This window comes from Diceros bicornis, chromosome 17 (genome assembly GCF_020826845.1).
Source record: "Diceros bicornis minor isolate mBicDic1 chromosome 17, mDicBic1.mat.cur, whole genome shotgun sequence".
NCBI classification, from domain to species: Eukaryota; Metazoa; Chordata; class Mammalia; order Perissodactyla; family Rhinocerotidae; genus Diceros; species Diceros bicornis.
Genome location: NC_080756.1, coordinates 9,781,479 through 9,853,567, shown reverse-complemented (window position 1 = coordinate 9,853,567; position 72,089 = coordinate 9,781,479). Strand labels below are relative to the sequence as shown.

General features: G+C 36.2%; 1 long non-coding RNA gene across 1 annotated transcript; it reads left to right on the top strand.

Moving 5' to 3' along the window:
• Positions 1–24,797: 24,797 nt before the first annotated feature.
• LOC131415621 (uncharacterized) lies at positions 24,798–71,623 on the top strand. Its single transcript, XR_009222500.1, has 3 exons — positions 24,798–24,862; positions 70,198–70,287; positions 71,508–71,623. It is a non-coding gene; the product is annotated as an uncharacterized LOC131415621 (long non-coding RNA).
• Positions 71,624–72,089: the final 466 nt, after the last annotated feature.

Here is a 72,089-nt window from a genome sequence, read left to right as displayed (position 1 = left end):
ATAAGTCAGAGGGAGAAGGTCAAATACCGTATAATTTCCCTCATTAAGTAGTAAATAATAACAACAACAAACAGACACATAGAGACAGAGATTGGATTGGTGGTTACCAGAGAGGAAGGGGGGAGGGAGGAGGGCAAAAGGGATAATTCAGCACATGTGTGTGGTGATGGGTTGTAATTAGTATTTGGGTGGTGAACATGATGTAATCTATGCAGAAATAGAAGTATAATGATGGACACCTGAAATTTTTACAATGTTATAAACCACTGTTACTGCAATAAACAAAAAATTAAAAATAAATAAATAAAAGAAAAGAAAAGAATGAATAGTAGTGCTTAAAATTTTAGAGGAAACGTGTTAAGTCAGCACATTCCATCTGTTTTACCTCTTGTCCTATGTCCTCATTGTGCCCTAGAAGACTGAGGGAAGGGAAAAAGAAGATAAATTCAGAGGGGGGAATTTTGCTCAAGTTCTACTTTGTTACTTTAAATTAACCCAATCTACCCAGAACACAGTGGCGAGGAATCTTAACACACTAAGTAAATCCCTTCTTGCCCATTCCCCTGGTCTCTCTTACTTTACTACTGTTTCATGTTCCCAGCCTGCCTGATTCCTGACCTTCTCCTCTCCTTTTAGCTTCTGGTCACACACTCTTGCCTCTCACGGTAAAATTGATTTCTCGGGGTTTGATCCCCCTGGCTGTCTCAGCACTCAGGATGTCCTCATCCTCTGGCTCCTGGTGCCAGATTCAAGCTGCTTCTGTTAAACTTTTTTTTCTGATTCAGGCAGCAGAGTATAGTACGTAAGGGCACAGACTCCAGAGCCAGAGTCTCTGGGTTTGAAAGCTGGATTCATGTTTGGTCAGTGGAGGGTCCTGGAAAGGATCTTGACCTCTCCGGTTTCTTGTCTATAAAATGGGGATTATAATCGTACGAACCTCGTAGGCTTGCTTCAAGGTGGAAATAAGTTAATAGCAGTAAAGAGCCTAGAACGGTGGTCAATGCCCGACAATTGTTATAACCACCTTGGAGGTAAATAAAATAGTCCATTAGCCCAGCCTACTCCCACAGGGCAAGAAGCAACCTAGATATTTCTTTGTTTCTGTTTTCCAACAGAAAGTTCTTTTTCTTAAAGCTAAATCATCTTCTGCTTTGGATTTATCATCTTCTGAACTGGAACCTTGGGCAGCTGCTTCTCTTTCTGGCTCTTTATGTCATGCTTCCAGAAAGCCCAAAACTTGGCACTGAACGGCAATAAAATGAATGTTTGCAGAGTTTAAGGCTCTAATTAAAATAAAACTGCTTAAAAACTACAAGGACTTTCCATTTAAGGGAATATAAAATTTGCAGACAACATAGACGCTGGATACTTCATAGAGTGTTTTCCTCAAGCAGACCTGAAAGGCAGGGCAACAAGACTGTAAATCCACTGTAAATGAAAAAGATGCCTGGTTCCAAGTCAACAGAGTAACTCTACTCTTTAACACATCAGATATAACTGCTTTATTCAAGAAAGTCACTTTCAATGTTCGTTTAATTCACATGCATCTTGTACTTTTATCAAATAGGGGAACCTCCAAAATATTTTTCACTTTCCCATCTCATTCTCAATGAGCCTCATTCTTGACTGAATTTCAGTTTCTCCCAATTTAAAATTTCTGATTATTTCTGAATTGCTGAAACCTTATCCATCCAGATGGTCTTATCTGTATTGCCAAGTTTGTGTTAGGGTCAAGTCGACATTTTGTTTTTCTTCCAAGTTCATATATTATCCAAAGATTGAAACTAGCTCCCCATACTTCAAATTAGCTTAAGTAACATTTATTTACACCTAATTCTCATTAATTCCTTTTTAAAATTCTATCAAATATTTTAATTCTGGAAATTTTTATTCATACTTGTTTTTGATGAGTTTTTATTTCCACTTGAGATTATTTAAAAATTTTTCAGGTTATCTCGAGATATATTGATTTGAGGAAAGAGCATCTGTCTTTTATCACTAGTTTGGAAAGGATTGTGCAAACACTGCTTCTGTTTTCATGAAAAGGAAGAGAAAAACATGTGAATCAAAAGATTCAGCATGAGTCCTGTATAAAGTAACTACAGTCAGATGTTATGTCTTCTTGGTCGGCTACAGGAAAGAGAGTAGAAAGAAAGAGAAACCCAAATTTGACCCGTGGAAAGACCTTGTATCAGGGTGAACTCCCAAGGGTAGAGGTATGCCAATGTAAAATGGTAGAACAAATTCTTCCAAACTGTGACAAAGAGACTCATTTGGCCCCGTGGAGCAATAAACCTTGGAACTTATCTGTTTACTTGGTGTTCAAAAGAATCAACAATATTCTGTTTGGTGAGTGGTAAGCAGATTTGTTAAGTAACCATGCTTTCAAATTTTTCATACGTATCGTGGATGTTTTTTCATACAAGAATTCATTTGAATCAAAGCAGCTGTTATGTTCTCCTGCCTTATTAACAGCCCCCTCCCTCTGTCCTCAATCCATTTGGCAACATTTCCCAACATTTGTGGCTTTTACAACTGGGTGTGGTGGTGGCTACTGGCATCTCATGGGTAGAGAACAGAGATGCTACTGAATATCCTACAATGTACAGGACACCCTCCCACAACAAAAAATTATCCCACCCAAAATGTCAATGGCAAAGTTGAGAAACCCTGAATCAGGTATTTAAAAATATAGGTAATCAAGGAAACAAGGTTATTCATAACCAAGAACTCATGCCATTTCAATAAACTTGGAGAAACTTGCCTCACCTTTCAACAACAAAATGAGACTGACATAAATTGCAAAATACCTTTCCAGAAATAGGACATTGATAGCCACAGTTATGTTTACCTTTTACTCTCCTCCTTGGTTTCCCTGATGTAGGATGTTTGGGGAGAGAGAGGAGGTGGTTGTTATAATGTGCTTGAAGCGTTCTGTAATCTGTAGAGAGCTATACAGATATCACGAGCTATTGTGAAGATAAAAGCCCAGGGCATCCTTGACCGAGGTTTTTGTTGTCTGATGCTGTTGCTGACTTTTGTGGCCACTACTCCTGGATATTTTATTTAACCTGTAGGTCATTCCCTTTGAGCATCGTCTTTATCCTTACTCCTTCACCTACTACTGCCTTGCGCTGTTTATAGCACAAAACATACTGAGGCACTTTTAGTATTAAGCTCTATTTTTCTGAAATGTCAGAGGTTGAGTTTCAAATTCTACACGGATGAGTAAAACCCAGCTCTTCTCCAGTGAATGTTTTTCCTGCAGTTGTATTTCCTGGCAGCTGGTACGGCAGCCAGCCGTTGCTGCTTCAATCTGATCAAGTCTTTGAAGAGCTTTGGAACCACCCAGTTGTCTCTGGGCCTCTGAATCATGATTTATTACAGTAATACTTCCCGTTGCTTATTTTAGGAACTTCCAGAAATAGTTTCCTTACTGGTTCCAGATAGATTTGGAAGATCAACTGGAGGAGAAAATGTTAGAGGGAATCTGAACCTTTGCTTTACTGAGGAGAGGAATCAGAGAATACATTATCATCACAGCCGGAAACAAACATCCTTACTGTTTAGAAACTGGAGTATTTTTAGGATAGATGGAATGCCCCTGTAACCTGTCTCAACAGGTAATTATGTAATGTTGATCCTAACCTCCTTCTATATGGAGAGAGATTTCTCTCCTGTCTACATCTGTTCCTTTATGTACAGAAAATGACCCTTGTGCTAGGTGAGGAGCTATAAGTCGGACCATAACTCTGTGTTGCTAAATCTAGGAGCGAAATATTTTGTATCTGGGCTAGAATTGGGCTATTTGAAAGGTCACACTTCCTGGCTCTAGATTTTGACGAGGCATTGTGAAGTCGAGATCAAAAACATCTGAAAGTTACTACTAATTTATTTTTAAATACTTTCTGCAAAGCATTCTCTGGGAAAAGGGGGCTGTTTGTCTTTTCTGAGAAGCTAAGGCAGTGTCTCTGGTGCTCCTCTCATAGAGATGCTCCTGACCTTTCATTGAGCCAATTCATGTGGATTTGCAATATGATGATCCTGGCGGTCTGCTGTCCCATACTCTAAATCTGAGAAAAGTACTTCACCATTTTGGAAATTCTTGGCTCCCTTAATGCCCAATTGAAGAGGACATAAACTGACTTGTTTTTTTTTTTTTTTTTGCAATGGGTGTAGTAAATGGCTATTTAATTCCAAATGAAGATTTCTCTACGTTTTATAAGTTCCGAGCAAATGATTACAGAGATCTTATCATTTCAGTACGTTAATACAAAGAATTTTATTTTGTTAATACTGATGTTCTAACGCATCAGAACAGGTCACAGGATTGACGTCAGCTGCCAAAGGGGCATTGCGAGATGTTGGTCTGAGACAGGGAAGCCATTCTTTGAGATGTTCTATGTGGGTATACTTTTTCTAGGCTAGTCTTAAATCTTAAAGACGTAAAATTGAGGGGGGAAATGAATTGAGGAACAGCTGTCAGAAACCGAAATGAAATGAAATGGAAATTTAAATACTTGATGAAAATGCTGGGGCACAACTTCTGTGCTTTGGCAGAAACTAGTACCAGTCTAAAGCAGAGGGTACTAATTCCATGCCAGTAACCTCCCGGAGCCATAGATTTCCTCTGCTCAGTAGTTTGAATTCCTTACATTTCCCACTCCTTTTTACTTAAAACAAAATCCCTCCCAAATTAGTATTCACATTCACGCTTATCTCCTTCCCTCAAATCTCAGAGACAGTGGTAGCGTTCCTCCTTTTCAACGCAAATCCTCCACTTGTGCTTTTAATCCCATCCCCTTCAGCCACCTCCAAGGCCTTGCTCTAATTATTCCCTATCTCCTCGATTTTATTTTCTCTTCATTTGCCTTTCTATTGAGATATAACGACATATAGTAAAGCATCAACTTGATCATAGGTGTACAACTTGACATTTTAACATATATATATCCATGTAAGCAGCACATTATATATATAAAATACATAGGCATTGTATATACACATTATACACACACACATATATGTTCATGTAATCAACCATGTTTCCAGCACTCCAGCAGGCTTCCTCATGCCCCCAGCCGTATATACTCCCCCAAAGGCAACTACTATTCTGACGTCTATCACCATAGATTGTTTTTGCTTTCTTTGTAATTTCATAATTTAATTCCAGTGAAATCCTAGATTATGTGCTATCATGCCTGCCTTCTTTGCTCAGCGTTGTCTGTGTGAATCAATTATGTTAGGGTGTGTAGGAGTCGTCCATGCTTTTTTACTGCTCTGCATAAGGGCATTGTATGGGTACTTCGTGATTTCTTTATCCTACTGTTCATGGACACTACTGTTGTAGTGCTGTTGTTTTCAGCATGAGGCTTTTGTGAGTAATGTGATCATGAAGATTTTAATGCAGTCTTTTGGTGAGCACATTCACTCATTTCTTTTCTAAATCTACTCAGAGTAGAATCAAAGGTTCAAAGATCTGTGGGATATATGTATCGTGTGTGTGTGTGTGTGTGTGTGTGTGTGTGTGTATAGCTTTGCTACATACTACTAAACAATTTTTTCAAGGGTTTGTGACATTTTTACTCCTGCTAGCACTGTTTGACAGTTCTAATTGCTTCATTGCTCCACGTCCTTGTCATCTCTTGCTATTATCAATTCTTCATTTTATTTTACCCATTCAGATGAAATACAGTGGTATCTCATTGTGGTTTTAATTTGCATTTCCCTGATGACTTTTTAGGCTGAGTATATTTTTGCATACTTTTTGTGTCTAGGTCCTCTTTATGAAGTACCTATCCAAGTTTTTTGCTCATTTAAAAAAAAATCTGGAGTGTCAGTGTTTTTCTTCTAATAGTTCTTAATATATTTTGGAATTAATTTTGTGTCAGATACATGTATTGTGAGTATCTTCTCTCAATATGTAGCTTGCAATATTATGCTCTTAATTTTGTCTTTTTTAGAAACAGAGGTTCTTATTTTGATTGAAGTTCAATTTATAAAACTTTCCTTTTATGGATAGTGCTTCTGTGTTCCATTTAAAGAATCATCTACTGCAGATCATAAAGACATATCTTATCTAGAAGTTGTATTGTTTACCTTTCTCATTTAAGTCTATGATATCTTTTGAACTGTTTTATGTGTGCTATGAAGTAGAGGTCATGATTTAGTTTTGAATATGGATATCCCATTGATCCAATAAATGGGTATCAAAAACCCATTTATTGGAAAGATAGCCTTATGCTACTGAATTACATTGATGTCTTAGTTGTAATATCAGATGAACATATATGCTTGGTCTGGTTCTGGAAACTCTATTCTTGTTCCATTAAAATATTTGCTTAGCTTTGGATCACCACCCTGCTGTTACTACTTTAGCTTTGTAATAATTTTTGATACCTGGGAATGTAAATCCTCTGACGTTGCTGTTCTTCAAGATTTCCTTGGATATTCTAGGTCTTTTGATTTCTATATAAATTTTAGAATCAGCATTTCACATATTACATACAGCATTATGTATAGAATCATGTATTACAATGAATCAAGCTAGAGAGAGCTTACATTTTTAATCCATTGAGTTTACTAATATATGAATATGGTACTTTCTGCATTTATTTAGATCTTCTTTGGTTTCTCTCAGCAATAACATGTAGGTTTCTGGTTGAAGTCATGCATGTCTTTCACTCAAGTATTTCCTACATATTTGATGTCTTGTAAATAACATTGGTTTTTAAATTTAATTTTCAAATTATTTATGTTTAGTATCTAAAATACATTTGATTTTTATATATTGACCTTATATCTAGTCACATTGCAAAACTGCCTTCTTAATTCTACAGTTTTTGGCTCTTTCTAAGAAAAGTACACTTTTTCTAAGTACAACCAAGTCATCTTAAAAAAAATAGAAATTTTACTTCTTTCTTTTTAATCTTCATAAATTTAGTTATTTTCATTGTCTTACTGCACTGGGTAGAGCTTCCACTGCTCTTATCAAAGTTAGGCTCCTATCCTCCCACAGAGACTGGGAGACAGCGGCCCTGTCTCCGGGTGTTGACTGTAACAAACAACAAGTTCTTTGGTCAAGTTCCTTGAGCTTTCCCAGGCAGGGATTTTAAAGGAGCTCGGGTCATCCTAGGGACAAGGTCTTCAGCTGCTAGAAGCTGTGCTTTGGAGAGAGTCTTTTATCACTTCTTAGAAGAAAAATTCATGCTTGCATCTTCACTTTTTGATTTTTTCTCAACAAACTATAATATGGTTTGGATTTCCATTATCCATTCAAATACTTTTTGTTGTTTTGTGGTTTCCAAAACAAAATGGACATATTTTTGTTTTAATCTTTTGACCTTTCTGCAGATTTTGTCTCCTTTGGCTACCACTTCCTTCTTGAAATTCTTTTCTCCCTTGCCTACAGAAACACATTATTCTTATAATTCTCCTAGCTATTCGGATCATTCTTTTTTTCTTCCCTTGGTCAATATTCTGCCTCTTTTTACCCCTTAAAAACTAGTGTTTATTAGGGTTTCATCCTCAGGACTTGCTGAACTCCTTAACACTATACTATGGCCTGGACTTCTCCAAATTTTAATCTTTAATCCCTCCTGAAGTTCCGACGCATTTCCAGTCACCTGGTGGATCTCTGCAAGACTGTGACTAACAACACCAAGTTCCTCGATGTGCTCTGTCTTTGTAATTATTATACCTGCTTCTTAGAAGATTTTTCTTTTTTCCTTCAACCAATTCATGCCTGAACTCATTGTTTCACATTCCAGATTTAACTCAAATGTTATCTCTGTGAGAAGCCGTCCCTAACCCTTTGAGGCTGGTTTCCTCTTTCCTTCTTTTGTCCCACCATAACTCTTTGTTCATACTTCAATTATATGACTCATCAAAGTGATTGAAAGTATTGGCTTTATTTTTGCCCCGACAAAATATTTGTGGTAACTTGCCTTTATTTAACATACCCCTTTTAGAAGAGGATTCAAAGATTGAATGCTGAGTTGGACTATAATTTCCTTCCAATTCCCTGAGTGTTTGGACGTTGTTACTTCATATTTCTCTCTCTAGCACCAAATTAAGTGTCTTGCATTTGGAAGATAACCAATACAATATTTTTTGTGGATGGCCACTAAGTGACCTGTGAATAGAGGAAGGTATGCAAGGTTTTATCTTCTCTTACCATAGTCTTGCCTGAATTGTACAACGCTGGAATACAGAGAAACAGGAGGGAGGCATAGTGGAGGCATCCTTAACATCATTGAGCAACAAGACCTCCTCATGGAGAAGGGTTGGCTAACCACAAACAGGCACTGCTAAGATTCTCCTGAAGACGCTGGTTTTCAGACAGATGACTGCCACCTACTGGAATAGACAGGGACATTCTGTGTGTATTTGAAGAATCTGCACATTTTTAAGTCACTAACTTCAATATGTTTCTAAGTTCAGCTTGTCTTTATTTAACGTGCCTCTTTTAGAATAGGATACAAGCACTGGATGTTGAATTAGACTAGTGTTTCCTTTCAAGTCTAAAATTTGCATTTCATTCATAAAGCCACAGTAAATAAAATAAATGTGTCAAATCATACACGAATGAATCAATTAGAGTTATTCACTGATTTTAGTAATTTGCAAACTTTTACTGCATTATCTTCAAGTTCCTTCTTTACTTCCAATTTTAGTAGCACCTAGACTTTTTTTCAGAGATATTGTCAGTAACATGAAAATTTAACAGTCTTTTGTTGTTGTTGGGTTTTTAGGAAGAGTGTCTCATATTCCTAATGTTTTCGGCTCAAAATTTTATTCTTCAGAGCCAACCATCATTTCAGTCCCTGGACTTCTGACTACTCTCTCGACCTCTGACTACTCTCTCGACCTCATCTCCATTCTGGAATCAATGACTCAACATTTTCTTTGTTCTCCGTCATTCAACTCCTTCCTTCTTACATGGGCTTTGTCACTCTTCTCTTTAAAATATTTTATGGCTGACATATCCTCAACAGAAAATGCACAAATGAATCTCTTCTTTCAATTTCGGTCAAATCATACCCATTTCCAATCTACTTAATCACAGATTTTTTTTTTTTGTCATCACATTTTATTCACCTAGAAAACGTGTTAGCCTGGTTAAGATCAATATTTATATTCTACGACTGCATCTACAGGAAACAACTTATGCAATAATGCAATTTTATCTATAGCAGATAAATTTTAAAAATAAAAAATATATATAGTTTAAAATGTCAAATATCATCCAAATCTCCTACAATTTGGAGAAAAAATTATTTATAAATAAAAGTACAAAATTATTAGGTAATAATGTCTAATATTTATGAAGTGATTAAGAGGTGTCAAGAACTCTGTTAAACGCTCTAAAGGCATTATTTCATTTAGTCTTCAAAATAGCTTTAGGAAGTTAGTAATTTTATCATTTCCATTTTACAGATGAGGTTACTCAGGTTTAGAAAAATTAAGGAATGTGTCCAAGATCACACAGCATGGAGGAGAAAAAGCTATAGGCCTTCAATGTTGCTCATGATGCTATTCTTGCCAATTTTTCCGATTAAATAAACGTGAAATTTAAACCAGCTGCCGAAGGCCAGAGTGAGGCTGATTGAAGATGAAACTATCACAAACAGTTTTCATTTTATCATTTTCCATTCCTCAATTGTCATTTGAAATAAGGATGTCCCAGTATTTTTTAAACTAAGTTTAGCCCTCAGTTTTCTTAGGGCAAAGTGGACAGTCTATCAAATAAAATGTCAGGAAAATGGCCTCCAGATATATACTCATCAGAAGAACAGCCTGCTGCTTCAAAAAGGAAATAATGGACCCTCTTTAAAAGGCCAGCTGGTAATATAGTGCTTGGGCATTTGAGAAACAACTTCAGGTGAAAGGAAAGAGATTTTTTCCGTGTAATATAAAATGACATTTTCCCATCATATAAATTTACCTTGTAGCATATCTCCTTTTATAAATCTGTATGACTTTATTTACTCAGAAGTTATTTCATGCTAAATTTTTTTCATTCATTTCAAAATTAATTTTATTTTTAGTCCTCCTCAAAGTTCCTTGGAAGTTCATTTTTGTATATCTCAACTGTGATGTTCTTCAATCTTTACTAGCATCTTTATAGCAAGGATTTTTGAGTGCATTTTTTTTTTTGAAAATTGGAAAGTATTTTCCAACTATACAACATTTTCCAGTTGAACTGATCAAATACTGTCTTTCAGAGATGAAAGTAGGATCAGGCTGGTTTAACTCCATAGCAATGAAATTAATGACTGGATTTTGAATTGACATCCTACCTATTAACTTGATCAAATCATGTTTCAACTAATTTGATTATGGATATGCAGAAGGGATATATTGGGAACACTCTAAAAAAGGTAGAAAGGTAAGCAGTCTATACTCTGATATTGTTGCAAAACTTGCTTTTGTCCATTATACATGGTCTGGGGAGGCACATCTTGACTGGTTACCATGGAGCAATTCATGAGGATATGGGCACCTAACAGTGGTGGTAGAGAAAGGGGGCTATAAAGGTCTCCCTGCCTGGTTTCCTCATGATAAGATACACTGCCCTCTTTCCATCTGCTAAAATCCTACTTCCCATGACATGCTAAACTGGTAATTGGTTCAGAAATATGTATGTGATCTCCACTCTCAGATCTTTAACTCCTCTGAGTTTTCTGTGATCACTACTGTGGGTTAGGAAGCTTGGCCTAGGTCATCTCAGAACCCCCTGGCAGTGTCTAACTCCATAGTTCTCTTAGTTTTACCCGTTTTTTTTACAACCTAAAGAGTTTCCTTTTATTTTTAAAACTACTCTGGGATTGGGAAAAAAAATAGATTAGGTAGTCTTCCAAAACATTGCATTTTATATCTTAGCTTGAATTTAATGCCTATTTTCCACCCTTCCCCCCACTCCCCCAGTTATGATGTGACAACTACCTCTTGGGTCAGTGGATGCTTTACAGCTAGCCTGTGCATATGGGAGAGGGCCTCGGGATCAAATAAAGTACAGTGCCATTTCCAAAATACTTCTTGTTCTATTTTGGGGTTAGTAAATGTTGATCTGATAAGCATTTATTTATGCTAATTTTGAAGAGCTGAGTTAATTAATAAGGTAATTATCAAAACTTAGGGCTAAATAGGATTTTGGATGGTAATCTTTCACCCTCTCCTAAGACCACATTTAACCTCTAACAAGGCAGACTATTATTATATTTTCTAATTCTAATTTTACAACCTTTATTTATGATCCAGCATAGGTATTTTTTTATGCATTGAAACAACATACATGAGCATCTCAAATTTGGTTGGAGTGGAAAGGGTAGAAAAAAGAACTCTTGATTCATCTCTTTTGGTGATTACACACTAGTCCAACTTGATTCTTTTTTGTTACAAATCTTTTATGATCCCAATGTATCTTTCAAACTACTCACTTTACCTTGTTTTTAGAGAAAAACAATTTAATATCAATGGCAATAGTTAGCCATGAAACTCAAAATTCTCTGAGCACTTATTATGATCTAGCTACTGTGCTAGTTGCTGAGGATTCATTGGTAAGAAAGACAGGCCCAGTCCCTATGCACATAAAACTTAAAGTCTAAAAATCATTTTTAGAAAGTCAATTCTGATGCAAAATATTTAAACAGTATGCCAAATATAAAAGCATTTTGGATTATCTACAGTTTTGGAATATCTTAATCAATCCACTTATCTCTGAGCATGGGTAATGAAAAGTTCTTAGTTACTGAAAAAAAAACAAACACACAAGCCACAATATATTAGTCAGAGTTCTCCAGAGAAACAAAACCAATAGGATATATATAGATATCTATAAAAGGAGATTTGTTATGGGAATTGGCTTCTGCAGTTCATGGAGGCCAAGGAGTCCCACAAACTCCGTCTGCAAGCTGGAGAATCGGGAAAGCCTGCGGTAGAATTCAGGCCGAGTCCAAAGGCCTAGGAACCAGGGGAGCTGAAGGCCTGAGAACTGGGAGGTGGGGGGTGGGGAAGCTGCTGGCGTAAATCTCAGAGCACGAAGGCTTGAGAACCAGGAGCTCCGATAGCTGAGAGCAGAGAAGATGGATGTCCAGGTCAAGAAGAGAGAAAGAATTCCCCATTCCTCTGCTTTTTTGTTCTAATCGGGCCCTCAGTGGATTGGATGATGCCTGGCCACATTGGTGAGGGCGGGTCTTCTTTACTCCATCTACTGATGGAAATGCTAATCTCTTTCAGAAACACCCTCACAGACACACCCAGAAAAAATGTTTTACCAGCTCTCTGGGCATCCCTTGGCCCAGCCAAAATGACACATAAAGTTAACCATCACACGTGCTAAATAAAACATATCAAATGGCCATGTAATTCTACATCAGATGTAACTGATAAAAGTTATAGACAGTCTTGGTAATCAAGAACCATTAATTCTTTGATGCCAAAGCCCTCACAAGCAACACAGGGTTGTGGGACTTTAAGGGCTTTAAGGCATCGACTCTTGAGTCAGGCTGCTTGGGATTCAACTCTGGCTTCACCACTGTACCGATCGTGTGAAAGCTTGTGGGACTTAATCTTCTCAGTTGTTTCAGTTTCTAAAGTGAGGATCATGATAGAATCTACTTTATGAATTGCTGCAAGGGTTAACTAAGCTGATGTGAGTCAAGTGCATAGCAAAGTAAGCATTCATATTTTAGCCATTAACCGTTATAAATATTATTATTATTCATTTGACAGTTATTTACTGTGTAGAAACATTGTGAGATAAGTAAGACAAGGCCCCTGTGTCAGTGAGCTTACCATCCAAAGAGGATGGTGGATGTACAAACAGCTAAACTTCACATTCAGTGGACAGCAGAGGTGTGCCAATATGCTATGGAGAGGAAGGAGTAATATTCGTGGGGCAGAACGGACAAAGATGGGAACATTAAAGTTCAGTCTGTTTATTTGAAATGAGATAGCTTTTTGGTCCTCTTGAAATAGAAGTATTAAATGTTTCGTGGAACTCCAACTTAAGTTTTAAATCAGAGTAAATGAAATAATGCTATAAAACCAAGTTTATTGGTATATAGTAGGTTAATAATGGAAATAGAAAACTCGAAATTTGGCAACAGCATCTCATCTAGGGACCAGGGTCAGGAGTTATGGAGAATATTATGAGACCACGTTTACTGGAAAATATGTTTTCCAAATAGGAAAAGAATTGCTCACCTGAAAATCGTAGGCAAAGAACGGTTTCAGGAACAGCACTAATGAGAGTGGCTTTTCCCCAAATACCAGTTTTATCTCAAGTAGCTGACAGGTCTAAACACATGTATGCAATAGAAATGGAAAATCACTGATTTTTTTAGACTGAGGTCTTCAGCAGACAGTGAACAGTGTTAATGCCATATGGAGGTAATTTAATATAAATTTTGCAATACTTGAACAGGCATCGCCACTAAATCTGCTAAATGCAGTTACTGATTTTGTTTCTTTCCACCGTGATGATTTAGTTGTGCAATGGTACTGTCACCAGATGAGATTAATCACAATAATGATGTGTCTTTTTGCTAAGGACATTATCATAAATCATTTGAATACAGCCCAAGAGAAAAGGTTTCTTGTTAAACTTTCTAAATGTTATAAAATGGTTATAAAGCATGAGCTGTTGGAAATAGACATTATTTTTATTTCATTTCAGAGCATATGGCAAAATGATTATTCATTGATGCTGAAGTGATTTAGCAAAGACACACACATACACACACACACACACACACACAGAAGTATCTCTATTGAAAATAATGGTATCCTATGATATCGATTTCATGTTGTTCCAATTACATTTATGTGACCTTAGGTAACTTATTTAAAACTTATGCCTCAGTTTCCTTATCTGTGAAACAGAAATAATAATATTTCATAGGGCTTTTATGAGGTAACATATCTTAAAAATGCTCTGTAACCTAAAAGTAATTCTTCCTCCTTTTTCTCCTCTTCCTCCTCCCATTCTTCTCTTTTTTTCTTCATCATTCTTTCCTTTTCCTTTTATTAATTAGTCATAATTTTACCAGGTCAAATATATATAATGTATACTCAGAAATATTTTGTGAGCTTGCTGCAGCATCACAGAGCTAAAGTCACACTCAAAGAAATTCTTACTATGTTAAACTTTTAGGTTCCAGTTTATTCTATTTTCATATCATGAGATTGTTTACCCTAAAAATCTACATACCAATCACAACAATATAGTCTCGAGTAGACAATATAATCTTAGTTAAGAGTTTCGTACATGAACTTTAATTTTCTTATCCTTTAATAATCGCCTACTTGAAACCATTGTACATAAAATGTGGTTTAAAATATTCAACTGATACCTAATTGTAATCACACAATGTGTAACACCTACCTTCTTCACAGCAGTATTGTGGAAATTAACTAAAAAAATTGCAAAACTTATTTTCCAAATTCTAAATGCTGTTAAAACACTATATAATGGGAAAGCATGGAAAATATCCTTCTCAAAATTTCAATTCCAAAATAGTTTAGTTTTCAACTTTGGGGCTTTTTTTTTCCTTTTCAGTTGATCATTAGTTACTAATGGTAGGTGTAATGCTTAATTTAGCCACATATCGTGATTATTGGAAGGATGAGCTCGACCTAAAATAAGGAAAGGCTTAAATTTTAAGATATTCCTTAGAAAAACAATATTTTAAAAATCTTTTAATCATAAGCACACTACATTTCATGCCTTTTAATTGAAATAGATAGAATGAAGTTCATTTCAGTACTCTGAAAAACACTTCAAATATCCAGTGGTAGCATTTTTATAAATAAGACGAGACCTGTTAGTTGATTAATTGAGACCGAGTAATTGATCCCACTGTAAAATGCCAGAACTGAGGAATTTGGTTTTCTATGATGCATTGACTGTAAAGTTTAATAATCAAGGAGGGGCTTAAATAGGAGAGATTGGAGTTCCTTCAAGAGGGTGATCAAAGTTGACTCCTTCATTACCCGTAAGGAAAAGGGAAACAGCGGTGTGTGTTTCTTCTAGTTGATTATTATTTCTACACCTAAGTTTTCTCAACTATAAAAATGATAATTCTAATAGTATCTACCCACCTCATACAGTTGCTGTAAAGAATACAGAAGTTAAAGAAAACACTTAAAACTAAGGCTGGCACAAAAGCAGGAATAAGCAGTAGAAGAGAGGGCGTTGCCAGGCACAAATAAATGTGCTGTCTCTGTGCGGCTCACGTGGTTTCAGAATAAGCTTCTCAGCACCCTCACCCCACCCCACCGTCTTCCCTTGCCCTCTCCTCTGCTATTTCTTCTCTTCTTGCCTCTCCCCCATGCCCTGGCTATCCTGTGGCTATGGCCCGTTTATTTTTCTCTCTCACCCTCACCTTCTGACTCTGAATTTCACTTTCTCTCTGAATTCCCATCCACTCATTCTCTTTTCTCTCTCGATCTCTTTCTTTCAGTTCTCATCTCTCCATGTTTGCTATTCAAAGATTTTTTAAAATAAATTCTTAAATTCTCCATGTTTTGTGTGAATTGGAATCTGATGATCAGCGAAGGGGTTGACCTTGGAGTACGAGTGTTGACGGAAGAGGGTCTTCCAGAGAGATGCCCTGGGTGTTGTCAGGGTGGCCTTCTCTGTTGTGGGTGAAGGAGCCGTGCTGGTGCCTGCAGGGCTGCCCCGAGAGGAAAAGCACTGATTTCACAAGTTCCTATGACACGGGGCACTTGTATATTCAGTAAACATCTTTATCCTGACTGCACGGGGCGCTGGTTAGAATCTGACGTCAGCTCTGTTCACTACTGCCCTGCTCGTCATACTACCGTAAGGAGCCCAACTACAAATGAGTTTGCGTCTTTCTCGGTTGAGAGTCACAAAACTGAACTGGAAGCTTTAGGCAGGCTGGGATCCAATTGTTTGATTGTGTCCCACTCTTTTTTCTCCTTAAAATAAATCACTTTTTTTTTAACCAAACAAGCTTGAATCTTACATAATAATAATGGCTAAAATTTGTTAAATATCTGCTCTGCGCAGTTAGGCCCAATAACAAGCTCTTTAAAGGTACCATCATACATGATCTTTCCACAGTGCTAGACGGTATTGTTTTTATTTTACACACAAAGAAACTGAGGCTCTGAGGCTTTGTGTAATTTGCCCCAGTTTATCCAGGAGATAAGTGTCAGAGCAGGGATTTAAAGCCAAGCATCTGCTTCCAGAGCTCAGATCCTTAATCATTGTAGATTGATAGAGGAAGCAAAGTCAGGATGGCTGCAGCTATCTGGTTCCCTGGAGGAAACACAGAGCCGGATCTCCAGTAGGATTTCTGTTTAGCTAGAAAATGTAGAGACATTGATGTAAACTGCCGAGTAGATCTATGCTGTGAACTGTGAAAGGCATGTACACTTGCACGTGTAGCTTCATTCTCATTTGTACAAAAAAGTAATTCAACTAGATTCTCCCTTTTCATCTCCCTTAGTTTTCTTATCTAAATTGATCCCAGCATCCGTACTTAGCTTCTTGGCAGGATGTGTATACAAATGACAACTTAAATAGCAATGCATTGATGAGAACTCCCTTTATGTTCTGAGCTGTATTAATTTTTCATGGAGCAAATGCAGGCAAGTTCCTGGACATTGCTGAATCATCTCAAACCCTGAGATTCACCTTCAAGGATGTCATGATCTTACCAGGCAGTAAACCAGTTCTCTGGAGAATGACCACCTTTGAGAGCCAGTATAAGCCATGACTGATGAAGTCATTAGAGACAAAGCATGAGTTTAAGACAGGACAGGCCTCTTCTTTTGTGTGTTTCTTTTGGGGTTTGATTTCATGTGTTCTGTTTATTTTCAAGCACAGAGTACCACAATTTTATTCACACGTTCTGAATATTGAATACTTTGTAAAATCAAAAAGACCTCTGTTTGCATAAATTATAGACAACAGCCAAGCACCTATATAGTTTTCACAGTCATTTTTGTATGTTTCATTGCGTAGCTAACCCTCCTGAAGCAAAATCGGTGGCATTGACAGTAGAAAGGACTGTTTTATCTGTCTTCCATATATGAAAACAATTATTTGAATAGAAGAAATATTGGAAAAACGGGTCCCATTTCCAAATAGATTTAGATCTATAGAAGTTATATCACTAATGAAATCCTTCAGATGCTGTAAGGACTTTGTTATTTCTTTGGTAAAACTGAAGTATCACCATAGAAATACAAAAAAAAAAGAGAGAAAACTAACAGTAGCTCAGAAAAATTAAGCATTAAATTTCTCTTTAATATATGACTTCAAATGTGTATTTCACCTCACTGTAAGAGCTTATAAAGTTTTTTAATAAGTAGTTAACAATTAATTAATATGGCAGAAACAAGTGAAAAATGTGCAGTATATTGAAGTGTTATATAAAAATATAGCGTTAAAAACTACATACATATTCGCAAACCCAAAGTAGGGTGGATTGGAGATCAAAAAGGGAGAAATTTTAACAACTCACTATACCATGAGAAAATTGTATTATTTTTGGATACACCAAGACTACCAATTCATCCCAATATTTCTCTCTCTCCCTCTCTCCCCACTTTCTCTCTCTCTTTCTCTCTCTCTCTCAGTGAGGACTTTTATGGATTGTAAATGTAGGAAAGTCCTCATTATGAGAAGCGGGAAGAGAGAGCCAAATGTTAAGAGTGGCTTTCTTTTTCCTTGGCTTAACTCTTCATTATTCAATTAGCTGTGCTAGCAAAATTGAATGAGAAAACAATTTTACCTGAAACTAATTAATTGCATGTCCTTTAATTTGAATGTTCAAATTATCTAATCTAGCAATTATAATACACATGTAAAAAGGGAGTTTTAGAAAAGATGTCTTTAAAAATCTACTTCACAATCTTTTCTCGGTTCATTTCTGATCCTTGCACGAAGAGAAAATGCTATTAATTGAGCCATTTTTGTGACACAAAACAGCTTCCTTTATGCTTACAATGACAAAAAGAAGATTAACATTGAGTGTGTAAAAGCAGCAAGGCTTTTAGAAAATTATTCATTATATAAAGAAGAGTCATTAGTTTTGTTTGAAACATAAGTAAAATATTCTATGGTTGGTATTGAATATGATGTACCAGATCCTTGTGAGTCTAGAATTTATGTTTAAAATATTTATATCTCTGTTTACTCCTTCTTCTTATATACCAAATATATTATCTGATTTGGAATACTACATATAAGAATCCTGAGGTACATTGTGATATTTCTAACCCTTCAAACAATCGATTGGATGTGTTTTTGTCTTGAATGTGTGAAATGTCTTCCTACTTACCCAGTGATTGGTATGTTTTGGCTTAGCATTGAAACAACACATTTAACAGCCAATAGATGGCACTGGAAGTATTCAAAACATACTCTTTATCTTTTCTTTTCCATTGACTATGATTATTGCTGAAAGTAAATGACAATTTATATAGTTCAATTAAAAACAAAGGCATAGGGGCCGGCCCCGTGGCTTGGCGGTTGAGTGCACGCGCTCGGCTGCTGGAGGCCCGGGTTTAGATCCCCGGCGTGCACCGACCCACCGCTTCTCCAGCCATGCTGGCGCGGCGTCCCACATACAGCGACTAGAGGATGTGAAACTATGACACACAGCTATCTACTGGGGCTTTGGGGGGAAAAAAATAAATAAATAAAATCTTTAAAAAAAAACAAAGGCATATTCAGAATGTTCATGTTTAAGAAACTCAAATAGTTAATTGTTGCATTCCTATTGAAAATTCTAGCACCCTAACTATATGAAACAATGGCTTCTTTCTCCACCATGTTGTAACTTATTGGTGGGTCATTCAAAGATGTTTTACCAGCCACCTGCTAGGATTTCTGGGGAAGTCTGTAAGCTCACTTGGTATGTGTGATATCTGCAGAGATTTCATTTTGGGTACCATTTTCCTGCTGATGTAATCCTGGTGGGTTGAGGATTACTGAGAAATGTAATTAAGTCTTTACATTACTCGTCCTCACCTGGATTTTTCTCAAGCCAACTTCACAAGTTACCTTTCATTCTCTGTAGCAAACAAGCCCATAAAATATTCAATGAATCACGCAGAGTAAAAGAGAAAATGCATGATAGCATTCAGCACAGACTGCAGTGAACAGAGTAATCCATTTATAGGATGGGGCTAATTTCCATATAAAATTGGCTAACAATGGGTTTGATTACATAGACTTAGTACAAAAAGATCCCATGTGGAATTCAATGGGATGCCACCATACGTAGGCAGCCAAACTAGCACTATATCTATTTTGTTAAGTGAGATCCAGTGTCTGTGCTCTAATCTTTGCCACTTGTTTTTGCAGCTATATCAAGTGTCTCACAAAGCAGGTGATAGTTTCAGAAGAGTGTTATCAACATGATGCAGAGTCAGATGTTTCAACTAGTCCATCTTCAGGTTACACCCCATCACTTTTTCAAAGCTCTGTCTTAAAACTATTGAAGAAGCCATTGCTTTCATCTAAAACAAGCGTAAATCATTGTTTTATGAAAATTCAACTCCAAGTGAAACTTACACATAGCTGAAGAAAGACCACATTTTAATCTATTTGCTTATGCATAAAATAATAAAACATGTAAGTTGTAAATATATTGATATTTTGTTAATACTATTTCTTTTATATGGGACATTGCCATGAAATAAATGCATACATACATATATTTATGTTCACATGCATATTTCATGATGATGTCTCCCATGTAGGTACATATGAAATAAGGCAATGTATTTGGAGGGCCTAATACAGTGCCTGGTTATTTTTTGAGTACCTGCTAAAATAGGTTACAGGACAGACAATCAGCTGAAATCATATGTTGCCTGTTCAGATACTGAATATGTATTTTTAGCAATAATGTTTGTACAACTCCCTGCACCTCACTTTACTAAAACCATTCTTCTTTAATGTCTGGCTTTAAGAAATTCTCTACATATTATTTCTCGTAGGAATGCTCAATGCCCTAGAAATCATTGTGTAAATGTGATCGTATTCCCCTAACTTCCTATACTCCTACTAGCTATACAGATTATACAAGGAACGGGACAATTTTTTAATCTATCCCAACAAGATTAGATCTATTTTCATGAGCTCTGTGACACTGGCAATCGAACTAAATCAATTCCTTAATGTGCCTAAGGGTGTTTGAAGTTCATATATAAAGCGGGGAACATGTAAAAGAAGTGTCCACACGTGATCCTCAGAGACTCTGGAATTCTGTAAGGGGAAGTTCCTGCCGAGTACTGCACTGTGGCCTGCAGGTGCTTTCACCTTAATACAACCGTGTGACCTCATTGCTTGAGGGTCTAGAGGGACGACATTCACCTTGACTTATGCATTTTAGTCTCAATGGTATTTCTTCCCTTCTAAAATCACTAGATTCTCCTTTTCAATAAAGAAGCAAACAGACCACAACTACTCTCTTGTTATGCAAATTAGGTAAAATTTTTTAGAGCAAAGAGTGTGGAATTTTGTTATAGTTTAATAGCGAATATTCAGCTATCATGCTGCGAGGTTGCCAAATAAGTGTTTGTTGCATATGAAGGACTGAATGAATAAGTGCATTATATAATCCAAATAACTTTAAACTGTGCCCTATTTGGTAACAGAAGGTAAGTCAAACTAAGAGGAAATAGGAAATTTGATGGGGAACGTTTAATTCAGTTTACAGCAACAACAAAATAAATGTGAAAATAAAGCTATAATTCTTCATATCCCAGGAAAAAACGTACATCAGATATGTTTTCCTGTCTGTGTTTTTATGGACTCAGGCTTGTGATTGATGAGCTCCAAGTTTAATCAGGAAACCAACAAATTATAGATGGTGACCTTGGGTAAGTGAGTTACCTAACTTCTCAGCCTTCAGCCATCTTATTAGTATAATAATTTTATCTATTATATTTAAAAATACATGTACTGAATGCAAAATGGTGCGACTACAGTTGATTAACGGTTTGGCAATATCTTAGTAAGTTAAACATAGTTAGACACGTGACTCAACAATTCTGCTCTTAAGTGTTTGCCTAAGATAATTGAAAACAGTCTTCAAATGAGAACTTGGATATGAGTCTCCATAGCAACATTATTCACAATGGTCAAAAGAACGGAAACAATCCAAAAGTCCACCAACCAATGAATGGGTAAACAAAATGTGGTACATACATACAATAGAATATTATTCAAGCATAAAAAAAATAGAAGTATTGATACCTGCTATAACATAGATGAACCTTGAAAACTTGATAAGTGAAAGAAGCCAGTCACAAAAGTTCACATATTATATGATCTCATTTTCATAAGAAATATCCATAATGGGTAAACCCATAGAGACAGAAAGTAGATTAGTGGTTGACAGGGGCTGGAAGAGGAGGGAATAGGGAGTGACTGCTAATGGGTTTGGGGTTTCCATTTGAGGGAATGGAAAAGTTCTGGAACTAGATAATGGTGCTGGTTGCACAACATTGTGAATATATTTAATGCCACTGAACTGTACTTTTTAGAATGGTTGAAATGATAAATATTATGTTATGTGTATTTTACTGTAATTATAAAAAATCAAAATAAAAACTAACAAGAAAAAAATGTATGTGCTAAAGTTTTGAGCTCTCAGTATTGACCAATGGACACAGTTTTGAGCTTGCGTGATTCTTTGTGATGTGTTGCATACGTGAATATTAAGAATCACTCAAAAGAAATATTGACTCTAAAAGACTCTAGCCTGGTTAAACTACAGTAATGCTAAAGCTTCGAATCTTATTTATACATCAACTAATTAGTCAAAGCCGCATTGTGAAGACTTCAGGCTCTAGTCTAGTAGAGTTTGGATACTATTGATAATAGTTCTAATAATAACAAATATCTTGTGGCAGAAAAGACATTTTGCCCATTATGATTGGTCACATAAAAAGTGGACTTTAAGGATCATGCACAAGATCTGGTTATGTTTTCTTCACCTTAAACAATTATTGTTCCACAGTCTGTTAGAGTTAAAGATAGCTTAGAGATAATTTGACTCAACTACTTCAGTTTTTATTGAGAAAACCAAGACCCAGAATGGTCAAATAACTTACCTAAGATTAGTAAATGGTGATATGTGACATTGTGATGCTACCTAATACTTTTTATTGTCAAAAATATTGTCAAGTAACAGATATCTTACTGCCTATTGCTGATCCCTGCCTACCCCTGTATTCAGTTGGCTTGCAGATGAAGATGCTGGTTGGAGAGGTCTGTTACACATATATTTCTTGGAAATATATTCCAACGTTTTTACACTTTGATGCCAAAATACCCATGCCAAAATATCACATTTTGCATTAATAATTAGTGGCAGATTGGATAAGAAATATGTCTCCTGGGTCTCAAATGACTTTCCCATATTCCAGAAACTGGTGTAAACATAGCCTTAGAATCAAAGTATGCTATTTACCCTTCTGCTTGATCCCTGTCCCTTGGTAACCCCACCACTACACCCTGTGTTTAAGCAGTGCACGCTCAGTCCTCTTCTCAGAGCTGGCGCATTCCTTAATGAAGAAATTTTTCAGATAGCATCTCAAGGACACTACCCTGGGGCTATTGATGGAAATGTCTAACAACTGATTATTATCTACTCTCTGATTGGCAGGTATTAAGAATGGAATGATTCAAAGAGAACTATGGATTCTACTGTTGTCATAACCAAAGGCAATGAATCATTTCTGAATAGAACAGGTCATGGAGTAGTGGTGTTTCTACACCCCGACCTCTGCCCCTCCTGCTGGCACTCTGCTTAGTGCCTGATAGCTTGCCGTGCACATAGCTGTCCCTCAGTAAAGGTTTGCATAATGAACACCTTAACTCTGGACAGAGACTCTCCTCTGTAAGAATATAGCCTCTGATCATATCTCTCATCTTAAAGTCATATCCCAATTTCCAGGGAGTATATAGTGCTCAAAACCACACACTCTTCTGACTCCATCATGAAAGATATTCCTTAGGTACAGCTTTAATAATAATAGGTGACTAATATCCATTTCAACTACTGCCATACTCCTGATGTCGGTATACCTGAACCTTCAAAAATTCTTGCTGATCTTTACCTTCCGGCTAAAAACTATTGGCTTAATATGACTTGATGTCTTCATTGTTACCTAATAGAGGCTAGGCTAAGCACACTTCAGGTATGCACTGCTGGATAGTTTGGGGAATGAACACCCATTATTTCAGAAGCTATGATCACAAATGTCTTTTTTAAATCATTTGGCTTTAAAAGAAAATCTAAATATTTCCCAAGAACAGGTTAGAAAATTTTTACTATACTATATGATTAGTAGATAATTATTGTCTTGCTTTAATTTAATATCACCATTTACTGGTAAGGTCAGAAAATATATGAAGAGAGATGAGGAAAAATATATATGCACATGTCAATCAAATATTCTTGAACTATTTGGCATATACGCTTCTGGTTTCCATCAAAATAATCAACTGCAGAAACCATCTTTCATATTGCCTTGCATAGAATGGCTCCATAAAGTAATGCTTACTGAATTGAAGCTTAAGGAGGATGTACACCTGACCTAACTGTCTTAGTCTGGCTTCATCAGACTGCTCTAAATACCACAGATTGGGTGGCTTATAAACAACAGAAATTTATGGCTCAAAGTTCTGGAGGCTGAGAAGTCTAGATCAAAGCACCAGCATGGTCACCTTCTGGTGAGGACTCTCTTCCTGATTCATAGCTGGTGCCTTCTTACTGTGTCCTCACTTAGTGGAAGGAGCTAGGGATCCCTCTGGAGCCACTTTGTAAGGCACTAATCGCATTCGTGGGATTTCTACCCTCATGGCTTAAGCACCTCCAAGAGGCCCACCTCCTAATACCATCACTTTGGGCAATAGTGTTTCAACATGTGAATTTTAGGGGGACACAAACATTCAGACCACAGCACACACCAAAATTACCTAGTGGAACTAGGACTAAAACCCAGGACTCAACCAATCAACACTCTTTATATGTATTTTTGTATTAGGTTAATTACAATAGATTAAGGTAAGAAATGCCTATCGTGATTAGGAAAATTTCAAGCACCAATTTATATAAATGTGCTGTGTTAGATGGTATATGTGTGTGTGCACATGTGTTTGGTGTCTGTAATGTGGGTGAGGGAGGAGAGGAGCTGTGGGCATAGGTATGAATAAAACACAATTCCTGCCCTCAAAATTCTTTTTGCCTTAGAAGCAGTTAAATAAAGAAAACTTTTTTCACTTCTGTATAAGTGGTTTTGATTAATATGTGCTTAAACACTGAAATAGGGAAATTGCCGTTATATGAAAAATTCAGTTGCCATTAGTGCAACTCAGCAGTTCTTTTACCCATACCTAATTGACTTCTCGCTAAATCTCCCACCAAAGTCATTTGGTTTCCTCTAATCTTCCCAAATGGCCTGATCTACTCTTGTTTGACTTCCCTGCAAGCAGGCAATCCCTGCATTGACTCTACTGAGATTAAGGCAATCAGAAAAGAGCTCCTTAACTATCTTTCCCTTCCACCAAAATTGTCTCTACATTATCACCCATGCGTTTCTAGAGTTCCTCTTGCCTAAAGAGAAGTGTCCTTTTTGCACTAGGCTTTCTCTGTTTCCAGCAGTCCTGTGTGATTATTCTGCATTTGCTCCTCCCAACCCGACGTGATTGCTCTGCCTTTCTCTGCCCTGTTCAGAGTCGTAGAAGACTAGCCTCTTCAGACTACACCCTCAACCGCTCACACCCTCTGATTTTCAGTCGGGTTTGGACATGGCAAGCAGTGGAAGGAAATTACATGGTGCGGCGGGAGGAAAAAGATATCAGGTGATTTGTTTCCCCACCCCTGTCCTTTGCGCTGTGCCCCTTTCCTGCTTCGTTGCAATTTTAGCAGGGTCTGCTTACGGGTTCTGGCTCCTATGGGCAACAGTTCCTCCTCAGCCTCAGCTCTCACTTGGACTTGGCTAAACCTGTTCGTTCCCCGCCTTGGCTCCTTAGGCCAAGGAGTCTTAAGGACTTCCCACTGTTACAAGTCCCTGGGTGCCTCACCAATCCTTCTAGTTCCCTTAATCCTGTTCACACCTCTGTGGGTACTCCATCCCTTTCAAGTAAAGCCTTTTGAACGTGCCATCTGTATCCAGGTGGCACCCTGATTGATCCAAGCTCCTTTCATCTTCTAGGTCCAAGCTGCAACTCGCATTCTCTTTTTACCTTGCTTACCATTTTACATTTTTTGCTTTCATTGATTTGTAAATATTTCAAATCTTATCAGTATCAGGACACACTCTCTCTCATTCTTCTTACTCTTTCCAGATGTTGCTCTATGGTAATCTTTCAACCTTTTCTTCAAAGAATTGTCTACAAACATTAAAATGTGACATCTGCTTCTACAGCTGTTTTAATATAATTACATCTTATTTTTTACTAATATGTAACAAAGATAAGAAAACATAAGCTTAACAAATTGATGGAGGACAAACACTCTGTGATCCCTACTCAGATCAAGACACGGAACACAGCAGGTCCCCAGAAGCTTCCCCATCATAAACCTCTCTCTCTCTCCTGCTTTAATAACTTTCCTGAATTTTACAGTATTTATTTCCCTTCTTCACTTTAGAGCTACTAGCTAAAAATACATCAGTAAAAAAAAGGTTATTGTTGTTGTTGTTGAATTTTATATAAATGAAATCATACAGTACTTTTCTTACTGTATTGGTTTCTTTCCCTTAACATTATGTTTTTAAGATTCATAGATGTTTTTGTATGCATCCGTAGTTTATTTTCATTTCTGTTTAGTATTCCATCATATGAATATACTATAATTTGTTTATCTATTTTTACGGTTGGCATTTCGGTTATTTGTAGTTTTGAACTATGCACTATGAACCTTCAAGTCCATGTATGCTAGTGAACACAGGAAGCATTTTTATGGGACTTATGCCTAGGCATGAAATAGGCTGTGTCATATTATGTCTGCCTTCCAGATCTACGAGATACGGCCAACTGTTTTCGAAACTGATCTTAACAGTTTACATTCTCACCAGCAAATTGTGAAAATACCTATTGACCTACATACTTGCCCACACTTGGTGTTATGACTCTGTTGGATTGTTGCCATTCTATTCATTGGTGATTTGTATCTTATTGTGATTTTAGGTTGCGTTTATTTCCCTGATTATTAGTAGGATTGAGCATTTTTTGAAGTGCTTTTTAAGATTTTTGCCCATTTTTCCATGTTTTGCCTTTTTCTTATTGCATTTTAAGAATTTTTAATATATTCTGAATATGTGATTTTATTGGTTACGTGTGTTGTCAATATATTTTTATTAATTGTAGGTTGTCTTTTTTACTCTTGAAGTGCTATCCTTTGATGAGCATGAGTTCTTAATTGTAATGTAGTCCATTTATGAGTCTTCCTGTTTTTGCCTAATTCTTTTTGTCTTGCTTAATAACTCACTCCCTACCCCCCAACTCCTGAAGATTATATCGAGATACTACTATATTATATTCTAGAACTTTTATTTGGTGTTTTTCACATTTAGGTCTATAATTTGTCTGGAATTGATTGTGTGTGTGTGTGTGTCTGTATTAGGTGAGACAGAGGTTCATTTAATTTTGTGTTTGACTTGTGGATAATCAGTTTTTACGATAGTTATTGAAAAAACTGTTTCCCTCAATGTTTTATAGAACCATTATTACTAAAAATCAAATGTTCATATTTGTGTGGGTCTGTTTCTGAGCTTAGAACCTGTTTCACCATATCTTTATCCGCCCTTCCACTAACACTACCTGCTCTTAATTACTGTATCTTTATAATCATTCTTGATATTTGTAGAGCAAGCCCCGTAACCTTGATCTTTTTCTTCACACTGTCTTGGACATTTTTAGTCCTTTGCATTTCCACACAAATTTTAGAGTTTGTTTCCAAGTTCTTAAAAAAAAATAAAGTAACTATTTGATATTTTGATTATAATTGCAATAAATCTATATAACAATTTGGAGAAAGTTGATAGAATTCCAGTATTGAATTGTCCAACCTATGAACCTAAAAATATGAAACTGGTGTGCATTTGTGTATTAGCCTTGCCTGGGTGCTTGCTAATCTCTGTATTGTTCTAACACAGTCCTGTTGAAATTGGAGAATCAAAATAGGTGGATTAGAAGCATTAGAGGTGCTAGGCAAAAAAGTGGCTTACTTGAATTTGAGCTTTTAAAGGTGATCTGTGATGATAAAATCAGGCCTGTAACCAGAGGAGTGGGTAGCTAAAGGAAGGTGGAAGAAATAATTATTAGAGATGAGAAGTCTGAGCAATTGACAGTGCAGGATCTGGACTGCAGGTACCACTTTCAAGTTGTGGAATGAGGATAATAGAAATGCCTACTGCTGAGAATCACTGTGAGGTTTAAATGAAATAATATATATAAAACACTGAAAATAGTGCGTGGTATCTTATAAGTGCTCACTAAATATTCACTGCTTTTTTTTTTTTTTTTTTGGTGAGGAAGATTAGCCCTGAGCTAACATCCGATGCCAATCCTCCTCTTTTTTGCCAAGGAAGACTGGCCCTGGGCTAACATCTATGCCCATCTTCCTCTACTTTATATGGGACGCCGCCACAGCATGGCTTGACAAGCAGTGCAGTTGATGTGCACCTGGGATCTGAACCTGCAAACCCTGGGCCGCCGCAGTGGAGCACGTGCACTTAACTGCTATGGTACCGGGCCGGCCCCAATATTCACTACTTTTTTAAAAAATTTACTAAATTCCTCCTCTAAAATTGAGGTCGATTTGTTTCTCAGAGAGTTTCTTGAGTTTATGTGTACTGTTCACGTTTAGTTTTCTCCTTGGACACTGAGCCGGATAGCTTTTCGAAAGGGCGCAAATGAAAGACATGTATGTGAACTATAAGTTTTTAAGTATATGTTTAGGCAATAAACAGGGATAGAACTAGATATAGCTTCTGAAGTTACGTGTGAGACAAGTATACATTCCATGTATGGTCTGCTTCAGGCAACCATAAGTAGCATTAGTTCAAAAAATGTTAAACTAAAATGAAAAACGTACATAGTGAATCCTTTCATTTTCAATGTATTGCACAATGCCTCTTTAGAGGCAGTGTTCTAAGTAAGCATAATCTGTGTAAATAGGGCAGTACTAGTGTTTGCTTTTCAAATGATGTTGTTCTTTCTAAAACATACAAAACAAAAAGCCAAAAATCAAAACTCCCAACCTGTCTGAACACCTCAATAAAAAGACTAACAATAAACAGCAGATGTGAGTTCACATCACAGTGACTCGACTCTAAACACTGTGATCCCAGGTAAGACTAATGTTTATTCATGCAGTGCAGTTCCTAGAATGATGATCTAAGAGACAGACATGCTGGTTAAGTGTGCACCACCATAGCAGCCCACAGCCTTCCTAGAAGCCTCCCATTTATACTGTAAATTTAGTGCGCCTTCAGAAAAGCCCCTAAGAATTATATAGAAAGATGGACATTCTAAGTTGTAGCAATGCAAAGAAAAAATGTGAGGAGGTAAGGGCATAAAAATATTTTCCATAATCCACGCAGAAGAAATACAAGTAGGAAGTTGGATGGAGGCCACCAATTTTGAAACCCCTCCACTGTGAAAATAGCAAAATCTTAGAGCCACATGTCTCAAAGTACATAACTTAAGCCTCCCTGGTCATTTCCAAGATCACCAGGGGGAAAAATAACCACTGTGCAAACTGTTAAATCAGGAACGAACATGTGGAAATTAATGCAAATATTTGGGGATTAAATTCTCCAGGAAGATGCAGGCATGACAAATTTGGTGGTAACAATTCATTGGTGTGCATGCTTATTGGCCTGGATTTTCCTTCGTGACTGCATTCAGGAGACTACCTCTGAAGCAAATAATAGCCCTGCCTATAGTTTATACTAGGACCTTCTCCTTGAACTGGAAGGAAGGAACTATAAATGTCATTCTCACCCACAAGTACATTAACATCAGACTGCCTGCTACCTTGCCCTCAATTCACCACAAGGGCATGTCTGAGCCCTATTTAAATATGTAATGGCTTTCTTTGTTACTTATTTTGCAGAGCTTTCAGATTGGTGATTAACATGTGACTAAATGCTTGACCCTTGTCTGAGTTATCCAGACTTTCTCAGTCCCTTCTGACATTGTTCTTATTCATTCATTCACTCGTCAAATCCTTATCAGGCACCACCGATGTGCTAGGCACTATGTTGGATGTTAGGTGTGCTGGTGAATGAAATAGACATTCTCTATGATTTTATAGAATTAATAGTTCGGGGATAATTATTCAAGATCATGCACTTATCACTATTGTGCAAACAATAAATTTTTCAGGAAATGTGTGTTCAATTAAGGAAATCAAAATGAGAGGTTGAAAGGGCATTTGCAGCTCAGAAACTAAAGCCTCTAGAAGAAAGTTTAAATTACTTTTCTGGAACCAGTGTTTACCTTTTTTTTTTTTTTTATCATTCTCTCAGCTTGGAAACTGCTGTGGCCACAAGAAAACTCCCCAGGGGGTGGTCATTTGTTCCGTGTCAGGGATGTTAATGCTGCTCTCCATTCCAGCAGAGAACTGTGTGCTGACTCTGTACTTGGAGAGGGAAAATCAAACAGAAATAAGCATGATTAGGAGTTATTAATTTATTATTAGAGTAAAATAGTCTCATTACTTTTGCTGCTTGTCTCGTGCTCCTGATAGCAAGAGTCCAAGTATCTACCATTTATTCTTCCAATGCCTCAAATCTGACTTTGAGTTTGTTAGCTTTTAACATTTATTGATTGCATTTTAAAACAAATTAATTTTGGTTAAGCGAGAAACTTTCAGGAAGAGAAAAAACTTGCAAGATAATCATTTTATCTATGGGGGATGTGAATTACTTCGTCTTTAGAATGAGTTTATTGTATGGTCTTCTGACTATACTACTATATATTCTATGAAAATTTTAAAAGTGAAAAATAATTTAAATGGCTGTCTTTGTAATTTTCTATCTGAATATACATAAATTTAAAATGAGCTGATATCAATTTATATCTATTAAGTTATTTGCTTTTGTGAAAAAAAAAAATCCAGTTTATGTTGAACTGAGCCAGATGACACAATTTCCAAAAGAAGATGATTTCTCTTTGCAAACAAAGATGTAGGATGGTGATTGGATGCTAAGAAAAATGGCGATCCCACACCCACGGACCTGTGCCTGTGGTTCGTGGCCTATCCCTGCAGGAGCATCCTACTCCCTGGGTGGTTGCAGAGCAAGACGAGCCGTGAAGTTGAGTCAAGTTCAGTTAAGCTTGGAAAGAAGGGAGCATTCTCTGGAGAGTTTGAGAGTGTAAGGTAGTTTATTTCCTATGTAAAACAAGTTCCAGACTTTCAGGGGAAAGAGTAGGAATGAAGGGAAGCAGAGAAATAGAACAAAATAATTTGTATATGAGAATTTGTGAAAGATTGAGGAATAAAGCAGCTTACATTTTCACAGAACCAAAAATGACTGGGATCGAGGCACAGTGGGAATATCTAGCTTCAACTTTCCAAATAGAAATCTAGCACATATTAGGCCCTCTATAAGTATTCATTTCATGAATGAGTAATGTCAATTCAGTTGTGATGTCAACCTAGACAGTGGCAGACCACAACTTTTGATTGGTGGCCCAAATACAGTGTAAGTAAGATGATGTAAAATGCTGAGTATAGTGCCTGACACAGAAAGTTCTATATAAGTGTTAGCTATTAGTATTATAGCTATTTGTTATTATCATTATTAGTATTACCAGCGTTCTTCCCTTGGTTTGGAAAAAAGTAACATTCTCCAGTGGAAAATACTGTCTCTCTGAAAGGAGTTAGGCTTGATAAACTTGACTACTTTGGCAGTATTGTCTAATTCTCAGGACCCTTACCTACACCGTAAACGCACAGAAAATTTCAACACTTAGAAAAACAGAACTTGATTTTTCCACCTATGCCATCACCCTATACGATATCAGAAGGAGCTATTTTCTACAGTGTGTTTTCTCTTTCAGATGCCACTTTGAGGGCATTTTGAGGAAAATGGTATATTATTAATCCAGGTAATACAATACCATCTTACATGTATATATTCAAGTTAACAGTTCATGGCAAGATCTCAAATATCTACACATAACTAAGGTTTTAATTGTCCCTATTATACAGATGTGCAAACAGAGTCTCAGAGAGGTTACCTGATTTGATTGACAAGAATAATAGTTCTGGGGGAGCTGAGACTAAAACCAAGATCCTTTGCCATCTAGTCTTTTATTCTTAATGAGCAACAGGTATTTAAGAAATCTTCTCTGGGGAATTTAATCTCATGTGAGAAATCGTTTTTTCATTTTCTTCACTTACTCAGTAAGATGAACGGGAAAGGCACAAAAGAGGACAAAACATTTGATATAAGTTAATTCTTTGCAAAATGACCGTCATAGTCATTCAGGTGCTATAACGAAGATACCACCGACTGAGTGGCTTATGAACAACAGAAATTTATTTCTCACAGTTCTTGAGACTAGGAAGTCCAAGATCAAGATGGCAGATTTGGTATCTGGTGACAAGGCTTCCCGGTTCGTACACAGTCGTCTTCTCACTGTGTTCTCATATGGTAGAAGGGGCGAGAGGGCTCCCTGGTGTCTCTTTCATAAGAGCACTCATCCCATTCATGAGAGCTCTGTCCTTATGACCTAATCACTTCCCAAAAGTCCCACCTCCAAATACCATCACATTGGGGTTTGCGTTTCAACATATGAATTTTAAAAGGACATAAACATTCAGTCTAAGCAATGACAAAGTTTCATCTTGTATTAATGAATACTAATATTGATAAAAGCAACAGTTACATTGATGGCACTTGCCGTGTGGGACACACCTTTCGAAGCACCTTACATATACGTATGTTTAATCTTCATAAGAAACTTTAACAAAAGAGCTAGTATTATCTCAACTTTACACATGAGGAAACGGAGGCACAGATAGGCTAACTCACGTTTCCACTTTCACACGGAAAATGGCAGAGCCAGTTTTCTAACCCAACCTCATCAACTCCAGACTCCATGCTCCCAGCCAAGAATACGAAACACCAATTCCTCAGACCTGGACTCTCATATAGCATAGTCAGGAGCTGATCCTAGGTTCCAGAACTCTATTTTACTTACAGAAAGCCAAATTTTGTCTTTTGATAATTTCATTTTAATTATTTTGTTTCCTTTTAATGTAATTGAGTATTGCATTTACACTGTCCTAATTTGGGTACAACCTTAGATTTTACATATATGTCAAGAAATTATTTCAAAACATAATGGTTTTTAGAAAACAAAATTAATGTTGAGAAAAGAGATTTTTATTAAATGATCTTCAAATATAGGTATCTATGGATTGAATAATAAACTACAAACTTTATCATGTAGGAGTCCACACTGTTTTGTAGTATAAAGATCAGACCCTTCTCAAAAACCTTGAAAGGCCACTCGTATGTAGCTAAACACTCAGGTCTCTGATTTACACTTTAAATAACTTAAAATCTTTTATAAATACAAATTGAGGGTCCACACTTTTACTTCAGAGATACGAGAAGCTGCAGTTTGAATAAATTCCTTATTCAACTGTTTTTAACCTATTATACAGCAATCGTATGGTGCAACCTAATGAAATCATGTGTGCTAAAATGGAGGTTCCTGGTGGACAGGTGTTTTGTTGTTGTTTTTGCTTTGTTTTTTATTACATACCCACCAACACTTAAAATGGTGCTTTGACACGGTAAATAATAAATATTTCCTTAATTTGTGGAATAAATGTAAATGATGAGTAGGGAGAGAAAATGCAAATCAAGGTTAATTAACAAACTTAATTAGCAATGAAAACAATGGCTTAGATTTTTTAAAAGTTTTTTTTAGAGCAGCTTTAGATTTACAATAAAATTAAGAGGAAGGTAGAGAGATTTCCCATATATTCCTTGTCCCAACGTATGCATAGCCTACCCCATTATCAATGTCACTCACCAGAATGGTACATTTTTCACCAAAGATGAACCTACATTGACACATCATAATCACACAAAGTCCATAGTTTACCTTAGGGTTCATTTTTGGTGTTGTATGTTCTATGGGTTTAGACAAATGTGTGGTAACATATATCCATCATAATAATATCATACAGAGTATTTTCATTGCCCTAATTCTTCTATGTTCCACCTATTTCTCTCTCCCTCCCTCCAACTCTTGGCAAACATTGATCTTTTTATTGTCTCCATAATTTTGCCATTTCCAGAATGTCCTATAGTTGGTATCATACGGTATGTAGCCTTCTGAAATTGACTTCTTTCACTTAGTAATGTGTACTTAAGTTTCCTCTATGTCTTTTCATAGCTTGGTAGATAATTTCTTTTTAGTGCTGAATTTACCACCGTTTATTTATCCTTTCATCTGCTGAAGGACATTTTGATTGCTACTAAGTTTTGACAATTATGAGTAAATTTACTATAGACATTCATGTACAGGTTTTTATGTGGACATAAATTTTCAACTCCTTTGGGTAAACACAATGGCGTACAATTGCTGGATCATATGGTAAGAGTATGTTTGGTTTTGTAAGAAAGCACTGAACTGTCTTCCAAAATGACTGTACCATTTTTCATTACCACCAGCAATGAATGAGAGTTCCTGTTGCTCCACACCCTCATCAGCGTTTGATGTTGTCAGTGTTCCTGATTTTGGCCATTCCAATAGGTGTGTAGTGTTATCTCATTGTCGTTTTGATTTGCATTTCCCTGATGACTTATGATGTAGAGCATATTTTCATATGCTTATTTTTGATCTGTATATCTTCTTTGTCAAGCTGCCTGTTAAGATCTTTGTCCCACTTTTTAATCAGGTTGTTTGTTTTCTTATTGTTGAGTCTTAAGTATTCTTTGTATAATTTGGATTATACAGATAAACAGTCTTTATAAGATGTATCTTTTGCAAATATTTTCTCCCAGTCTGTGTCTTGTCTTCTAATTCTCTTGCTATTGTCTTTTACAGAGCAAAATTTTTTCATTTTAATGAAGTCCAACTTATAAATTATTTTTTTCTGAATTGTGTCTTTGGTGTTGTATCTAAAAAGATATCACCATATCTGAGGTCATCTAGATTTTCTCCTATGTTATCTTCTAGGAGGTTTATAATTTTGTGTTTTACATTTAGGTCTATAATCCATTTTGAGTTAAATTTTGTGAAGAGTATAATGTCTGTGTCTAAAGTCATTTTGTGCAGGTGGATGTCCAGTTTTTTCAGCACCATTTGTTGAAGAGACAGTCTTTGCTCCATTGTACTGCCTTTGCCCCTTTGTCAAAGATCAGTTGATTATATTTATGGCTGTCTATTTCTGGAAACTCTATTTTGTTCCATTGATCTTTTGCCTGTTCTTTTGCCAATATCACACCATCTTGATTACTGTAGCTTTATAGTAGGTCTTGAATTCAGGTAGCATTAGTCCTTCAACTTTGTTCTAAAATTGTATTAGGTATTCTATGTCTTTTACCTCCCCATATAAACTTTAGAATTAGTTTGTTAATATCCATAAAATAATTTTCTGGGTTTTTAATGGGATTGCATTGAATCTATAGATTAAGTTGGGAAGAAATGACATCCTGACAATATTGAGTCTTCTTATCTGTGAACATGGAGTATTTCTCCATTTATTTAGTTTTTCTTTGATTTAGTTAATCAGAGTTTTGTAGTTTTCCTTATATAGATCTTGTATATATTTTGTTAGATTTATACCAAAGTATTTCATTTTTGGGGTGCTACTGTAAATAGTATTGTGTTTTTTCGTTTCAAATTCCACTTGTTTATTGTTGATATATAGGAAAGCAACTGACTTTTGTATAATACCCTTGCATCCTGCAACCTTGCTATAATCCCTTATTTGTTCCAGGAGTTTGGGTGTCAATTTTTTGAATGTTCTACATAGACAATCATTTTATCTGTGAACAAAACCAATTTTAGTTCTTCCTTCCCAATCTGTATGCCTTTACTTCATTTTCTTGCCTTATTGCACGAGCAAGGACTTCCAGTACAATCTTGAAAAGAATTGGTGAGAGGGGACATCCTTGTCTTCTATCTGATCTTAGTGAGAATGCTTCAAGTTTCTCACCATTAAGTATAATGTTAGCTGTGGGCTTTTGTAGACAATCTTTATCAAGTTGAGAAAGTTCCCCTCTATTGGCTTAGATTTTTTTTTTGAGTACTTCCTATGTACTAGTCACTGAGTTCAGCACTTTACATATATTGTTTCATTTCAGACCTATGAATTTAGTAATATTTTCTACCTTTTACAGTTGCTTAGAGATATTGAACCTCTTTCCAAAAGTAAAATATCTAGTAAATTGAGCTAATAATCTGTCAAAAAATACCTTCTCCATATCACAGCAGTCACTGTGTCTTCTCTTACTTATTGTTCTTTATTTTCTGAATCCTTCTTTTCTGTAGAATAATAAAAAAAATATGAAGCCAGGAACTTATCTATTTTGTTCACTATTTTATCCAAAATAGTGTTTGGCCCATAAGTAGTTGCTGAATGAATAAGTGAATTAGCAAATTGCATCTGAGTTCAGGTCTATTTGATTCCAGTGCCTAAGCTGTTATTTTTTGCATGCTATCTGTGAAACAGAACCATGAAAAAGTCTCACTGAATATGCTCAGTCTGTGGACCAAAGGTGTCCTTCCTTAGGTTCCTATGGCTAAAGATAATGGGGGAAGGTGGATGGATCTCTATTGTGGAATGACAATCCTGGGTTTGACAATATAGAATTACATCTAACTATTTGTATCATTGATTAAACCAGACTGCAAGAATGGAAACACAGAAGGGAAACCTGAAATTTAAAAAAAAAAAGAAATCTTTTTATATATTTACAAACTAGTTTAATTTAAACCGAACAAAGAGACTTTTGCTATTACTCTAAACTTGTTGGCTGCTGTATATCATTAATACTCTTGAGATCTTCCTATTATCTCAAAATTGTGAGTTATATGAAGTTCAAATTAGCAAAGGGATTTGGGTCTCTGTATTTCCTAACTGCATGTCTTTTAACCTGAATAATTTGCATGTACACACTCAGGGTTTTGATTCTGTAACTTTCACGCCAGTTATGAAACAGTCAGGTTACAACATAAAGTTAATAAATAGAGACCGCAGTCATGTTACAACAACAGGCCCTTGGTGGCATTCCAAAGAAATCAAAGGCAAGAGTAATAATGTTTTGTTAGATTCAAACTGTGTGGCTGCGTACAGTGAGTTTGTTCTACAGTCCTTGTGTAAGGTCAGCCCAGGTAGCCCCCATTCATGTGTTCCGGGATGGCACCTCACAGTCCTAATGAGCTATGTTCTACTCCATGAAATTGCTGTTATACAGCTTCTCTTCAGCTCATACTGTGCAGATAAATTTGTTTAGAGTTGATTCCATAGTAAAACGATTCAAGAAATCATCTATATTAGCTTTGCAATGTAACACAGTCCCTGAAAGACAAATGTGGGAGAAAAACAGGCATCAATAAAACTGGAAAATATAACTCATATTAGTTATGTGCTTCCCCAGACAGTTATCCATAGAAACATCTTGACAAACTTAAAGTCTGATAAAATAATACAAATTTATCCTATTTTAAAAAACTCACTTTCTTCACATAGCAAGCCAAAGAGGACATCTCCTTTGTTTCTCACCATAGTAAATACCAATTATTGAGGACTTATTTGCCAATAATTTAGTAATAGTTCTTCTAATTCTCATTACCAACATAGAAGTACAATAATTTTGTCCATTCTCAAGAGGAAGCTAAGGGATTTGCCTAGAGCCACATTGCTAGGTTTGGAAGCCTGGTTTGTCTGACTCCAAGGCATATACTCTATTTAACATTCACTTAAAACACAGAGTGAATAGCTCATGATTAGTAAAGTGTATGAGTTTTTTTTAATAAAGTCTGCTTCTAGGTCACCTGCAAGATCTGCTAATGAACGTCTCTTGATGACGGTGAGCTTCATGTCTATCATTTGGGATTCTTTTCTGAAAACGAACATGTAATCACTGTTTTTTTTGGTTGTTAGGCTATATTTTAGCACATGTCTTTCTTTTAATAGTCACTTTAGGAAAGAATGAAGAAATCAGGGATCATCTTTCATGAAGAAGTAAAATACAACTACGTCCAATAGATTGGGGAAGGGAGTGTGGATGGTTCTGTGGCCAGCACAGTCAGTTCTTCCATTCATTTGGGATGCTCAGTGCCTACCGTGACCCAGACACCATGCCAAGAAAGAATGTTGATAACGTAATACAAGCCATCTCGTGAAGAGACCCCCATATCCTTATGAAAGTTGAATTTCTTGCTTTCAGTTAAAATTGAAGAAATATCATTCATTCCAAGATTTAAATAAATATCTATTATTTTGCAAAGTACTATGGATTGGTGTAGTAAAATTTTCATAGTCTTTGGAGCCAAACAGACCAAAGATCCAATCACCTTGTCTGTTCCTCTTTCTTTTATAAGATTAACTGAGATAAACTGTTTAACTGCCCTAGGCCTTCATAATCTCATCTATAAAATGGAGGTTATAGAAGTTAACTGTTGTGATCCTTAAATGAGATTGTGTGTGTAAAAAACCTGGCACATAATTGATGCTATCATTATTGTAATTGAGACAGAACTTTATATACATTCTAGTTACACTTTCCAATTTTTTGACAAAGAATAGTGAAAACCAAAGAGTTTTTTTGGTAGCATCTCTAAGTTACAAAGCAAGGCATAGATAGGATGGCCTAGTGCCCATGACTCCTAATTTCTATTAGTTCAATGCTGAGTATGTTGTATTTAAAAAAAAAACATCTGATAGAGATAAGATGCCTTTAACTAGGGTCGGGTTCTAGTTTTTCTCCCCCTCCCTCCCTCTCTCTTTTCCTCCTCCCTGCCCCGACCCCCCCCACCCCCCACCATAGCATTATTCCACAAATCAAAAGTTGTGGCAGAAAATATCATGGGAATGTGAGTGCTAGAGTGATTTTTTAATTGGCAAACTAATGAATGACTTACAGAGACTTAGCTGGAATTAGCTTGCCTCTAAAGTTGGTATCTCCTACCTTTTTATCTGCCTTCTCAATCTCATATTAACGAGAACAGGCTGGATCAGAACACCATTAACCTCAGATGTAATTCACAGCCACACATTATCACTTAGATCTTTCTTCTGCTTCACAACCCAGGAATGGCAGTCAGCTGATGTTAAAGGACTCTGGATCATTTGGAAATATCTATATAACCTTGATCTCTCCCATCTCAGGGAGATACTATCACTCTATTGTCCCTGAATGCCACTCAATTTCTGAGACAGTTTGACTCTTGGGGATCTGGAGAGGTCATGGCATTGGGAAAGCCATTCTTTCACAACTAAAACTTCTTATCCTCAGACCTATGGCTTCCATCATTAGGAAGCAGAAACCCCGACACTTCAACAGTGGGGTCTATTAGGTGTTGTCTTTTCTGTAGTTGTCATTATATACATTCTTTCCTTTTTGGATTTACTTTTGATAATCCTGATCCACATTTTTTTTTCTTGTAATTATACATATCAAAGATTGAAGCCAGGCTCATCATGCCATGATACATTTTGTTGCAACATGATATGATGAGAAGTGATGTTCCAAAATTCTGAATCAATATACTGTGCCCAGACTTGATTGTTAAAGTTGAATTGGATACCAAGGCTAATTTTTCATCTAAAATGCTAGTATAAATGGGAGCTCCAATGAATAATAATGTTGCCAAATCAGAAAATCAATGTTGCCAAATCAGAAAATCATTTCTGGCTATAATATTTTTTTTTGGTATTTATTTACTTATTTATTTATTATGGACAAATATCAAGATATAACTAAGACCCATATTTCAGACATGCCATAATCCTTTAATAATATTCATTTTTAAAAAGAATATGATAAGGAGACATTAACATAGGCTACTTTATAATGTTTATGGTTATTGGGGGTGATGAAGTTAATTTTTTATTACACTTAGACATTTTGGAAAACTACATTGCAACATTTAAAAGAAAAAATTAAAGAGCAGGAAATAGTTTCAAGAAGCTTACACTATATTTAGATGATGGCACACCATGCTTACAAAGCAAAGAGAATTCACGTTCACATCTATCCCAATATTCATGTATCAAGTGATGTGGCGCTCCACACAAAAATTGCAGGCCGCTCACCTGCAAAATACATTTCTCCATTATATCTGGAAGCTCTGTCTCATTATATGATACAGAACTATAGAACTATTTATTATGGAAACTTTTCAGTCTGAGTTCCATATCACACATAGTATGTAAAAAAGTCACAAGACAGTAATCACATTGTGTTAAGTCAAAAGAAAAAAAAAGTTTTATCTATTGATATAATAGAATGCTATATAGTGAAAGTAGCATAGTGAATGGAAAAAAGATTAGGTTTTTTTGTTGTTGTTATTGATGTCTTAATAGTTTATAACATAGTGAAATTTTGGTTGTACATTTTTGTTTGACAATCACCATATACATGTCTCCCTTCCTATTCGGGGTCTTTTGTGGCCCCATATGAAATTTAGTATCCTTTTTTCTATTTCTGTGAAGAATGTCACTGGGATTGTGATGGGATTTCATTGAATCTGTAGATTGCTTTAGGAAATATAGATGTTTTAACTATGTTTATTCTTCCCATCCATGTGCATGGGATATCTTTGCATTTCTTTATGTCATCATCGATTTCTTTCAATAATGTCTTGTAGTTTTCATTGCATAGGTCTTTCACTTCCTCAGTAAGATTTATTCCTAGATATTTTATTCTTTTTGATGAAATTGTAAATGGCATTATCTTTCTGAGCTCTCTTTCTGTTAGTTTGTTATTAGCACACAGAAATGCAACTGATTTTTGTAGGTTGATTTTGTACCCTGCAACTTTGCTGTAGTTGTTGATTATTTCTAACAGTTTTCCAGTGGTTTCTTTAGGGTTTTCTATATATAAAATCATGCTGTCTGCAAATAGTGAGAGTTTCACTTCTTCGTTGTCTATTTGGATCCCCTTTATTCCTTTTTCTTGCCTAATTGCTCTGGCCAAAACCTCCAGTACTATGTTGAATAAGAGTGGTGAGAGTGGGCAGACTTGTCTCGTTCCTATTCTCAGAGGAATGGCTTTCAGACTTTCCCTGTTGAGTATGATGTGGGCTGTGGGTTTGTCATAAATAGCCTTTATTATGTTGAGGTACTTCCTTCTATACCCATTTGGTTGAGAGTTTTTATCATAAATGGATGTTGGATCTTGTCAAATGCCTTCTCTGCATCTATTGAGATGACCGTGTGGTTTTTATTCCTCATTTTGTTGATGTGGTGTATCATGTTGATTGATTTGCAGATGTTGAACCATCCCTGCGTCCCTGGTATAAATCCCACTGTATCATGGTGTATGATCTTTTTAATGTATTGTTGTATTCGGTTTGCCAATATTTTGTTGAGGATTTTTGCATCTATGTTCATCAGCGATATTGGCCTCTAATTTTCCTTTTTTATATTGTCTTTGTCTGACTTTGCTATCAGGGTGATGTTGGCCTCATAGAATGAGTTAGGAAATGTTCCATCTTCCTCTATTTTTTGGAATAGTTTGAGAAGGATGGGTATTAAATCTTCTTTGAACGTTCGGTAAAATTCACTCGAGAAGCCATCTGGTCCTGGACTTTTATTTTTGGGGAGATTTTTGATTACTATTTCATTCTCTTTACTTGTGAATCGTCTATTCAGATTCTCTATTTCTTCTTGGTTCAGTTTTGGGAAGTTGTATGAGTCTAAGAATTTATCCATTTCTTCTAGATTGTCCAATTTGTTGGCATATAGTTTCTCGTAGTATTCTCTTATAATCCTTTGTATTTCTATGGTATCCATTGTAATTTCTCCTCTTTAATTTCTAATTTTATTTATTTGAGCCTTTTCTCTTTTTTTCTTAGTAAGTCTGGCTAAGGGTTTGTCAATTTTGTTTATCTTCTCAAAAAACCAACTCTTTGTTTCATTAATCCTTTCTACTGTATTTTTGGTCTCCATTTCATTTATTTCTGCTCTAATTTTTATTATTTCTCTCCTTTTGCTGACTTATGTCTTTGTTCTTTTTCTAGTTCTGTTAGGTGTAATTTAAGGTTTTTTCTTTGGGCTTTTTCTTGTTTGTTAAAGTGGGCATGTATTGCTATGAGTTTTCCTCTCAGGACCGCTTTTGCCACATCTCATATGAGTTGGTACGGCATATTTTCATCTTCATTTGTTTCCAGATATTTTTTTATTTCTCCTTTAATTTCATCAGTGATCCATTGGTCGTTCAGTAGCATGTTGTTTAACCTCCACATCTTTGTCACTTTCCCAGCTTTTTTCTTGTAGTTGATTTCCAGTTTCATAGCATTATGGTCTGAAAAGATGCTTGTTATGATTTCTATCTTCTTAAATTTATTGAGGCTTGCCTTGTTTCCCAACATATGGTCTATCATTGAGAATGTTCCATGCGTGCTTGAGAAGAATGTGTAGTCAGCTGTTTTTGGATGGAGTGCTCTGTGTATGTCTACTAGGTCCATCTTGTCCAGTTTTTCATTTAAGTCCACTGTTTCTTTATTGACTTTTTGTCTGGATGATCTATCCATTGATGTAAATGGGGTATTAAGATCTCCTACTATTATTGTGTTGTTGTTAATGTCTCCCTTTAGGTTTTTTTAATAGTTACTTCATGTACTTTGGTGTTCCTATGTTGGGTGCATATATATTTATAATTGATATGTCTTCTTGGTGGAGTGTCCCTTTTATCATTATATATTGTCCCTCTTTGTCTCTCTTAACCTGTTTTATCTTGAGGTCTACTTTGTCTGCTATGAGTATGGCAATGCCTGCTTTCTTCTGTTTGCCATTATGTTAGAGTATTATCTTCCTTCCTTTCACTCTGAGCCTGTGCTTATCTTTAGAGCTGAGATGTGTTTCCTGGAGGCAGCATATTGTTGGCTCTTGCTTTTTAATCCATCCTGCCACTCTGTGTCTTTTGATTGGAGAGGTCAATCCATTTACATTTAGTGTAATTATTGATATATGAGGGCTTAATTTTGCTGTTTTATCACTTATTTTCCAGTTCTTTTGCATTTCCTTTGTTTCTTGTCCCATGTGTTTTGGACTGCCAATTCAGTTTGGTTGTTCTGTCTTATGACTCTTTTAGTTTTCTCTTTATTTATCATACGTGATTTTGTTCTGATTATTTGTTTAGTGGTTACCTTGAGGTTTGTATAAAAAATCTTGTGTATGAGATAGTCCATTATCTGATGGCCTTTTATTTCCTCATACTAAGTCATTTGATCTCTTTCCTCTTCCCCTTCTAAGTTATTCCTGTCACAACTTATTCTATCTTGTGTTGTGGGTGTGTGTTTAAAGTGAAGAGGTTATATTTATTTTTGGTGAATTCCTTCCTTTGATCTTTGATTTTGGTATTTAAGTGGTTGTTAACGTATTCTGGCAAAGATTTACTATTTTTCTGATTTTTTCTACCTATTTATCTCCTTGTTCCAAGGTTTGTATTCCCTTTCTCTTCTTTTTTTCAGGCCCGAGGGCCTTCTTGAGCATTTCTTGTAGTGGGGGTCTCGTGGCCATGACCTCTCTTAGCTTTTGTTTATCTGGAAAAGTTATTATTTCTCCATCATATTTGAAGGATATTTTCACTGGATAGAGTATTCTTGGCTGAAAGTTTTTGTCTTTCAGTGTTTTGAATATATCATTCCAGTCTCCCCAACCTGTAAACTTTCTGTTGAGAAATCCACTGAAAGCCTGATGGGAGTTCCTTTGTACGTTATTTTTGTTTTTGTCTAGCTGCCCTTAATGTTGTTTCTTTGTCACTGACTTTTGCCAGCTTTACTACTATCTGCCTTGGAGTGGGCCTTTGCCTGTTGACATATTTAGGCGACACATTGGCTTCACTTACTGGTATTTCTTGCTCCTTCCCCAGATTTGGGAAGTTCTCAGCTATTATTTCCTTGAATAGGCTCTCTGTTCCTCTTTCCCTCTCTTCTCCCTCAGGAATACCTATAATTCTTATGTTACATTTCCTAATTGAGTCAGATATTTCTCAGAGACTTTCTTCATTTCTTTTTAGTCTTAGTTCTCTCTCCTCCTCCATCTGGAGCATATCTGTATTCCTATCCTCAATAACGCTAATTCTTTCCTCCATAATGCTAATTCTTTCCTCCATATTGTCAGCTATGTTCTTTAAAGATTCCAGATTCTCCTTTATCTCCTCCATTGTATTCTTCAACTCCATCAATACCGATTGGATTTTCTCTATGATTTCAATCTCTTTTGTGAAGAAACTCCTTATCTCGTTGAATTGTTTATCTGTGTTTTCTTGTATTTCGTTGAGCTTTTTTATGATAGCTATTTTGAATTCTCTGTCTTTTAGGTTATGGAGTCATGTGCCTTCAGGGTTAATTTCTGGATGCTTGTCATTGTCCTTCTGGTCTGACAATTCAATGTACTTTTGCATTGTGGTTGCTGTATTCGCTTTGTTTTTCCTCATCCTGGAAATATCTGATTGCAGTTTCCACTTGCCGCCACTATGTGGGGGTTGAGGGCTGTGTAATCTGAGCCCCCTGCACTCCGCCGCTGCCGCCTGCACTCCACTGCCACTGCCCACACTCCGCCAGGACTGCTCTGACTGGTCAGCTGAGCTGCAGTGTCAGGCATATGGCAGGGGACCGGCTCCCTCTTTTGCCCACTGGGTCCCTGGGGGGGCTTCTCACTCACCCCTCGTTATCGGCTCTCCTGGGGTGCTCAAATATTGATGACACCTCTGTAGCAGTTCTGCATCCTCTGAGTGGGAGTTTCCCACTGGCTGAGAGAGCCCAAAGAGCTACAGTTTCCCTGCAGAGGGCCTCCCCTCCCCCTCTCTGGGAGCCTCGTGGACATAAATCGCTGATCTGATGGGGAGGGAGAGGATTTCTCCTTACCTCTCCCCACTTCCTCCAGGGGCCCCAGCACGTCCACTCCCAGATGTGCAGCAGTGTGGGTCTTTCCAATGTCCCTTTGTGCAGCGTGAGTGTCTCTTGTTGGTCTGTGAATGTCCCTTTTGTTGTATCTTGTTGGGGGAAGAGTTGATGGGAAAGCTCACTCTGCCGTGATGCTGATATCACTCTCGAGATTGGGTTTTAAAACTCAACTCTGCCGCTAAGAATTTGGTGACTTGGGAAAAATCACCTAACTCCTCTCAATATCATTTTCCTTATCTTTAAAAATGAGGATAAGCAACAATCACATTTTATCTCTAACTATATTATACTATATGCTTTTAGACTGTAACATTAAGGAAAAAAAATCAAGTATATTTTTTAGGACTTGGAGCAGGTAAACTGAGGAATTCAGCAGCCATCCTTTGACTCTGGCATGTAGGAGTCCCACATTCTTCTCTAAATTCAGCCCAATGTATAAGTAGTGACTGTAGGGATCTGGGCAATGTGGCACACATCCATGTCCTTACCATGTCACCTGGTTTCATTAACGTCTTTTTTTTTTCATTTTTCTCTCTCTTATTAGTACCCTCTCCATTCAAAGATTTATTTTATAGAAGGGAGAAATATAAAGGTAGTTTTTCTCACTAAGCAGAAACTTCAGTGGCTATACATGACAAAGAATACAAACTTTATAGAATTAGTCCAGGAAAGTCACTAAACAAATAAACAACAGCAACAAAATGCATAGAAAATCCTGAAGTGATATCTGATTACTAGAGTTGCCACATTATTTTATTTAAAATGTCCAATTTTCAACAAAAAAAATATAAGGCACACAAAGTATGGCCCATACATAAGATAAAAAACAGTCAAAGAAACTGTCTGTAAAGAAACCCAGACATTGACCTTACTAGACAAATACTTCAAATGAGCCATTTTAAGTATGTTCAAAGAACTAAAGGACAACATATCTAAAGAATTAAAAGAAAGTATGAGAATGATGTCCCACCAAATGAAGAATATCAATAAAGATATAAAGATCATTTTTAAAAAAAAAAACTAACCAAATAGAAATTCTGAATAGCTGAAATGCAACATTCACTAGAGGCATTCAAAATCAGCTTTGAACTGGAAAAGAAAGGATCAGTGAATATGAAGATAAGTCAATTGCAGTTGTCCAATCTGAGGAACCAAAAGATAGAAGAATAAAGAAAATTAACAGGGTCTCAGAGACCTATGAGACAACATCAGTTGTACCAACATATGCATAATGGAAATCTTAGAAGAAGAGGAAAGGAAGGGCAAAAAATAATATTTGAAGAAGTAATGGCCAAAAACTTTCCAAATTTGATAAAAAGTATTAATTTGCACATTCAAGAAGTTCAGCAAACTCCAGTAGCATAAGTAGAAACATCATAGTCAAACAGTTTGTATTTGAGAGCCAAATCCAAAGAGAATTTTGAAAGCAATGAGTAAAGCTAATCATCATGTACAAGGGAACCTCAAGAAGAATAACCACTGACTTCCCAACAGACACCATGGAGAATAGACGACTGCAGGACGACATATTCTGAGTACTAAAAGAAAAAGACTGTAAACAAAGAATTCTATATTCAGCAAAACTACCCTTCAAAAATGAAGGAGATATTAAGACATTCCCAGCTGGACAAATACTGAGAGCATTCATTGCTAGCAGACCTGCCCTAGAAGAAATACCAAAGGTAGTCCTTCAGATTAAAATGAAAGGACAGTAGGCAGTACCTCAAATCCACACAATAATGGCACAAAGGAAGAGGAGGATATGGAGGTATATAGGAACAAACTTTTGGTACGCTATTGAAATCAAGTTGATATTCATCTGAACTAAATTGTTTTAAGATGTTAATTGTAACATCCAGGTAAACTATTGTGATAGTAATTCATTTAAAAAAATAGTAAAAGAAACAAGACTTCTGCTTCCAGAAAGATGGAATAAGCACACTTCTCCCTATTTCTTTCAGTAAATACAACCAAGAACTCTAGGCATTATATATAAACAAACATAAGAAGATTCTGAAAAGTAAAAAGAACCAAGATTATCTAGGAAACTTGAGGCCCAAGGAACAATATGGTAGTGAGTTCCCTGGGTTTTCTTTTTGCCTCTTGTATCCCAGACTTGGAGCTGAACAAGGCAAAAACCTAGAAATGCCAATGAGCGCAGATTTTAAGCAACAAAAACAACAACAACAAAAGCCTGCTCTCTCTAGCCACAAGAAAGGGTAGACTAGCAAGACAGAAAACTTACAGACAAAAACTGCTTTACTTCAGCCAAACAGAAAAAACTACAGAAAAATCTATGGCCACATTCTCACCCACATCAGGAGAAGCTGTGTGTGGCACCTAGACTTTCACACTTGCGAGGCTATAATGAGGGGCCCTACCATTCCTGCTGGTATTGTATCAGAGAAGAGGATATCTTCTCTTCTCTGTAAGAGAGAAGAAGTTGGGGCTATCATTCCCACTGGATGGCAATGAAGTCCATCACCAGAGGCATCAATGGAGACCACACAGGAAGATTGAACTTTCACACCCATTCAGCATTAACAAAGCACCCTTCCCACACCCCACTCTGATAGAGACGTATCAGAAGAGGCCTAGTGGGGAGTCATGACTTTCAACATCACCCAGCAGTAACAAAGCCACTCCCACCATAGCATAAGTGGTGATCACATGGGGAGATCCAGCAATAATAATGACACTCCTCTTAAGTGTCAATGGAGGCTGAGTAGTGAACCTGGACTCCCATCTCCACGTGGCAATAATGAAGCTTCCCTTCCCCATCCTTGCAGGATTGGTGTCATAGTAAGGCAGCTGAAAAAAGAATTTTTAAAAAAGATCCAGTCTTATAACCTATTATGAAAATGTCTTGATTTAAATAAAAAATTGCTGATTATCAAGAACAAAGAAGATCTCAAATTGAATGACAAAAGCCAATGACAATCAAGATGCCAACACCAAGGAAAAGACATGTTAAGGTTATCCGACAAGGATTTTAAAGTAGTCGTGATATAAATTCTGTAACAAGCAATTGCAAACATGCCTGAAACAAATGAAAAATGCGAAAGCCTCAAAACAAGGATAGAAAGTCTCAGTCAAGAAAGACAAGATATAAAGAAGAACCAAATGTATTTTATAAAATAAACATATAATAACTATAATTTTAAAAACTTAGTTGATGTGCTCAATGTCAAGATAGAGGGAAGAGGAAAAAATTAGGAACTGGAGAGAGAACAACAGAAAATATCCAGTCTGAAAAAGAGAGAGAAAATAAACTAAAAAAAAAAAAAAAAAAGTTAACAGAGCCTCAGGAACATGTTGGACTATGACAAAAGACCCAACATTCATATCACTGGAGGTCTGGAAGTAGAGAAGAAAGAGGGCAGAGATGAAAAAGCACTAAAAGAAGTAACGGCTAAAACCTTCCCAGATTTGTCAAAAAATAGTATAAACATACAGATTCACAAAGCAAAACACACCCTTAAATAACCAATTAGATAAAAAAGATGATATTGGAAAATTTCAAGAAAAACATAAACTACCAAAATTGACTCAAGAAGAAATAGAAAATCTGAATAGATCAATAATAAATAAAGAGATTGAATTAGTAAATAAAGACTTCCCACAAAGAAAAGTCTGGGTCCTGATGGCTTCATAGTGAATTCTACCAAATGTTTAGTGGAAACTTGACACCAATCCTTCACAAACTCTTCCAAAATAGAAGAGCAAGGAACACATTTCAGCTCATTCTGAGTCCCGTATTATCCTGACACCAAAGCAGAACAAAGCATTACAAAAAGAAAACTACAGACCAAATATAACACCTATTGAAGGTAAAAACACTATGGAATAGAATGGAACTTTCTCAACTTGATACAGGTTATCTACAAAAAAGCTACATCATACTTATTGGTAAAAGACTGAATGTTTTCCCCTTGAGATCAAAAACAAGACAAGGATTTCTACTCTCATTAATTCTATTCAACATTATACTGGAGGTTCTAACGAGGTCAACGAGTCAAGGAAAAGAAATAAATGAGTACAGATTGGAAAGGAAAAAATTAAACTATAACTATTTGAATGGGACATATTCTTGAATATAGAAAATCATAAGTAACAATAAAACCATTAGAGTTAATAAATGGATTCAGCAAGTTTGTAGGACACAAGATCAATGTACAAAAGCAATTTTATTTTGAAACACTAATATGAACAATCTGAAAATGAAATTAAGAAAAAAATGTATTCACAATAGTATCAAAAAGGGTAAAAATACTTATGCTAAATATAGCAAAATAAGTGCAAAACTTGCACACTGAAACTACAAAACAACATATCAAAACTCCTGCTGTCTTTTTTGCAGACATTTAAGCTGATCTTAAAATTCAGATGGAAATTCGAGGGACTTAGAATAGCCAAAATATTCTCAGAAAGAAGCAAGTTGGAGGACTTATACTTTCAGATTTCAAAATTTTTCTACACTACTACAGCAATCAAGACAGTGTAGTACTGTCATAAGGATAAACTTATAGATCAGTGGACTAGGATAGGGAGTCAAGAAATAAATCCTCACATCTATTGTCAATTATTTATACAAGGATGCAAGGCAATATACAAGAGAAAGAATAGTCTTTTCCACAAATGTTGTTGGGGCATCTGGATTTTCACATGCAAAAAAACGAGCCCCAGGCCGGCCCTGTGGCTTAGCGGTTAAGTGCACAAGCTCCACTACTGGCGGCCCGGGTTCGGATCCGGGCGCGCACCGAGGCACTGCTTCTCCGGCCATGCTGAGGCCGCATCCCGCATACGGCAACTAGAAGGATGTGCATCTATGACATACAGCTATCTACTGGGGCTTGGGGGAAAAAAAAAGGAGGAGGATTGGCAATAAATGTTAGCTCAGAGCCGGTCTTCCTCAGCAAAAAGAGGAGCATTAGCATGGATGTTAGCTCAGGGCTGATCTTCCTCACAAAAAAAAAAAAAAAAACTGAGCCCCTACTTTACACCATGTAGAGGAATTAACTCAACATGGATCGTAGACCTAAGTGTAAGAGCTAAAAGTATAAAACTCCTATAAGAAATTATAGGTGTAAATCTTGCTGACTTTTGATTAAGTAATGGTTTCTTAAACATGACACCAAAAGCACAAGCAACCAAATAAAAAAAAATAGATAAATTGGACTTTATCATAAATAAAAATTTTTACTTCAAAGGACACCATAAAGAAAGTGAAAAGACAACCTAGAGAATGGGAGAAGATATCTGTGAAATATCTGAAAAGGGTCTTATATCTAGAATATGTAAAGAACACTTACAGCTCAACAATATGAAACAACTCAATTAAAAATGGGCAAAGGATTAGAATAGACATTTCTCCAAAGATACATAAATGCCTGATAAACACATAAAAAGATGCCCAACATCATTAGCTATTAAGGAAATATAAATCACATCCACAGTGAGAGTCCACTTCACACCCGCTAATATGACTATAATAAAAAAGACAGACAATTGCAAAGATGGCAAAGATGTAGAGAAATTGGAATCCTCATACGTTACTGGCGGGGATTTAAAATAGTGCAGCCACTGTGGGAAATAATTTGACTCAAAATATTAAACATAGAATTATCATATAACCTGGTAATTCCACTCCTAGGTATATACCCAAGGGAATTGAAAACACGTGTGCACAAAAAAGCATGTACACAACTGTACACAGCAGCATTATAGTCAAAAGGTGGGAGCAACCCAATTGTCCTTCAACTGATGAATAGAAATACAAAGTGTGGTATATTCATGCAATCTAACATTATCCAGCCATACAAAGCAAGGAGGTGCTGATACACGCTGCAGCGTGGGTGAATCCTGAAAACAGTGTGCTAAGTGAAGGAGCTCAGACACTAAGGGCCATGAGCAAATCCATACTGACAGAAAGTATTTCCTTGGTCCTCAGGGACAGGGGTGGGGGGAATGACTGCTAATGGGTATGTTTTTTTTGAGATGATGTAATGGCTAACAGGTATCTTTCCAGGGTTTCTTTCTGAGATGACAAAAATGTTCCAAAATTAGATAGTAGTGATTGCACAACCTTGTGAGTATACTAAAAAGCACTCAATTGTACTCTTTTAAAGGATGAATTTTATAGTATGTAAATTATATCTCAATAAAGCAATTATTTAAAAAAAATTCATAGGGACAAATAACATCCCCCCAGTCATGGCTCTTTGTAAAACCACTATACACCCTCTCAGCATAGGTCACTCAGGAAATGCTGTGGCTAAGAACATGAACACCAATAGATAGAACTTTTAATAGAATGAAACAGCCACTTCTTTGAGATGAGATTTTAATAAACTACAATTTCCATCTGTGCTTCCCATTAGTACAATAGTCTTAGATTTGTTATTTGGCCTGCAATGGCAATAGAAGTTGACAGCAGCAATATTCTTGATAAAGCTATTAACTGATTCTGCTGGATTTTAGTTAAATATCTTCCTGCATATATAGCCAGTTTCATTCTCCTATTTTGTAAGTAATTATAACCTCAGGCAGTAATGCTTCTAACAAATAAAATTCACATCTCCATCAATCTGTTTCTTTATCATCCTATTTATTGACACCTCACAATTAATTCCATTGTTTCTTAAGTCATGCTAATAACTTACATTCAAAACTAACTTTCATTTATAGTGTATTTTATCAGAAGGCTAGTTGTGGTTTATTTAGGAGAAAATATAAGCCATAATACATTCAAATTTATCATCTACTCTTTTCTCACCTCTCCTATTTAAAATAAAAAATCTATATTATCATTACAGCTGGTTCTAAGAGAAAGACAAGATTACCTAGTGTCATCAGGGTTCCAGGTTTAATTCGAATTCTTACTTAGTCCTGCTTTAATGTCTCTTTTGTTAACCTCTCAAATGCAAAGGAAAATATTTTTCAAAGATCTCTGTTTTTTTCCCCGCACAAACATTGGTTATCTGAACGCCAAAGCAATCCGGTTCTACTTGATGTAAAGATTTTCTGATTTGAGTTTGAATAAAGTTCTTTCTCTTTTGGCATATATCTTTTAATATCACTTTAAAAACATTTCATTTATTTTAGTATTATCATGGAGTGATCTAAGAAAGTTTAAAAAATGCCAAAGTTTACCACATTAAACAAACAAAAGCTTCACAAAACCACTTTTATTAGGAAATATTCAAACACAGAAAAGTACAAAAATAGTAAACAAAACAACTTTTTACAATTTCTCCAGATTCACCTATGTTAACATTTTGCCCCATTTGTTTTATCATTTGCTCTTTCTTTATATATGTTGTTTTTGTTTAGAGCTTTTGAGACAAAATTGCACGCATCATGGCCCTTTCTTCCTAAATACTTTAATGCATTTCCAAGGAATAAAGATATTCTCTTACATAACTATAGCAGAGTTATCAGCTTCAGTTATTTAAAATTGATGCAATACTTCTATATAAGCTGATGTCTATATGTCAATTTTGATAATTGGCTAATAATGTCGTTTCTAGCATTTTTTTAAATTCTCCAGTGCCAGATCTAGTCCAGGGTAATGTGTTGCATTTACTTGCCAGGATCCTTTAATCTATACAATTTCTCAGTCTTTCTTGGTTTTTTATGACATTGACATTTTTAAGGAATACTTCCCTTATTTTTGTAATAGAACACTCCTCATTTTTTATTTGTCTGACTTTTCCTCATGATTAGACTTAAGGAAAGCATTTTGACTTGGAAAACTACAAAAGTAATGTTATGTCCTTCTCAGGGTATCAAATCCGGAGGCTACTACTGGTGCTATTAATTTTGATAACCTGTTTAAGAGATTATCCAGTTTTTTCACTTTACACTTACTATTTTTCCTGGTAATGAATAAACAATCTGTTGGGCGGCATTTTAAGATCATACATATATTCCACCCCTCATCAAATCCCCCCACCTAGATTTAGCATCCATTGATTCTTCTTGATGAACCAATCCAAACCATGATGGTTTGAAAATGATGGTTTTCTAACTCTAACACTTCCTCCAGAGGTACCAGTCAACACTTCTCTCCAGTTTATTTGTTTAGTTATGTATTTAATATCAGTAGGGGTATATGAATTCCTATTTCTTCAATGATTTATAATTAATTATATTCTTTTGTTATTTCAGTGCCCCAGGTGTCCCAGATTTGGCCAGTTGGAGACACTTTGGGCTCCTGTGTCCTTGTGACATGCTCCTGTCATTTTGTTAGGCAGTTCCTTCATTTCTCATGTAACAAGGTATTGCCAGCCCATCTTGCTCCTTCCCTGCCCCAGCCCTGGAATCTGTCATTTCTCTGAGGAGCCCTAGTCCCTTTTAGTGAGGAATAGTGTTAGAAACCAAGTTCTGGGCACTAGGTGTGCTCGTTGTCACTGGTGAATCTTGGTTATAATTTCTTTCAGTGGAAACAACTAAAAGCTATAGGTACATAATGCATACGACCAAATATATCCACATAAATATGTGTATACGTACACACATACATAAATATGTGGAAATACACATACATATATATTTTAATGATACCTCCAATTCCAATTCATTGTCACAGGTTTTTCCTTGTCTTCCTCCTTTGTATTTGTATCTCCCTTTTTCTACAGTGAGAACCTGGCTGCTAATAACATCAATATCTGTATTCATCTGCTCATACTCCCGTAATACATCTTAAATAGATTCTGAATTGCTTCACCAATACATGGTTATCAGATGTTCTCTTGCTATGCTATAAGTAGAACTTCAAAACTAATATAGTAATTTTTTTCGGAACACTAAAAAATGGTTTTATCAATTAATGTGGTTTCAGTTACAAGTAAGAGAAAACTCTGATTCAAGCTGTCTTTAAAGTAACAAAGTTTGTTGTTCATTATTCATTTTGCAAATATTGAGTACCTACCACACACCAGTTACTGACCTAGGCTTTGGAGATATAGCTGCGAATAAAACAAAGTCCTTGCTTCACAAAGCTTTAGTGAGGACGGAGGCCATAAGTAAATAAACAAATGAACATAATACTACATTATGTAATAGGAAGTACATCGTAGGGTAGGTGCTCCAGAGTTGGTGTTTGAGCTGTCAGCTGTGCCTCCACTTCCATTATCTGCTCTGTGATCCTCGGTACTGGCTTCAGATTCAGGAAGGTAGCAAGATGGATATAAAAGTTCTTGATATGTATTCTTCTGGAGGAAAAAATAAAGCACTCCTTCTTGTTACTCTCATTTAAGAGAGAGAAAAATTTTCTCAGGTCTCTCAGTTGACTTTTCTTCACTTTTAATCCACAAAATTTGGGTCATACATCCACTTCTGAACTAATTATTGGCAAGAAAAAAAGAAAGGCATTACGATGATTGGCTCAGAAAAATAACCTGGGATGGAATGGATGTTGGTGAGTCAACTGCAATGTCTACTACAGTGACTTTACAGTCATATACGAAAAATAAATAGATTTTAAATGTAAAGATTGTTTGTTTTTAGTAAATGGCTTTTTCTGTTATATTTCTCTATTTTATAAGTCCCCAGATAGGAAAAAAGTACATTCAGAGGATTTCATTACCCCTCTTTTATTCACGATAAGTGAACATCAAATAGCTCTCATTGAGAAGCTTATTTGTGTCTTATTTTATTACGATCGTCCTGGATAATTTTTCCTTCCAATTTCAATTAATTTGAAAGCAATCTATTCACAAATTTGTTGTGAGGAGAAGTCATAGATTCAACTAACTTTTGTAATATATTTCAAATATTAGAATTTTGTGGAAGATACATTTATAGAAGGGAAGTGACTTAATTTCTAACAAGTAGACGATAAGGCAAACCAATTAAATTCAGTCTGATAAACCTGAAATATAGTTGTTTCATAGTAGGAATGGTCAGTTTTCTGTATTTGTGCTGAAAATACATCATTTCTTTTATGTGTATTTATTAACGTCCACGCCAATTGAAATAGTTGAAAACTTCACTTGTTTTTCTTGAGCCCACTTTTCATAAATATTATGGTTGGTTCCTAGGAAACACATTCATTACTAACAATAGTGAGTATTTTAAAGTAACACTACATTGATTGCATCTAAGTAATGCTACACTGCTGTTCATTTGTGGGGAGAAGCAAAGAAAACATTGATAGTGTTGTCTAAAAGCAAACTAATTAATTTCTTCCTCTTTAAAAGAGTATATAGTAGAGATATTTAACATTCATTGAATGTCACTCATCTTTATTTCTGGATTTAACGCTCATAAAATATGCTAGTAGGCTTAACTCTGAGTAATTATTTGTTTAAGGTTGTAAGAAAATAAGTAGGGTAGAGAATATTTCTAAATTTCACCTAATTATTGTATGTCTTTCGAGTACTATAAATGAGTGAGAGTTAGAAATAGAGAGCATTTGAGTTCTAAAGAATTGACTCACAGATGAATTTCCTTAAATCAATGCACAAATTCAAAATCAACATGAAAATACGGTAAGTATAAAGTCTTCAATGTCAGCAATATTCAACTATCTTTGTTTTAGCTTTTCATGTATGACATATGAGCTGAGAAGATAAATAATGCTATTAATCTTCTCAGAAATTTCTATCTAAATTAGTGCTGTGTTCTGTCAAGTAATCAACTTGAAAAGCAATGCCCCTCCTTCAAGGATGTTGCTCTTTTCCATATCACTGTTTGTAATGCCTCTTTGTAGAATCCTTTTGGTATACATGAGAAACCAGTCTCATCACTTTAAAGTCAAGTCTTTAATTTTTTCCCCTACAAATGTTGTTTTCCAGTTTGATCACATATAATCATTAGATTTGGATCCAAGTCACATTCAGTCATTCAAAAAACAAATAAATGAAATCTGTCCTCAATAGAGGAAAGTTTCTTATCTTGGTAATTATTTTGAAGAGAAAATACTTATTTGAATCTAATAATATTGAAAGTTATGAGGAAAAGATTCATTTTCAAAGAGTCAAACATGGGATCATATAAAAAATCAGTGCCTTAGGGAAATAATTATATAACTTGGAATATTAAACATATATAGATTATTCTTAGGAGAATAAATTATGCTGATAGTAGGATTGGGTATGGTTTTAGTGTTTGAAACAAATACTAAATACATCTGACAGGAACAATAAATTTGCACCTCTCCCACTTGGTGCCTTCTTGGATAGTTTCCCAGCCTTTCCGGTGGCTATTTTTTCTTTTTTTTTTTTTTTGACTTTTGTTTATATTTGTGGCATGGATAGTTGGAGAGACAAGGACTTCTTATTCTAAAATAACACACTCTTTATTTTGTTTCTTGAGAAAACAGTGTAAAAAGGTGCAAAATGGGGGACCAGCCTGGTGGCATAGTGGTTAAGTTCAGCACACTCCCTGCAGCCAAGGTCCATGGGTTCAGATCCTGGGCCCGGACCTACACCACTCATCAAGCCATGCTGTGGCAGTGTCCCACATAAAAAAATAGAGGAAGATTGGCACAGATGTTAGCTCAGGGACAATCTTCCTCACCAAAAACAAGATGCAAAATGGTATGATTTCAGTCTTAGTCTCTTAGTCTTTTGGCTAAGTTCCCCAGTCAGAATTTCTACTTACTCCACAATAAGAATATCTATGCAGGACTTAGAAAGGAGATGGCAAAGCACTTGTTTTTGATCTGTGGTTCCTTGCTCACTCAGGGTTTAAAGTATAGAAGCTAAAATATTGGATGTTGGAAGATTTGTCCAGAGGAAGTTATCTATGGGCTGTGAGTTCCATCCCACCCACATTAGAGGACAGGGGAGGCATTTGAGCCTCATTTTAAGCTTAGAAAAAGGTGCTTCAAGAGACTATGTGTCTCCTGGATCTTGAGGGATGAACTCATTGGTGTCAGACTCAAATCTGAGAAATCTAAAGCTTGAGAATTCTAGCTGCTCTGAGAGCCGAGTAAGACATTGAAGATGGCCTGCATTTCCAGAATTTGTCGGGATAAAGACGCATGACTAATTCCTGTGCCACAAAAATGGGCCACTTGAGCAAGCAAGGCAAACAGGGGATGTCTGGTCTCAGATCTTGTCCAAGAGAGCCCCGTGGAGAGGTGAGGTGACCCTGGCAGAGAGCAGCTGGGAGTACACTACTGGGTGCCTTGGGGCTGAGCAGAACTTATCAATGGCTAGTTGAAACAGATAAAGTAATTCATTTCAAGGGATCTGCAAGAGGGAGAGTCCCATAATTTCAGGAGAACCCCAAAATCACCCCACAGGAACAAGTGTCAGTTTTAAACCTCTGCCAGACCCGACACAATGCCAGCTCAGGACAATCTCAGTCAAGTAAGAACTTACCTGTCACTCACCTCTCCTGTCTCCCAGAGGCAGCCAGGTGGTGGGGGAGGGGCAGTGTAGGCAGGAAAATAATGACAAGACCACCAGGCCCCTCTTTTCCATTGCAGTTAGCCCACCCAACAGAGACATTTGTTAAAAGTGATCAGGAAAAGCCTGGAACTTTCTCTAGGTCTTATCCAATGGGGATTGGCGAAAAAATAGTTCCACGGAACAGGATTGAATGTGCAGTGGGAAAAACTTTAGAATACTTTTCTTACTCTCTCTGTGAGTCCAACTTATTCCATGTAACTGTTTCAAGGGTCCTTTTGTTGATATAATGCCAGAATTGTAGTTCTTTTACTCAAATGCAAAAGTTATTTCCAGGATAACCTCTGAGCTGAAACCAGTGACAATAGTGATAGGAGCCAAGAGAGGGAAGGGAGGAAGACAACTTGTCACAGGTGCCTACTTTACGCCTTTCTACCTGTGCCCAACTGTTCACAGGCGTTATCTGATCCTCGTGGTAATTTCAGGGAAAAGGTGTCATGATGCCCACTTTATTGGTGAGGAGATTAAGGATCAAGGAAGTTAAGTCACATTTTTAGGTCAGAGAGCTAGTTAACAATCAAGGCAGGATTCAACCCAAATCTGTCCAACCCTGTTTCTCTTCACATCCTCAGGGACTGTGCGGCCATTCACCCACAGTCCTACTGTCTACCCATCCTGCAGAATCAGGCTTCTACTTCTTTCTCCTTCAATTTATTTGTGATACAGCCTATCATGCTAGTCCCTTCCTTTTAGAACTAAGGAAAGGGAAAAATACAGAAAAGAGCACACGTAGTACACGGAAGAAGAAAGCTGGAGAAAGATGGCCCTGCCAGTCCATCTCTGACCCTGTCCAGTGCCCTCTCTCTGCCTCGTTTGACTTCATTCACACTGACCCTTTCTCACCAGCATGTCAGGCACCGTCCCACTTTGGAGCCTTCTCTGGAGACAGCCGTCTTTTCCTCCAGGTATCTGCGTGGCTAATTCTCCCACCTCCTTCTAGGTTTCACCTGGAAGGAGGCGCATCACATTGATACCACTTTCTCCTTTAGACCTATGCTCATCATCCTACCTAAAAGCGTAGCCTGCTCCACACTCCACAGCTCTGATCCCTCTTGCCTCACCTGTTTTTGTTTTGTTTTGTTTTTCTCATAGCATTTATCACTTTCCACCAGTTACGTTTTCATTATGTTTATTATTTATTGTCTCTCCTCTTCACTAGAATGTAAGGTCCATTGCTCTACCTGAAGCCTCTAAAAGCTTGCCTGGTACACGGGAGGCATGTACCACAACCCTGAGTAAATGAATTACTGAATCCTGACTTTCAACCCCTACAGGAGCTATCCCATCCTACTGGGACCTCCCAGCACCTTTCTTTCTGGTTTCTGCTCTGCGTTACTTGCTGGGCTTCCAGTAATCATCTTGGAAGGACTCATTCTTAAGTCCCCACTTTACCCCATCAGACCTGTCTGGGTTTCATCTGCAGGTTCACTTGATTTTATCCATCCCAATACTAACTGGGCTCCTGCCCTCATTCTAATAAGTCTTTGTTAAAGTCAAGTGACATGAAAAAGATCTTAATTTTCATAACACTTATATTGTCAAAATATTTTAGGTTTTATAAATTATCGCCACTGCTTTTAATAGACAAATGTAAATTTCAGTAAAAAATACTGTTTTTCATCACAATGAATTTTGATATGTGAGTAAATTCTAGTATTTACTAGGTAGACTTTTTCCAAAATTTCACATATTGATTTCTGATTCTACTTTGTAATTAAAATATGGCATGAACTAACATTTGCACATAATATATGGTAGCTGATTTTGCATAAAACTCAGAAATAAATATGTGTATCTGAGATTGGAATAAAATAAATTTAACATTGTCTATGGCTGTGAAATTCATAATCCTTGATCCTACTATGAAAGATTTGCAGGAAGATTATCTATTCAAGACCATTCCCAAGTGGATTCATTTAGTGAAACTTTATTTTTAAGAATCTGTAAAAATGCTAATAAACTACATTTCTCACCGGCTTAGGCCCGGCTCTTTATTTGTTTCTGGCTTTGAGATAACTTTGAATAGGCAATACAGTGTCACCATGGGTAATGAATGATGCACGCATGAAATAGTGACCTTAAAACAGCACATTTCTCTTAAAGGAATCAATTTACACACCATTGCTGCTTAAATTTTACGAGCAATTATGTATCATGTCTTTTCTATATCAATGACAGAAAATCTATTTTAATCAACATTAATTTCCATGAAATTGTAACTTTGCTAGTGTTCATTAACAAGGATGCAGTAGATATGGGATATAGTTTTAAGAAAACAAAGAATTTAAGGGAAAATACAGCAAACGTATAGGAAAAATGCACTTTTCTTCCAAAGTTAAATGTTTTGGAAGAAACACAGGAAATCTCAGCAACGTGCCTGGGGCATAATATTACTAGAAATCCTGGAAGACTCTCCAAATGTAGGTACATTCAGAACATACTGTTGTAAATTAAAGAATCTCTAGTACTTCCCCAATTGGGGCATATTATATTACAGGTAACTAGCTGTGTAGCATTTTTTTTGCTCCCTCCATTTAAATACTTTCTTTCTTCCAGTTTTAATTTTACAGAATCAGAATTTGATGCACCATTATGAACTTTTTGCTTACTCATAGTAATCCAGTAATTCCTGTTGGCAATGCAGTGGATAAAATGTAGACAGATTTAGGTTTGCACTCTCGATTTGCTATTCCTTTGCAAAAGTATCCTCTCCTGACCCCAAATCTCCAAATTCTACCCTGATTCCCTGTACACTTTTCTGCCAAGATTTTCAAAAGTAGGCTAGGCCTGAAAACCATCCACTAGGTCCGATCTTATGGAGAACATTTTTCACCCCTCCTCTTGTCAGCCCTCTCTGGAACACTCAGCACAATGAGGGACCATCCCAGCCTTACGATTCTCTCTTTTCTTGGTTTCCATGACACCATCATGCTCCTGATTTCCTTCCTGTCTCTCTGGTCTCACTTACTCGCTCCTTTCCTGCTTAACCTCTTGGGCTTTCTTTGTTTCTCATTCTACACTGTTGCCTTAGGTGAGCTCTTTATTGTCATGGATTAAAATACCATCTTTGTGCTCAAAAAGCCCACATATATATATTCCCATCTAAGTCCTCCCTTCTGTATTTCAACCTGCTCCTCCGTAGTGTTCCTTTCTCAGCATATGGCCCTCTATTCTCTCTTGATCCAGTTGCTAAAGACAGAAAATTAGAAATCATTTTCAACATAGCTTTGTCCTTATGTTGTCTCCGCATCCGGTGTGAAGCTCAGGCGATTCTAAATCCAAACTTATTTTTTAAATTACTCTCCATTTCTACGTCTCTGTTGCCACTCTCAATGAGTCTTATCCATTTTTCTCATTTGAACTACTCCATAACCAAGCTAGTCTATCTACAGAACACCCAGAAGGATCTTTTAAGATGTAAATTGGACTCTCGCTCCCTTCATCTCTGTTTTAACATAGAAGAATGGCCAAGAAGTTTTCATTTTACCATCAAAGGCCTAAGTGATCTGGTCACTGATCCCAACATCACGTGTCACCACTCCCCCCTTGTCCTCTGTGCTGGCCACACGGTTCCTCTTCCAGTTCCTAAAGTACCAAGTTTTTTTCCACCTCATAGACTTTTCACACGATATTCCCTCTACCCGGAATACTTTTCTTCTCACTCTTTACTTTGCTAATCTTACTCCTACTTTCTTAGCTCAAATGTCCCTTCTCTGGATAGATCCTCTTTGAGTCCCAAATCTAAATTAGAGATCTCCTGTTATTTTTGCTCTTGTAGCATTTATCACAAATTATGGTTTAGATCAGTTTATCTATTTGTCTCTTAAATTGGTTTGCAAACTGCATGAGGGCAGACACGAGACATGCTTTGTTCAGCCTCTTGTCTCATCCTTTGTAGCCAGGTAATATGTAAATAACTAAATGGATGAATAAATGTGTGTTTATCAGCAAGTTACTTAACCTCTTTGCCTCTCATCGGTGAAGTTGGTATAAGAATGTCTTCCTTACCAGTTTGTTCTATTAACCAATAGAACAAATGATTATTATCTGATATGTTTGTTTCAAAAAAATCTTGCTTCCTCTGCCCAACCTTCCACCCCACCTTCGGCCCCGTCCAAGCCAGCAGCCTGATACAGTGGAAAGAACTTCAAAGTTCGATGTGACTGGACTTAATTTTTTTTCCATTTATTACCTGTGTAACTCTGATAAAGTTATTTAACATCTTTAAGCCTGTTCTCTCATCCATAAAATTGATATAATAATACCTATTCCCATAAGATTGTGGTTAGGATTATATTAAATAATATGTATAAAGCATCTAACATGTAGGCATTCCATAGAGGTAAGTTCCCAGTTTCTAAATACCCAAGACACCATATGTAGTGCAATTTCCCAACATTTTCATCCAAAATCACCACTGTTTTTCATACTTTTAAGCTAAAATGTTATATTAGAGGGCAAATAAACATGAGAAGTGTATCCAATCTCTATCTTCAGAAGGCATATGAAGCAGCTGGGGGGCTTAATCAAAACACACACTCCAGGGCCCCCACTCACTGACAGTTGATTCACTAGATGTGGAGTGAACCCAGGAGTTTGCATTTTGATACAGCCAACAGGGTGAATCAGATATTCCATTAATTTCATTCTGAAGACCAGTTTTTTTAATACATCTAGGTTTGGGACATAGAAATATTTTCAGCCCTCCAAGTGTTTGAGTGAGCTACAAGTGACAAATGAGCCTGTGCTTCCTCAAAGGGCACATTTATTTCGTTAACAGTTGAGAGTTTATTCATGCTGCTTTATGAAATGAACTTAATGTTGAACTTAGGAGATATAGAGCAGTTCCTTCCCCAAAGACACTATAAATAGGCCTTCTACGTTGTACACGAATCTTAACTCCTATACCTGTGCTTGCTCTCTAGGAAGTCTATCTACTGATGAGAAGAGTGATATTATAGATTTACATATGTTTCCAAAATAATGCATTTCCTAAAAAAAAATCACTCTTTTTTATAAGCCTGACATGTAAGCTTACATTTTATAAAGGGCATACATTAGAACAAGAGTTACTATATAGTAGTAGTCAGAGGATATACAAAAGATCAAGAACAAACAATGAAAAAGTGATGTAAATAGACATTTTACGTAACTTATCAAAAAAAATTTTAAGAAATTCACAAACATCTCTTTATAAATCAGTGCCAAATACACCACCTTATTTTTCTTTTAAAATGATTGATATTAAACATTTTAAACGTCAATGGCTTCATATGTAAAAGCCATTTAGTTGTCTCTTTTTAAAACCAAAAGTGAAAAAGAAAATTGAATGTCACTTTACTAAGACACCCAAAGCATAAAAACCTATAAAGACTATAAGAAACACCCCCCTGGTGCCATATGCATGCAACAAACACCATAGAGTTGCTTCAGCTTTTTTGTAAATATATGATTGATATTTGCCTACTCCATAAAATATTTTTTAAAAGATGATTAAAATGCATAAATATATAATACCTACATCAATAAGTATAAATTTAGTTTGTAAGACATGAAAGATGAAATTTATATCTTTCTGCCTTGCTATATAGGCATGTTTTCCTCCAGATGGGTGAAAACAGTGTTCCACGTTTTGCATTTAAAACTAAGATGACTCAGACACATTGTATTTGGTTTTTGAAGTGTCAGAATAAATATTTGAACTTTGAGAGGCTATTTTAGATTCTTGCTTCTGCCTGCTGAAACTAAGGCAAATTTTCTCTTACGTAATTTAGAGGAATTGTAAAGTAGGGCTGAAAAGAACCTCAGTCCCTGAAGTGCCTGTTTCTTTCCATGATGTCTGGCTTTAGAAATCTACCTGTCCTTTAGAATCCAGTGTAAAGACCCCCCTTCTACAAGATTAAGCCAGTCAAAAATATCTCTGAACACCTTTGACAATTTTTTTTAACACAAATACCAATACATTATCCTAAATATCCTAAATCAACCTGTCTCTATCACATACCATATCAAATTGGTTATCAAGCCTCAAATCTTAAAAATATCTCATCTATCCATTCTCCGCTTACCATTCTTACTGGTATGACCTTTGCACCAACACTCTCCACTGACCTCCTGAAATATCACACCCATCTCTTTCATGATTCCTAGGTTTTTGGTCTCTCTTATTGTCTATTCTGTCCTCCACACTCCAGAGTCATTTCAAAACTATATTGAAATATAAGAATTGCCACAACATATAACTTGGGAAGTTCCAGGTAATATTTCAAGACCAACCTCAGAATTAGGGAAAGATTTGCCCTGAGCTAACATCTGTTACCTATCTTCCTCTTTTTTTTCTCTCCCCAAAGCCCCAGTACATGGTTGTATATCCTAGTTGTAAACTATTCTAGTTCTTCTATGTGAGCCACTGCTACAACATGGCAACTGACAGATGGGTAGTGTGGTTCCACCACTGGGAAGTGAACCCCAGTGCTGAAGCGGTGAGAGTTGAACTTGAACCACTAGGCCATCAGGGCTGGCTCTCACTTGCCTTCTGAGAGAAGCCAAGGGACCTTGTTCAGTGAGACTTATAAACTAACAATATAACACTTGTGACATTATGTTGGAGCTTACTTATTTCTTGCACAGAGGACCATACATTTTTTCCAACATAGGGAAATATTTGATTCATCTTTATATCTTCATAACCTACCTAGGTGGTAGGGACTCATATTATTAATAACAGTATCAATAATAATAATACTTTCATAACACTCTTTGTGAAGTACTGTTCCACTTAATTTACAAAAAGTTAATTAGAATTAGAACAACCCCGTGGTGTAGGTAATTTTGTTATGCCAATAATAAATAAATAAAACACTTTTATGGAGGGCAAACTGAGGTACAAGTGGTTAAGTAACTTCTCTAAAGTCAGGTAGCTAGTAAGTTGAAGACCTAGAGTTTGAATCCAGTTAGTCTGACTCCACGATTCATACTCTTGTATTCTTTATTTTTTGGTGAGGAAGATCAGCCCTGAGCTAACATCCGATGCCAATCCTCCTCTACTTTATATGGGATGCCGCCACAGTATGGCTTAACAAGTGGTGCGTTGGTGCGCGCCCTGGATCGGAACCTGTGAACCCTCAGGCTGCCAAAGCGGAGCGCACGCACTTAACCACTATGCCACCGGTTGGCCCTATACTCTTGCATTCTTGATGAATAAAATATGCTGACTTGCTCAATAGATGATACCTAAATTTTTTTAAAAAAATCCTTCTCATTCTCCAGTCCTCTGGCTATGGTCAAAATCAGACTCTAGTTTTTCCAAAGTGAACCTCAAAGATAGATCCTGGTTCATGAAGGGTGCAAAATACTTGAAGTTACTGATGAGGTAATATAGATCTAAAAGCAGATACTTATTTGAATAATAATAGAAAGGTCAGGGTAGAGACAATGCTGATAAATTTTAGATTATTGAGTCATCATAAATATGAACTAACAACATAGACTATCATGAAATAAAACAGTTAAAACAACAGACGGATCATGTCTATGAAATTTAAACAGATGAAAAGAAGTATTTGACTGCATTGAGGTAATCAAGGAAAAGGATTCTTGACAGAAGAATGTAAGCACATCTTCTCTTACGTGAGCAACATGCTACTAGTACCAGTATTACTACCAGACTAAATCAGTGGTAGTTGGACATTTTATCAGGTTTTAGGAATGCTTCAAGATGCAACAAACTCAATGAAATCTTCGCAGCTCTTAACAGGGCACATTTAATCTCCTTGGTTCCATTGACAGGATTGAGAATCATGACTTGCTGTTCATTTTCATTTTCCTTGGGGATTTAGTAGTTTTTTTTTACTATGACACATTAAAACAAAGGAAAGAAACGCTTCTGTTTCATGCTAGTTGAGGATAAATATCTGCAAACAGAATTAAATTTGACATACCAAGTTTCCACATAAATTAGACTTCAGTTTTACCACAGGATTCTTTCTGATCTCGTAGAATTGAAGCATGGAAAAAAGAATTGCTAATATACTGTAACCACCACAAATGTCATTTTATTACATTTTAATACAGCTCAAAAGTAGGACTTGTCCAGAAAAATATACAATTTTTCATATAAAACATAAATAAGAATATTCAAGAATAATACCTTTTCCTCTTATTGATAAAACTATACTTGAAATTAAAACATATTTTAGAAGTGTAAACTTTATTGTAGTAGTTTGATTTTGCGTATTAATAATTTACAGGTGAAAAGAGTTATTCTTTCTAAGAGAAAAAGATGATTTTATCATATAAACTGATAATTTTTTAATAAAAATAGTATGCATAAATAAATGCCAAATTTTTAAGACCAAGAAATGGTTTGGTCTTCATGGTAGATCTAGTTACAAGCTTTGAGAGAAATTAACTAAAAATGAAAGAAAGGGTGTTGTTCCTTCGGCCTATCTCTGACCCTACTCCAAGCCCAGTGCATGGAAGCAAGGGCACCGGGCACACACACTCCACGTCTTGAGAGCCATGTTTCCACCTGGGTTGTAGGTAGGGGCTGTGATAACCAGGATGGGGCACAAAGCAATTATAAAATGAAGCTGGAAGTGTGTGGACCCCTAAAAAAAGTGAGCCTGTCAATATTGGTAACCCTGAGAAGGAATGAGAAAGATTTTGCTTAAGCAGAACTTTAGCTTCACTGATTACCTAAGAAAAATGCAGCTAGAAGAAGATATAACAAATAATTTGTGGAATAGCTGAGAGAGATTTGTGCGGCCAAATCCAGAAGAGGTTTAACAGCACAGTGTATTGCCAAGAACAAAGGACCCAAAGATTGGGAGATTCCTTGTCTCTCCCTGGTAACTCTGAGGTGAAACTCATTCGGGGACTCCAAGAGACTATGTGGTCCTGTAGTACTCTGTGTCACCTCCTGAAGACAGATCGTGACAAACATAATGTTAATTTATTCATTATTCCTTGGCAAACATTGTGTGTTACAATGTACCACTGTGTGTTACAATTTTACCATCTTATAAATGTACCATTCCCAATCAAGCTGTCCAATAGAATGTGCTTTCATTGTCAAATATTGTTTCTGTCCTCCTGGTATGTGCAAAAGCTCCTATAGGTAGGGAGCATCTTCAATAGAAAAAATAAAAGTGACTATAATCGATGCCCTTCAAGAAATATCTCTGGAAGAAATATTTTCCAACACGAACCCAACATTATCTGCTATCAATTGCAAGGAACTTGAAGATTAAAATACATTTTCCTAGTATCTTTTCATTCTTTTAATAAGTTAAGAAAAAGTGCAAAAAGTTCTTGGCTTTATGTTCAAAAACCCTGATTCAGGTTTACCACAGAAAAGATTCTGAAAGATACATGGTCCAGTTTGTGTGCTCCCTTTACACAATAAGTCCAATATACGTGAAACTTTTTCAGATTATGTCTTAATTCTGTTCCATATTCTACAATTGTTAGGACCTAATATATATTTCAAGATCTGAAGGTAGATGTATCAATTTGGGTTAGGGTTGTAGGGGATGAAATCTTACTTTAGATAATAAAAGAAGACAATTATGGCAGACAAGAATTGAGGAATGATAGACAATAGGTAATCATCTATGAATGTGGCCGGCGTTTGGAGCGAAATAACTCAAGGTAATAGGAGTTCTTGAATAAAATGATGAGTTCAAATATAAGTTTTGTTCTTAGCAGGCAAATGGCATTAATAAATTTACTTGAAATTTACTTAAATAATTTACCTAAAATCTCTGTACCTTTCAAGTAACATCTAGGGAGGGAGGATTTTCTGTTCTTTGATTGGTTTTAAACTCTCTGACATTAGGAACAATGTAAGTCTTATTCATCACTATATTGCACTATCTACTAAAATGCCTGCCCAGTGTTCAGCACAGATACCAAAGTCCTTCAAATGGCCTAGATGATCTTCTGATCTTATCTCCTGTTCTCTCCCTCTTTTACTTCAACTATATAGGGCTTCTTCTTTATCTGAATACATCAAACTTGCCACTACCTTAAAGTATTTATATTTGCTGTTTTCTTCTCCTAGAACTCTCTTCACCCAAATATCTAATTGATTCACTTCCTTACTTCCTTTAGACACTGTTCAAATGACACAATTATCACAAGTTCTTCTTTAAAAACTCTATTAAAAAAAGCACCTGCCATATACTTTAACCTTCCTTACTCCCTATCTCTCTTACCCAGTTTTATTTTTTCATAGAGCTTTTTAACATATGGTATATTGTATATGTCCTAGTTCATTTATTCATTGTTTACCACTAGAATATAAGATCCACAAGGCAAAATATTTGTTAATTGAGTTGTCTGTATTATTGCTAGTAAATGGCAAAAACAGGATTTGAATGCAGGCTTGATTTCAAAGTATGTGTTTTATGAGATAATACTGTTTCCCATAATTTCCTAGAGTGGAAATTTCCAACACTTTTGTACACATATCATATTGTAGATATTTGAGCTAAAATACCACCTCTTATACATCTATACAATACTTAGAATGGTGTCAAGTAATAGTTTGTATTTAGTAGTACATGTTGACTGAAAGAAACTAATGAATTATTTTCTTTGGAGTCTTTTGTATAAAAAGAAATTACTGTTATATTAGAATATTTCTATTTTATGATACTTCTATGTCTTAAAATCCATTCTCTTAGAATTTCTGGAGTGATCAAGAATTATTCTTGAGAGAGAGACAGAGACAGAGGCAGAGACAGAGACAGAGAGAGCTCCAGATGTCTTCAGGGGGCTCCTTTGAGGCTTTAGCTGAATGTTAATCATTGCATGTGTATGAAGGATCTACTGAGACTGGTAAAAGAATGCCCAGAAAAGACTCGAGGGTACAGTCCCTGGATATCACACATGGCTGAGAGGAGATCCTGCTCCCACCAGCCAGAGTGGAAAATCTCATAATTATGGGATACTAAGGAGAGTCTTCAGAAGGGTTTTGCCTCAATAGCGGGAAGAACTAGGCCCACATGCAATATTATTCTGGCCCTGCATAGCAAAGTTTAAAAGCAATACTTGAGTGGGTTAAACTCTTCCAGCTAGCTGAATCTTGGAAAAATGCTCAAGAATTATTTATAGGAAATACCCTTACACAGTAAGGTAACAGTCACAACATCTAGCTGCCGGTAAAAAATCAACAGGCACACAAAGAAGCAAGAAAAATGTGGCCCACATGAGCAGAAAAATCAATCCATAAAAATAGACCCAGAAATGTCTCAGATGGTATAATTAATGTAAAAGAACAATAAATCCATTATTATAATTAGAATCCATAAGTGAACATTTTAAGCAGAGAGATGAAAATCAAACTTCATTGCAGCAGACCTGTAGTACAAAATATGTTAAAGAAAATCCTTCAGGCAGAAGGAAAATGACAACAGTTGAAAATCTCTATCTGCACAAAGCAATGATGAGCACCAGGAATGATAACTACATGGGTAAATAAAAAAACATTTTTCTTATTACTTGCATCTATTTAAAAAATCGAATGTAAAACAAAAGCAATGTAACATAAATAGAAGTGAAATGTACAACACCTGTAACACAAAGACCAGAAGGAAAAAAATGGAAATGTAATTTTGAAGGTTATTATACTGAAAGTGAAGAATATAACTTGACTGCAGGCTGCAATAAGGTAAAGATGCATACAATAACATTGAAGCAACCACTGAGAGAGCTAATAATCCAACAAAGGAGATAAAATGAACTTATAAACAATACCCAATCCAAAATAAGGCAAAATAAAGAAAAAGGGAATTTAAATAGGAAAAGATAAATATAAAACAAATATCAACATATTAGATTTAAACTCAGTCTTACAGATAATAACATTACATGTAAATGGTCTAAATACACCAATTAATAGAGAGAGACTGTCAGAATGGATAAAAATAAAGACCCCACTATGTACTTGCCTATAAGAAATCCACTTTAAATACAAACACACAACTAGCTTAAATGCAAAAGAATGAGAAAATACATAACATGTTAACATGAATCAAAAGAAATCTGGAATGTCCATATTAATATTATACAAAGTACATTTCCAAATGATATGTGAGTCAATTCCTCCAGAGGATATAATCATTCCAAACATTTATGGACCTAATAAAATACATGAAACAAAAACTTATAGAACTGTAAAGAGAAAAAGACATATCTATATTTATAGCACAAAATTTCAATAGTCTTCTCTCGATTGAAAAAATAAGTAAGCACAGAAATCAGTAATGACATAGGAGATTTGAACAGTATTTCAACCGTTCTAACCTACTTGACATTCATTGAATGCTCCACCTAGGAAAAAGTGGAGTAAACATTTGTTAGAAGTGCAGTAAGAACATTTACAAAGTAAGATCATATTCTGTGCCATAAAAAAAGACTAAATAAATATAAAAGTTTCCATAAAAATTTCAAACACATATCTACCATATGACACAGCTATTACAGGTATTTACCCAAGAAAAATGGAAGGATATTTCCGTACAAAGAATGGTACACAAATGTCCATAGCTATTTACTTGTTAATAGCCCCAAACTGAAAGCAACCGAATATCATCCATAGGTGAATAGATAAATAAGTTGCAGTATAGCGATACAATGGAATATTTTTCAGCAAAAAAAGCAATAAATTATTGACATACACAAAAACATAGATAAATCTCAAGATAATTATGCTGAGGGAAAGAAACCAGATAAAAAGAGTAAACATTGTGTGATTCCCACTATATAAAACTCTAGAAAATGCAAACTCACTCATATCAACAGAAAGCAGATGAGTGGTTGCTTGGGGAAAAGGAAGAAGGGCAGGAGGGAGACAGTACAAAGAGGCCTGAGAAAACTTTGAGGGGTGATGAATATGTTCATTTTCTTGATTGTGATGTTAGTTTTATGGTTGTATATACGTCAGAACATCGAGCTATACACTCTAAATATGTATAGTTTATGCCATGTCAGTTATAACCTCAATAAAGCTGTTTCAATAAAAGTCATATATATGACTTTCCAGGAAATAGAGTTGAGCAATTTGAAATTGACACACAAAAACCTAAAGAATATTCTGGTTAAAAGAAATGGGCAATAAGATATAGGCTCACTTATTTTCTAAAGTTGCTCCTTCGTTGCTCCAGAAGAAACAAAAATAATGGCAGGATTTTTCATGATACCTGTAAAATATTCCCTGGGAATAATTCAGGCTTATAGGAACATGCTTTCACGATTTAAACCTCCAGTGCCACTAAGTGCACAGCAGAAGTAATTCATTTAATGGTTCCTCAGTGAGCTAAGAGAATGAACACACCTGTCAAGGTTTCTAGCCAAGTCTTATGCCAGAAGAAAGAAACTGATTTGCAAAAAAACATTTTTTAAAAATTTCATTAACACTCACAAAATTACAAAGTCATATCAATCCAGTGTAGTTCCAGTTTTACATGAATTACGTACAGATTAATAGTGCTTATTTATCTTCTCATGAAATCTTGCATCCAATTACTTTTGATTGGGGATTGGATATAAATTTTGCATTTCTTATAAGTAATTAAACATAGGTTTTCTTTCCTTAGATTGCTAATGTACTTTGGATCTTTCATTTTAATAAGCTTAGCTTATTAAAATGTTTAGCTCTCATGGTGCCAATTGCTGAATTCTCTACCAGAAAGATAATCAGAGGAAATCAACATATCCTGATGACACCAACAGGATTTAAAACAGGTTTTACAATGACGTTCTACCAATATTAGGCAAATATTTTCCTGCTATATTTTAAGATCTGTATGCTATATGTAAAGATGTCACATTTAATAAGAAAAATATGAGTACATAATAATGATTTAATGAATGTTTGTGAGATAAATGAATGAAAACACTTTACTAGAGTGTATTTTCTCATTCATAAGAAAAATTCATATTTATGGTTTAGTGATGGGGAGAATTGGACTAGGAGTTAAAAGGACTAAAGTTTAAACTACGATTTGCCATTTATTAGCTATGTGATTGAGCAATGCAATATGCTATTGAGATTTTCTTCAATGTCACAATCATTATGTTAAAATTATTTCATAATATTCTGTTTTATGGATGTACCATGATTAACTTCACAATTTCCCTAATTTGGAACATTTAAGTGATATCCAAATATTATCCCATAAATAGAGTTACAAGTAGCAATATGGTCATTAGCTTCCATAGTGGGCACAGCAATATTCTCACTCTGGGAATATTCATATATCAAGATATGTCACAAATCCCACTGGCATGATGATAGTGAGACTCCTGGTTAGTCAAAAAACCAAAAGCTCCTCAAGATAGGACTAAACAAAGCACATATGACCCAAGATGGCCCCATCTCTAATTCTGAATTCATTCATCATCTGCCTCTCCAACACCATGCCTTTTGTTCCCTTAATGACCCATGATCTTGCATGCTTCTGTGCCTTTGCACATGTGGCATCCCCTTTCTTAGAAACACTTCCCTGCTCCCCCACTCCATGTGGCAGAATATGACTTATTTTTCAAAGTTCAGCTGAAATGTAACTCTTTGATTACGCCTTGGTTCTCCAGATTGATTTAGTTACTTCTTCCTCTGTTCTCCTCAGGCAGTTTTTACTTCTGTATTGTAGTATTATAGCACAACATGCTCAATAAGACCTAGGACCAGATTCTTCCAAACATCATATGTCCAGTTCTAAGACTAGTGCTTGGAGCAGAATAAAATTCAATGAATTTAAATTGAATTTAATTGGTGTAATAGACTGAATGTCCATTATGTCTCCCTCAAAATTCAAATGTTGAAATCCTAACCCCCAATATGATGGTATTATGAGGCGGGCCTCATAATTGGGAGGTGATTAGGTCATGAGGGTGGATCCCTCAGGAATGGGATTAGTGCCCTTATAAAGAATCCCAGAGAGCTCTCTTCCTCCTTCCTCCAGATGGGGACAGAGCAAGAAGACAGCCATCAATGATCCAGGAAATGGATTCACTGAGCCTGCTGGCTCCTTGATCTTGGACTTCCCAACCTCCAGAACTGAGAGAAATAAATGTTTTTTAAGCCACCCAGTCTATGGCATTTTTGTTATAGCAGCCCAGGCAGACTAAGACAATTGCCAATTGGGCTTGGTGGGGGAGGGGGAGGGGAAAAAAAGGAGGGGAAGAGATGAGATCAGGAGGCACAGAAAGGATTTGTTTTTGAGTATCCTACTGAGTGCAGTCATTCACATTCCCCCCAACCTAATTCGTAGAATATTTTTATTTTGCTTTTCAACATAAAAATCTACTTTTTCAGGGGACCAGCCCAGTGGCGTAGTGGTTAATTTTGTACATTATGCTTCGGCAACCTGGGGTTCACCAGTTCGGATCCTGGGCGCAGACCTACTCATGGTTCATCAAGCCATAGTGAGGTAGCGTCCCACACAGAAAGAACTAGAAGGACCTACAACTAGGATATACAACTATGTACCAGGGCTTTGGGGAGAAAAAAGAAAAAAAAAGAGGAAGATTGGCAACAGATGTTA